Source organism: Impatiens glandulifera, chromosome 8, assembly GCF_907164915.1.
Source record: "Impatiens glandulifera chromosome 8, dImpGla2.1, whole genome shotgun sequence".
Taxonomy (NCBI): Eukaryota; Viridiplantae; Streptophyta; class Magnoliopsida; order Ericales; family Balsaminaceae; genus Impatiens; species Impatiens glandulifera.
Window position 1 is genome coordinate 17,148,763 of NC_061869.1, and position 72,089 is coordinate 17,220,851.

At 36.4% G+C, this 72,089-nt stretch overlaps 3 protein-coding genes across 3 annotated transcripts; 2 read left to right on the forward strand and 1 right to left on the reverse strand.

Annotated features, from left to right (window-relative positions):
* Positions 1–7,398: 7,398 nt before the first annotated feature.
* LOC124913111 (aspartic proteinase CDR1-like) lies at positions 7,399–11,856 on the reverse strand. The gene is made up of 3 exons (XM_047453730.1): positions 10,870–11,856; positions 7,812–8,139; positions 7,399–7,442 (listed from the first exon to the last, which is right to left on the reverse strand). The coding sequence occupies exons 1-3, from the start codon at positions 11,854–11,856 to the stop codon at positions 7,399–7,401; spliced, it is 1,359 nt and encodes a 452-aa protein (XP_047309686.1).
* A 7,181-nt stretch (positions 11,857–19,037) lies between these two features.
* LOC124911098 lies at positions 19,038–19,588 on the forward strand. The gene is made up of 2 exons (XM_047451542.1): positions 19,038–19,459; positions 19,567–19,588. Exons 1-2 carry the CDS (start codon positions 19,054–19,056, stop codon positions 19,578–19,580), a joined length of 420 nt encoding a protein of 139 aa, XP_047307498.1. The 5' UTR covers positions 19,038–19,053; the 3' UTR covers positions 19,581–19,588.
* Positions 19,589–33,549: 13,961 nt separating this feature from the next.
* Positions 33,550–33,945, forward strand: LOC124913112 (secreted RxLR effector protein 161-like). The gene has a single exon (XM_047453731.1). It carries the CDS (start codon positions 33,550–33,552, stop codon positions 33,943–33,945), a length of 396 nt encoding a protein of 131 aa, XP_047309687.1.
* The last annotated feature ends 38,144 nt before the right edge of the window (positions 33,946–72,089 follow it).

Genomic DNA, 72,089 nt, shown 5'->3' on the forward strand with positions numbered 1-72,089 from the left:
TCTCTTATTTTACACATGTAAAATGCTCAATTGGATTATATCACTTTACCCAAGGCTTTTGTAGTTAGTGCACTAATAGAGAAACTTCCAGATTATTGGAAGCACTACAAGAATTTTATGAAGCACAAAAGGAAAGAAATGACACTACTAGAAGTCGTTGTTCATGTTCGTATTGAGGTGAAAAATAAACATCAAGATAAAGCAGAAAAAGAAAAGGAACTAACAACAAAAGTCAACCTAGTGCAAGATCAATGTGGTGACATCAACTCTCGTTCATTCTATCGTAACCATCCCCATTGTTGGTAAGATAGAAAGCAACAAACTAGATCAAACGAAAAACATTATGAAAGATGGAAAATTTGGTCACCATGTAGTTAGTTACAGACACAAGAAGAGAGACAACAGACTTGCTCCTAGGGCAAACCTAGTTGAGACGGATGATGTGATAGTTGTGGTTGTCTCTGAATAAATCTTGTGGTAGAAGAAAAGTAATGGGTGGTAGTGCTACCAGGCATATTTGTGCTAATAGAAATGTATTTTCCTCCTACACTGAGATAGGGGAAGGAGATGAAAAACACTTCTTTTTCCTCGTTCATTTGAAAATTTTAAAAAAATTCTATAGCATATTATTTAATGCATGCATCTTCAATGATATATTTATTTATCAAGGTTTCCCAAATCTCAAATGATTTATTAAAATTTGAATAAATGTTAAAAAACTCATTTGATAAGGCATTTAGAATTATTGTTGTGCATATTTTGTCTGTTGTAATCCATTTTTCCACATTTTCCAATGATTCAGTACTTATATTATCCAAGAATTTGAGAGTAGTTAAAACAAATTCAACTTTCACAATATCAAGAACAAGCAATATTTTCTTTTGCCACCTTTTAATATTTTGACCATTAAAAGATTCATTACGAGTGATGTTAGGAAAAGATTTAATAGTACAAAGAAAACTGTATACATTTAAAAAAATTTAAAATTAAAGGAATCTCTCCAAGATTGTTAGAAATTAGATATGTATGAATACGAAAAAAAATTGAAGTTCCAAAAATAATTGTAACTAAATAAACTTATATGAAATAATTTATCGAGATATGTAGTTGATGCATGTTGGGCACTGTCCTTATAAAGATTTCGCCTCCTCGAGTAGGTTACTCATTGTGGTAGAATGTTAATGATGCTCCCTCTCATGATTCAACAACTCCTTCTCGTTAATGCCGCAATCCGTTTAACGAGACTCAGAGGATAACAATTTTGGATGCTCTCGAGAATATGGATTATTGTTTTTTTTTAGTGTATCTCTATAATTTCTCTACCTCTAATAAATATATATAGAAAAATATATAGTAAAATGTTTGATCACACTCAATGTAAATAAATCCCACAAATTAAGAGATTAATAACGATAATTAAAGATTTGACTTAGACTGTTATTATACATTAATAACACAATTTAAGGGATAATTAATTATATATAAATCTTTAATTTGAATGATGTAAATTAATTTCAAAATTTAAGGAATGATTAAATTCAATTAATAATTTAGAAATAACTAATATTAATATTTATCTAACAATAAATATATTTTTTTTATATATTTGAAGGAATAGAAAGAACCTTTAGAGATTCTCAATATTTAGGTAAAAGGTGAAGGGAAAATCTCGCTTCTATTTCTCACTATTTATTTTATGTTTTGTGTTTTATTTTCGACAAACCACTCATATATGTTACATTGGGTTGGCTCAAACCAATAACTACTGAAAATTCTCATCATGATAAACTTTATTTGAGTCCCTCAAAAGCTTATCATTGGATTCATTGGAATTCAGCTGACAATATTATTGAATGGAAACAAAATAGGTTATAATCATATAAAACCCAAATGGAAAATATTGATTTGTTAATTATTTTATTTTAACTAATTTGGGAAACAAGTGTTATATATATCATATAAGTACATCTTCGATTAAAAAAAAGTTGCATCTGTGGTAGATCTAAACATAAAATTTATATGTTACAAAATCTATTAATAAACGAAATACAACTGTGCACTTAATAAATCGAAATAGACTCAAAACCCATAAAGTCAAGTCGGGCGTTGCAGGACAAGAACACTAAAAAACTTAAAAGTATTATTCATCATCATCCAATAAAATCAATTAGCAAAGTTCACAAGAAAATTGAAATAAGCATTTTATTCGGTTAATATCTTCATTAAGTTTCTGAAACATTGTTTTCCTTTCGTTTTTGTTCGAGATTCTAACATTTTTTTGATTATATAAAAGGTTCAACTATTCTATGTTTGGTTTATGTTATAAGATTATTATTTAGTTTGTTTTAATATTTTATAAATGACACTACAAACAGGTTATTCAATGGTGAAGGTAAGTGTGGTCGTCATAGAGTATTTTATGGCGACGGTAAGAGTGGTCGTCATATAGTTCTTTATGGCGACGGTAAGAGTGGTCGTCATAGATTCCTCTATGGCGACGGTATGTGTTTTTGGGCAAAGCCGCCGACTGACCACTGTCTTTTCACCGTCCCAAGTTATTTATAGAGACGATTTATATCCCAATACCAACCACCAATACCGTCTTTATTGAGCTTTTTATACTAATAGATAGTTTGATACATGTGGTTGAGACTTAAGAGAAGAGAGTCAAAAACAGTATCTAAAATGATTAATTGAAGCGGGAAATTTGAGGAAATGACCTCAAAGATCCCCTTATTTGATCTGTTGGTAAGTTATAAATTAAATTGCTTTCGTTGTCTTTTTTTTGACGAAATTGCCCTTTTCGCGAAATGCGAAAGGACTTAGCGTTTCGCGAAGTGGGAATGTTTGAAATGTCCAGATTACCCTTACTATTTAATATAACTTCCCTTATTTTTTTTCATTTCTTTTCTTATCCTTCTCTCTCTTCCCTCTCTTCTCCCCCTTCTCTCTAAACTCCAACGGCGATCTCGGCGGCGACAGGTCGAAATCCACGATGAGCTCCACGATGCGCACGACCACTGTTCCACTTGGTACGTTTATTTTAAGCATGCTATTTCAAGTTTATTGATGTTTGGTTTCTTCGAATCATTGTTGTTCAGGGTTTTCTTCCCGTTTCGCTAAGGCCTAGCGATTCACGAAGGCCTTCCCCTTTCGCTAAGTGTCTAGCGATTTGCGAAGGCCTTCCCGTTTCGCTAAGAGCTTAGCGATTCGCGAAGTATTAATTATCCGTTTCTAAATCAAATCATGTTTTTTATTTCTGTTGAAGTTTTCGTTTTCTATAATGGAGAGTGGAAACTTGATGCTGATGGAATACTGTATTTTGATGCATCTTCAATCAAAACATTTGATTTACCCCAAAGTACTCGTTATGTTGAATTACTTGATATACTCTACGATAGACTTAATGTGCAGAAATCTACATACGATTTAATGCTGCAAGTCAAATATGATATTCCGAATATCATAAATCCAAAACCTATTTTTATTGATTATGATGAGGATTTGAACACATATTTATCACGCTTGATTTTGGGTCGAACCGTGTCACCATTGTGTGTCTCTGTAGTAGAGAAGTCAGCAATTACTAAAGAAAAGATACCACTACTTACATACCCAACTCAAGAAAGTATACTACCACCACAACTTACTCAAAAAATTGTACCACCCGTTATACCCTCGGAATTCTTTGTTGAAAGTCAAAATGAAGCCGGAGAAAACTCTTTGCCTCACATCCCACTTACTCATGACTTGCATGTTAATACTGGTGAAAAGGCATCAATACATATACTGATAGGATCTAGATCGAGGCTGGGGAACCGGGGTTGGCCGGTTAGTGCCTTTCACTCAAAGAGTGGTGATTAATCCGGTTAGAGATTAATACCGGGGTTTTAATACTACACGAACTGTCACAAACCCTTGAACAGAGTTCAAGCACGGAAGTGGTTTGTTTCAGGTTGAAGAAGCATACACACGAGATAGGCAGAACCGGATTTGAATAGGATAGGTTTGGAGATTGCTAGGTCGGTTTTGCAGCTTAGTAATTCATTTTAGATGATGTTGAGTCGGTTGGAGCGGTATTAGTAGGTTAGTGCAGATCGGTTCGAAAGTAAAGCAGGCCGAACTTAAATAACAAGACAATTTTTTATGGATGTTCGGAGATAAAACTCCTACGTCACCCCTTCCTCTCGAAATCGCGATAAGGATATTCACTAAGGAATACAAACACAATCCGATCGAGACTTATTTCCTGCTCGATAACACCCGTACAATTTTAACCAAAATTGTAAATACACTTCAAATAAGCGCTTAAGCTTTCTAGAGATAGAACACAATTTTTGACTTAGGCTGTAGAAAATTCAGAACTTGTAACCACATTTAATCCTCTTCAGCTCCTTCTTTTATAGGTGAAATGTGCCAACGGTCACATTTCATTTCCTTGAATCTGATTGGTTGAGCAGAGGTTTAGTGATTCAGACCTGGCGGTCTAGTCTTCAGTGTGTAGGTCAAACCGGCTAGGTTTGTCTTTACTTAATATGGCAACTGTCGGTTGGACAGTTACCTGTACCTGGAAGATTGCCTTTCTGATTTATCCGGGAGTGGAAAGATCTTGTAGGACGATCTTCTGCAGCTTGCAGACTTTCCTCAGACTTGTATGAATATGGCAATACTAAGTCTGTTCCTACGGTATCATTCTCAACAAATACCCAAAATGTCTTTTTATACTGGTCGGTTGTTTATGTTAACCGGATGACTTTCGGTTTTTCCATAGCTTCTGATTGACCGACTGTTCAATGATTCTGGCCTTCTGATTTGACCGATCTTGTCTTTCTTTTTCGGTCATGTTTTTGGTCGGTTTGATCGCTTGACCAGTTGAGTTTATTAACCGGTTGAGTAATTTGACCGGTTGAGTTCTTTGCCTATTCCTGCACAAGGGATTTGTTTTTGTTAAGTTTTATTTAACCGATCTAATTTTATCTAACATATACCAACAAGTGCAAGAAGATCATCAATGGGTACACCAACTAGTGCAAGAAAGGCATCTATGGGTAAACCATCTAGTGCAAGAAGATCATCAATGGGTACACCATCTAGTGCAAGAAGATCATCAATGGGTACACCATCGACAAACCCGACAGACACATCACCGCCAGACCCCTCATTTGCGATGGCATTAACTAGTGAAACCGTATTGGAAGTCGGTTCGTTGTTTGAAAATAAAAAAGAACTTCAACTTTCTCTATATAAATATGCGATGACCAATCATTTTGAATTCAAAGTGGAGAAGTCAAGAAAACATCTTTGGGAAGTGAAATGTTTGGATGAGACATGCAAGTGGAGCTTGCGGACTGTGAAATGTAAGTTTTCTGAGATGTTTGAGATTCGAAAATTTGAGCAACAACACTCATGCTTAGTTTTGTCGAGGCCAAAGAAAAAAATGTAAACATCAGCATGGGTTATTGGGCAGTGCGTGAAGAGCAAGTACATGGACCATCACCATAACCACTTGCCTAAGAAAATAATTGAAGACATGCGGTCAACTTATGGGATATTTTTAACTTATAATAAGGCATGGAGGGCAAGGGAAAATACTTTAATAGCGGTGCGAGGAATGGTAGAGGATTCCTATGGAATACTGCCATCATACCTTTACATGTTGGAGAAGTATAATCCTGGTACCATAACTGACATCCAGACAGACGAGCTCGGCCACTTCAAGTATATGTTCATGTCCCTAGGCCTCTCAATTAGGGGTTTCAAAGCCTTTTGTTGTCCTGTATTATGTGTTTATTCTAGTTTTCTTAAGCACAAGGTGATTGATCAATTATTGGTGGCTATTGCATTGGATGCGAATGAGCAACTATATCATGTCGCATTCGGCGTTGTTGATTCAGAGAATAATAACTCCTGGACTTATTTTATGAAAAAACTGAGGGACGCAATTGGATTAGTTGATGATCTCGTCTTCGTATCCGACAAACACCTAAGCATCGTCAATGCCTTGTGTGATGTTTTTCCAGAAGCAGACCACGGTGCGTGCACATATCACATAAACATGAATATTGTGGCCAAATTCAAAAGTGATAAGTGTCATGCGGAATTTGATTCGGCTTCTAGGGCGTACACTATCCACGAATTTAATCGGTTTTTTTGACAAGATCAAGGTTAAAGATCATAGGATTGCTGTCTATTTGGAAGAAATTGGGTTCCAAAGATGGAGTAGAGATTTTTTCCAGGTAAGCGATACAATCAACTCACAAGCAATTATGCTGAGAGTTTCAATAGTCATAGCAGGGAATCCAGAAAGTATCCCATTTCAGAAATGGCTGAGTATTTATGATTCACAATACAACATTGGTTTAACGATAGAAGAGAAAAAGCGTCCAATCACGAAAAAGTTTTATCTCCAAATTATGATAAGTTGTTACGTGAGGGATTCGAGAAGGCCAAATTCTATATAGTCCAATCGCTTAACCGATTCGAGTTTTATGTGCATGACAATCAGTCCTATTTCAAAGTCAATTTGAAAGATATGAACTACACTTGTAGAGTATTTGAAGTTTCGGGTCTTCCTTGTATGCATGTAATGGCTGCTGCCCGTAGTCAGAATTTGGTTTCTTATGACTTCTGTTCAAGGTATTATTTAGCTCACATGTTCAATTTGTTTAACCAATTGATCAATCGTTATATTTTCCATGCACACATGTATTACATAACTGAATGTTGGATAAATTCATATGCAGAGACATGTTATCCTCCTGGTGATGAAGAAAATTAGGATGTTCCCGAACATATCAAGCAACGCTCGTGTCTTAAACAAAATGTCAAGGTTAAGAAAGGTCGGCCACAAACAAAGCGTAGGTCATCCCAAGGTGAGGTCTGTAAGGTCCCGAGACGATGCAACTCATGTGCTGGACTAGGACATAATAGGGCAACATGCAAAGCATTGATGCCTGCACCATCTACTGCAAGAGCATTATCATCTAAGCAGCATGAGTCATCTTCTCAATAGCACAAGCCATCATCTTAATAGTATGAGCCTTTAGATTGATTGTGGTTGAAAGATTATTATGGTTGTAATATATGTTGTTAATTGAATTAAATTATGGTGGTACTGGTCAGTTGAAGTATGTGTTGTTCACATTCAGGTTGTTTGAGATAAGTTGTTGTATATGATGTTCATTCAGGTTGTTTAGGAAGCACTTAGCGAATCGCGAGGTACTTAGCGAAACGGGAAGTGCAAAGCGAAACGGTAAATACCTAGCGATTCGCTAAGTCCTTAGCGAATCGCGAAGTACCTAGTGAATCGCGAAGTACTTAGCGAAACGAAATGCACTGAATCAATATTAACTTTAAATATTTTAACATTTTACCAAAGTTAACACTTGTTTTTAAATTTCAAAGGTTATCTTCAAGCGAAGTACTTAGCGAAACGCTAGGTCCTGAAAAACCCATAAATTAACCACTTAACGAAATACACAAATATGAACCATCATCAGTCTTCTCCTTCTTCGAATAATATGAGAGACCCATATGTTTCATGTTCTTGTTTAAACCCTTGAGGGTGGCTATAAAAGTCACCTTCCCCCATGGATATCGGAGGAAAGTTTCCTCGTCTTCCACCATGTGGAGTATTTTTTGAAATATCACCCTGTGTGGGTCAAATGTAAATAGGTACTCGCAAATCAGGCATACCAGCCCCATCTTGAATGCATCTTCCTTGTCTTTGCATTTCAAAAAATCAGTCTCCAACTCGCTCATTCGTACACTATTTTTCCCTTTGAAATATTTCACCGAGAGAGGTGGACAACCTCGGAATTTCTCTTCGTTCAACTCAGGAAAACTACCGAAGTACATGCCTGTAACCAACGCATACTCCTTCATACCAAATATAAGTTCATGCCCATTCACCATGAAATTTATCTCCTTGGAGTTTGAGCTTACCCTCCTCAACAACATATGATGTACTATTGTTCCTGAGAACTGCAAAATTGGGGCTGTGAATAATGATATGAACTGGGTATTGTAAACCCTCTCCAAAAGATCCATATCCTCGAACTTCTTAACAATCTTCTTCAGGCAGAGGGCACTTTTCCAAGAAATCCAACTAGGAAACTCAGTAACTGTGGTTTCTTCCATCTACAAAAGGAACAACATCATCAAAAATGTAAGAACAAATACATACATCATCACAAACCATAAGTACTTAGCGAATCGCTAGGTATTTCGCGAATTGCTAGGTACTTAGCGAATCGCTAGGCACTTAGCGAATCGCTAGGTACTTAGCAAATCGGGAGGTACCTAGCAAAACCCTAATAGAAAAACCATTAACTGAACATAAGACAGCAAAAACTATACATAAACTAATAAAAAATCCTAAACAAAAAACCAGAAACAGATAAGAAACACTAAAACTTAACATGCAAAAACCCCTAAACTTTACATGCAAAAACCAAAACTCATAAACAAAAAACCAGAAAATGATTGGCCTTGGCAGGGAGAAGAATGAACCAACCTGTTTAATAATGACGAATGAGAAGAAAAAATCGAGAAGACGACGGGCATAACAGGGTTCAGTGAAGACAGTGGGTTAGAGAGAGACGAGTCGCGCGGTTGAAATGAAATGTTCTGAATTTTTTTAAAATATAAGGTATAGCGCGTGTGCGTACACGCGCCTCTTCAACTTCCGTAGCGAGTCAGAGACAATTAGCGAATCGCTAGGCGCTTAGTGAATCGCGAGGCACTTAGAGAATTGCGAGGCACTTAGCGAATCGCGAGGTACTTAGCGAATCACGAAGTCAATGAGCTCCAAGTAAGAGAAGATGTTTTGAATACGATTTCGTTAGTCATTAAGCATATTTTTTTAATAACGAACGAAATCAAATTCAAACCATCATCTCTTAACTAGAGCTCGAAGTACTTAGCGAATCGTGAAGTATAAAATTTTTTATTGGTTTCATAGGTAATTTATCTCGTTTGACAAGGTATCAACAACAAAGTCATGGTTTTGAAGAGAAGATGTGTTAACAAAATAAACCTTATAATTTTACATGGTAACATTTAGATTCTTCATAAAAGGCTTTTGAATAATCAATCATTGAGCTCTAGTTAAGAGAAGATTGTTTGAAATTTATTTCTTTAGCTTAATGACTAACGAAATCAAAGTCAGCCCATCTTGTCTTATCTGGAGCTCAATGATGGATTCTTAAATGGCCTTTTCTGAAGAATCTAAATGTTTTCATTAATGTAAAAAGATAAGGTTTGTTTTGCTAACACAACTTTTCTTCATAACCATGAAGTGATGTAGATACCTTGTCAAATGAAGTTCATGATTAACTATAAATAACAAAAAATCTTGACACTTAGCAAATCGCAAGGTACTACTTAGCGAAACGTTAAGCCTTAGCGAAACGATAAGTCCTTAGCGAAACGGTAAGTTCTTAGAGAAACGGTATGTCCTTAGCGAAACGTTTAGTGAATCTTCCCCGAAACGGAAACCCATATGATCCGAGATTTTCTGCAAAAGTCATTAATGAACCTAACTAAATGCTCAAATATGAACCAATATGAACCAAATAACAAATAAGAACATACAAATATAAACCAAATATGAACAGGTTAAATCGAGGAGTTTGAAATGAAGAAAATGGAAACATGAACATAACTCGAATTAGGTTTAGGTTTGAAATGAACATCTTCTTCGACCTTCAAATCCTTAGAATCGGAGACCTGCATGCAAAGTAGGTTTAGGGTTAGTTTATGAAGATCGTGTAAATAAAAATATAAATGGATTAGGTTAGAAATAAAGATCTTGTAAATCTGTATGAATTGAACCGCCGCCCCGCAGCCTTTGTCGTCGTCGTCGCTGCCCGCCGCCGTGAAAGAGAGAACATGAGAAGAGAGAGAAAGAAAACGAAGGAAATGAAAAAATTACAGTATTTATACTAAACTTAATCCACATTGCGAAACGCTAAGCCCCTTAGCGTTTTGCGAAAAGGGTAATTTCGTCTAAAAAAATAAACGACCACGAAAGCAATTTAATTTATTAACTACCATCAGATCAAATAAGGAGATCTTTGAGGTCATTTCCTCCAATTTCCCATTGAAGCTGCAAGACTTAAAGGATGAGATGAAGTGGTGATGAGGCTAGAAGACTCATCTATTGAAAACATCAAAAGAACATGGGAAATTATTAGGTTCTAGAGATAAATTATTCTTTCAATATTTCTATTGATTTAAAGGTGGAATTTTCTATGACTCGCTATGGAATATATCAATTAGAAGTGTGGTTGACTAAATTGTTTTCCATTTTCATGGATCTCAAATCATTAAACTAAATATTAAACGATTTTTTTTAATTAAAAATATTAAATGATTTCTAAGTAATGTTTTATAAAACTTATGTCAAATTCATACCTTTTACATTTTTCCCTTCTATTAATCATATTAATTTTATTTTTTGTTTGAAAACATAATATTAAAAAATAAACTAAACAAATAGTTGTCAATCTCAAATATTATAACTTATTTTTATATAAGATCTAATTAGAAAGTCGACTTACCTTATTAAAAAATACAACTTTTACTCTCACTAAAAAAAGCTTTCAATTAAAATGATGGGATTGAATATAGTTGTCATTATAACTTTTTATATTAAAGGAAAAAAAACTCTTATTTAATATACTTATTAAATTATTTATATAGGTTTCTTGTAATTATACATTAACCATCTTTATGATTTTATTTTAATCTATAATAAGAATTACAATAAATAAATAAAGAAAATTGATCTTATGAGATCATGTTCAAGTCCTTTGAACTCTATGTTGTTATCATATACCTTGAGCAATCAGTTGATTTGAAAGAGACCTTCTTTCTCGGAATATCATATCCCACCAAGAAGTTCATTTGTGATCGGTTTCCAAATATGGATATACTATCATCTTGTTTCATATCCAGACACAACGCATTTCCGTATACTGTAAAAGTGTTCATCTTTGACAAAGTTATATTAGCGTGACTAGCAAAATGGAAGGTGATATTAGGAATATCGGTGTTAATTTCATAGCAAAGTTCATCAGCAATATTAAATGGTGTTTTACCAATTACACGTATTAGTGCAGTTTTCAAATTTCGTAACACGTCCGAGGGAAAATAGTTTATAGTAGTGCCCGAGTCTATCATGATGTTACCAGGTTGTCTTATGAATGGAATTATACTCTTTCGAACGGGGAATGGAATGATAATATTCCGGACGCTGATTGATTTCAATGTGAGAAAATAGAATGAACTGCCTTTCTTCTTTGACAACGGGGTGGATATCACTCCAGGCCCAGAGACAACCGCATTTTTGCCGAAGCTAATCCTGCTCCTTGCATTTTGGTTAGAACCAATCTGAGATACTAGACAATATGAAAACTTTCCACCAGTTAAATATCGAGTCTGACCAAAGAATGAGATTGGCCCATTTGCAAGCCCGATCATACCGGTGCTTTGCTCACTAAAATTCCCTCTATTTTTATGCCCGCACCCGTGAGCCATGTTCGGGATGGAAGTGTCTCCTACTGTATAAGTTTCCTTGGCTAGTTCCCCAGAGCTTCCTGCCTTGTCATCGTAGGATAGACGATATTTACATTTTTCATTGGATCGAGTACAATCCCGTTTACTTCCTAGTTTCAGACACTCACTGGAATCACATCTCAATACTTGATATGAAGATGACCGATTGGAATTAAATATGAGTTGATTTTGTTTGAAACAATGCTCACATGGGAGGCACTGAATCCATGACATGCTAGAGCCGGTGTCTAAGGACACCATCTGCTTTGTAGGAGGTGTACCAACGTAAATCTCCATGAGGTACGTTGAAAAACTATGCATAGTTGTCGATTCTATGTCAGCAGTTTCCTTCGCGTGGTTGTTGTGGAGTTTTATGATGGATTTCAAATAAGACAAGCGAGACCTAGAGTGACCGATGGTTCTTTTCAAAAGGTCAATTCCATTGACATATCGGTTATACGATGACAATTTTAACGAATCTCGGTGGATGAGATCGGTAGAAAAACCTATCAGTTTTGAAGCAGTTGTATTATAAGAAATTGAAATTTGGAACAAGAAATAAAAGACTAGCATTGTTGCATTGTATAAAGAAACAGTTGTCATTTTTAAATGAATATTGATATGTGATATTGAATTAGAAGTACCAGGTCAGATTTATAGATCATGGGAAATAAAGTTAGAGTAAAATCTCTTTATAAATATTATCATAATATTTATGTTAAATTTAAATTAGATTTACTTAGAAATTAGACATTTTTAAGCATTAATTAATTTGTTCTATCTTTAATTTTATTCTATTATATTTTAAAATTATTAATCTTCAATAAAATTTGAAGGGTTAATCTTATAAATTTATTTATATTTTTGTTTATATATTATTTAAAATAATGTTTTTAATAATAAATAGAAGGATAGTTTAAAATATAATGGATGTACTTTAATTTGAAATATTTTAAAGTTTGATTGTCATATTTAAAGTCCAAACTTTAATAATTTTAGTTATTTGAATTTATTTTCAAATAAACTTTTTTTTTCAAACTTCAACGTGATATATTTTTATTAAATAATTATTAATGTAATATATTTAATTGATTTAAAAATATAAATTGTATTCTCTGTTCTTCTTTTTTCCGGAAACAAGATATATATAAAAATATTTTCATATGGTTAAACATTATTAGAAGTTAAGTTTAAAATTGTGCGATTCAAAGTTGGTCTGATATAACAAATGGAATAAAAAAAATTTGTTTAGTCGTGTTATTTGTATAATTAACTTACGTATTAATTATTAAAAAAACTAGCATGAATCTCTTGCATTTGTACGGATATAAATATATACAAAATATTATTTATTTATAAATATTTTAGATAAAATTAATATTATTTAAATTCAATTAATTTAAAATTGGTTTTAGCTTTTAAAAATTAAGTTTAATCTAAACTTGTAATGTTAACATATATTTTATCCACTCGACACCCACTTAATTCCTAAATTCACCATCATTTTGTGACTTACACTTTTTCATATCCCTCTTATATACCTTCAGCAAAACACCCACCAATCTTAGTCAACTTTAATTGATGACACACCTCTTATCTCTCGTCAAACTCAACCACTAACCCCATAATTGACCCACATATTGTGACTCACACTTTTTTATATTTTCTTTATCCTCTCGGCAAACCACCCACTATCCTTAATGTTGTGACTCATACTTTTCATATACCTCTTTATCCTTCGACAAACCACTCGTCAATCTTAGTTGACCTTTCTTTTACTCTCACTTCAACAAATCAACAACCAATCTCAATTGATCACAATCCTCCAATCAATTGTAAAAACCCAACCACTAACTCTCATACTAACTCTCATCTTGTAACTCACACTTTTTCATGTCTCTTTATCCCCTCATATGCCTCTGTATCCACTCGATAAACCACATACAAACCCTAATATTGTGACTCACACTTTTTCGTATGCCTCTTTATCCCTCGACAAATCACTCACTAATCTTAGTCGACCTCTCTTTTACTCTCACTTCAACAAATCAACAACCAATCTCAATTTATCACACACCTCTTATCCATTGTCAAAACTCAATCATTAACCCCCTATTGACTCTCATCTTGTGACTCACACTTTTTCATGTTTTTATCCCCTCATATGCCTCTTTATCCACTCGGCAAACCACATACTGACCCTATTATTGTGACTCAAACTTTTTCATATGCCTCTTTATCCCTCGATAAACCACTTACCAATCTTAGTCGACTATCTTTTACTTTCACTTCAACAAATCAACAACCAATCTAATTGATTACACACCTCTTATCCATTGTCAAAACCCAACCACTAACCCCAACTGACCCTAATATTGTTACTCACACTTTTTCCTATGCCTCTTTATCCATCGACAAACCACTCACAAATCTTAGTCGACCTCTCTTTTACTCTCAGTTCAATAAATCAACAACCAATCCCAATTGATCACAGGCCTCTTATCCAACATCAAACCAACCACTAACCCCCAATTGAACCTCGTCTTGTGACTCACACATTTTCATATGTCTCTTTATCCCCTCGATCGACAAACCACCAACACCTGACCTCCATCTCGTGACCTCACACTTTCAAATGTTCGCCAAACCAACCACTATTTCTGACCTCATGCTCGACAAACCACTCACTACCCGACCTTTGTCTCGTGACCTCACACTTTTAAATGTTCTCCAAACTAACCACTAATTTCAACCTCACACTTTCATATGCTTCGTATTTTTGTTTAAAAATTGCGCCATAATCAAGAATGCATTTTGAAAATCTAAATTTATATATATATATATATAATTAATAAAAAAGAAAATAATGAAGAAAGAATAATTAATAATTATTATTAACACTTATAAAATCATTATATATATATATAATTATTGATAATATATATATATATATATATTATATATAATATAAATATTTATAATATAAACGATAATACTATATAATATATATAATAACTTTTAATATTTAATCTCACAATAAAATTATAAATTTCTTTTTCCTACCTAATAATAATAATAATAATATTAATAATAATACATTTCTCTCTCTCATTTATAATATTTATTTCCTAATTAATTTTAATTTTAATTTTCTCTCTCATATTATATATATAATTTTATATATCTAATAATTAATTTAACTTTTATATATATTTTTTTCATATTCATTACACATAAATTTTATATATTTTTAATAAAATAAAAAGTTATACATATTTAATTTATTAAAAAATTAATTATAAAAAATTCCTCTATCCTAAATTATATATATATATATATATATATATATATATATATATATATATATATATATATATATATATATATATATATATATATATATATATATATATATATATATATATATATATATATATATATATATATATATATATATATATATATATATATTAATTTTTCTTCTTAATTTTTAATTTTTATTTTCTCTCCTCGTTCTATAGAAATTATATAATTTTATATATCTAATAATTAATTAAATCTTTATTTTCTTTTCCTTCATTTATATATATATATCATGTTGTCTTACACGTATTTTTTTATATAATTTTAATAAAATAAAAGATTATGTTTATTAATTTTATTTAAAAAATAATATTATTTATATTATATAAATAAAATCAATATAAAAATTATAAAAGGTATATAAATTTATAACAAAAAAATAAAATAAAATTGATATCCTTAATTTTTTTTAGATGATATAAGGTAAAAATTTTAATTAAGGAAGAGATAGTACAATAAAGAAAAGAAAAAATATGACGTGTATTTGATGATGACTTGAATTATTGTGGTGCTCGTTGACTTTAAGGATTATTATTATTATTATTATTATTATTATTATTATTATTATTATTATTATTATTATTATTATTATTATTATATATATATATATTTAAAAAATGTATTATTAAAAATTGTCTCATTTAATCTTATTTCTCAATTTAAAAGAGTAATAATTTTATTTTATATATTTACTTTTCTATACAAACTAACGTAAATATATTTTTTTAAATTCTGAAATTTCTTAATTTGATCTCCCTAATTTCTTTTTACCTATTTTCATTTATTTGCAATTCCTTTAGTACTTTATATTTTATATAATATAATATAATATACAAACTCGTCGATAAAAGTCGACGCGCAAGAAACAAGTGTCAACTTAATTTTTTTACATTGCTTAAAAGAGTTAAAAAGATTAGTTATATATATAACACCGTTAAAAATATATATTATATATTGGGTAGTTCGATTATGGTACACCTTAATTTTTATTCATACTTTATACTTTACCTAAAGTTTCGGTTTATAAAAATCCATATATTACCTTACCGTAATTTCGGTATACCTTGATTTCGTTATACCTTCATTTTAGTACGGTATCGATATAATACATTTGATACCTAAACATTATATTAACTTTAAAAAAATTAATAAGGTTATTACATAAACGTTATACAAAAAAACTAAAGATATCTATCTTAAATAAATTATATTTTTTTTTAAAATCTAACTTTCTAAGAAACTAGCAAATATTAAGAATTAAATTTAGTTTAAAAAATTAGAGTTAAGAAAAATAATCATAAATGCAATAATCAGAGATGGTGTTTTTTATTTGAGATTAACTTGATAACATATTTGACTCCATTAAATTTATTTTGAAAAAATAAAAAAAAACATGTTTTTAGTAAAATAAAATTAGTTTTATATCTTGTAAATAAATTTCGCTAATTAATAATAAAGGTTAAGGATGTTTCTCTCCACTACCGTCTTTGAATTTATATTTTATTATTTTATTTTTCATATTTTTCATATTTATTTATTTATATTTAACCATTTTATAATAAATAACTTAGATTCCAATTTATTTAACTTTATAATTTATTTATTTAATGATCCCTAATTAGTTTTTGTAAACACGAAATGAATAAAGATGATTATATTTCAGAAATATATTATTATTTTTTATGGTTTATATATATTTATATATATATATATATATATATATATATATATTTGATTTTGATAATAATTGGTTTAGAGGAATGATAGTGAGAAAAAATTTAGAAAATGTGATGAAAAAGGGAATGACGCGGTACAAAATTGGCTGAAAATTTTATATTTTATCTCTTCATTTAATGAGTTAATGTCACATCATTTTCTATTTTAAAATTTCTCTACCTATTACTCCTTATTGATTTATGAGAAATGATAGGGAAACAAGTTGGGAATAATGGCAAGGCCACAAATCTTTGCACGAGAGAGAAATTTGAAGGAATTATGTCCTTTAATTCAATGTGCAATGACTAAATGTGAATAGGACAATTAAGAAAATTAATTTAATCCAATTATTTTAGGAGTCGTAGTGCTTTGCTAGAAGCCAACTATGATTAATAGGGTAATACCTACAGCTATTATAATTGGGTCCTACGAGGTCACACATATAGGGTTTACCAATAGATGAAATGAGAATGATTATATTACTAATATATTAGATATTAGTAATATATATTATTCCTTTTATTTTGAAATAAAAGAGTAACTTTGTGGATAAACAATATATTAGATATTGTTAAAGACGTTTAAGCAAGAAAGAAATAAATATATATATATTGAGGATATATTTATGAAAGATAAAATTATAACATATTTTATTGTCATAAATATGTTACGGTTTATCAAAAAGGAAGGTGGAAGGTTTCTTACATGACAATTAAAAGGGAAATAAATTTTCCTAGGTGAAAAGGGCATTTAAAAGGATGATTATTCGATAATCAATGAAACACACAAAAACTTCCTCATCCCCCTTTTTCTATAGCTGGAGAGAAGTTCTTTAGAACAAAGGGTGCTCTTGATTCTGAAAGCAAGCAATCAGATTGTTTCCTTTGGTTATCCTACGATCTAGCAATCGACGGTAACCGGATCTATTGGAACTCGTGTGGACCAAATAGAGGAGCAACAAGTGGGGCTCTGATCCTGATCCAATCAACCAGATCTGTCAAATTCACGCATTAAAGGTATACCATTTCAAGCTGTATGTTTATTCTATCAGTTATGCTTTTATATCAATGATTAGGTATTTTAGATTAGATCTAAAATTTCCGCACATATACCTAATCTAAAACAACAATGGTATCAGAGCTAGGTTGCATAAACTGATAGAACTATTTGATGCAATCTGAATAATAATCTAACAAGTTAATGATTAATTATAATATGATGATATTATTCGTAATATACAGTTAATTGATCTTGTTATGAAATATAATAAGTTTTGTTTAGAATTAAAATATATAAATATGATTTATATTATTTACTTTTTCTCAAAAGTTAAGAAAAGAAAATGCAAGTTCAAGATTAATACTCTTGAAAGTTACTACATGTTGAACCTTGAAGGATGGTGATCCGTAGAAAAGATTACATGTTTTAATATACATTGTTTTGGTTTTATTTATAACTATTTTTTTTCACTTTTAAAATAAAACCAATGAAAGATTTTAGTTCCTAAAGAAATTGGGAAAATACCTTTCCACATCATAACCCAAGCAGTTTACGGTATTATTTTGGTTAGATGGGTTTCGCAAAAGCGATTGTGTCTTTCCTCTACTGTATACTCTTGAGGGTGAATCTATATAAGGGATTCATAAACATTGATATGGTTGTACCCAACAAAAGACCAATACCAAGTCTTGGATCTTGAGGTATAGGGATGACTCTAAATTGGATTTAGATTATCAACCAAGAATTATAAAGAAGTTATGATTAATAAATATTGTTTACTTACCCTGAATATACAAGGTCTAAGGCAGTGCAAAAGTACGTTAGACTTTTATCAAATGGGATCTTGGAATCATTTTGTTCAGAAAGGAACTATAATAATTTGAATAAAATGCGCATTCACTCCTATTAAATTGTTTATCACAAGTGTTTGCATTGTCAATACATAAACTAATTAAGTTGTATTTAAATAACATATTGTAGATAATGGCAAACGATAATTTGAAATTCTCCCTACGCTCCATTATTGAGAAAAACAAGTTAAATGGGACTAATTTCCTAGATTGGGAAAGGAATCTGAGGATAATTCTGAGGTCCGAGGGACGTGAGGACGTTCTTACTACCCCTATTCCAAAAGTGACTGATACCTCGTCTGACAAGGAGAAGGCAACAGCAACCCAATTGAAAACTGAGGCTTTACCTGTCACTTGCTTAATGCTTGCTGCAATGGAACCTGATTTGCAGAAGAGGTTTTTGAGTTCCGATGCTTATACCATCACAACTGAGCTGAAAACTCTGTTTCAGGATCAGGCAAGGATTGAACGATATGAAACTCACAAGGCTATACTTGATAGCAGACTTGTGAAAGGGAAACCTGTAAGTCCTCATGTGATTAGTCTAACTGGGCTGTTCAAGAGGATGGAAGATTTGGGGACCCCTTATGACCAAGAGTTGGCCACGGATATCGTTCTTAGATCCTTACACGATGGTTTTGCACCTTTTAGAATGCAATACCATATGAATGGACTAAAGCATGATCTAAATGAACTCCACAACCTGCTTAAAAATGCAGAAGGCAATATCACTGATGACAAGAGGAAGGAAGTTCTGAATGTCAATAGTGGGAAGGGTTTTAAGAAAATGGCTAAGAATAAAAACAATTACCAAAGAAAAGGTAAACAAGTTGCAAAACCCAAGGGTGATGAGAAGCCAAGAGTAGCTTCTGAACATGATTGTTTTTATTGTAAGGCCAAGGGTCACTGGAAGAGAAACTGTCCCAAATATCTTGAAGATAAGAAGAACGGAACTGTGAGTTCCACTTCAGGTATTTATGTTATTGATATAATGACAACCAATGTCCATACATTAGATAATGGTCCCACTTGGGTATTTGATACAGCATGTGGTGTTCACATTATTTCAAATGTGCAGGGACTAAGAAATAGAAGGCGGGTGAAGAAAGGGGAGATAGACTTGCGCGTTGCAAATGGAGCAAGTGTTGCTGCACTTACTGTAGGAGTTTTTTGTCTGTCTCTACCTTCCGGTTTAACATTTGAACTTAATAATTGTTATCATGTTCCGTGTATTACCAAGAACCTTGTTTCGGTTGGTGCATTGCATTATGATGGTTTTGATTTTAGCCTTAAGAATGGGTGTATTTCTGTTTCTAAGAATAATATTTTCTATGCAACTGCTCATATGAATAATGGGATTTTTGAAATAGACCTTAAATCAGAATTATATAACATAAATAACAAAAGACAAAAACCAAATAATTTGAGTGAAACCTATCTATGGCATTGTCGATTAGGTCACATTAGTATGAATCGCATGAAGAAGCTCCATAGAGATGGAATTTTAAAAGATATGGATTATGAATCCATTATAACATGTGAATCGTGTCTGATGGGTAAAATGACAAGGTCACCTTTCAAAAGAAATTTTGAAAGGGCTATTGAACTATTGAATATAATACATACTGATGTATGTGGGCCAATGAGTACAGAAGCTAAAGGTGGTTATAAGTACTTCATCACATTTACTGATGACATGAGTAGATATGGGTATGTTTACCTTATGTCATATAAATCAGAATCCTTTGAAAAGTTCAAAGAATTTCAATATGAAGTAGAGACTCAATGTGGCAAGAAAATCAAAGCACTTCGATCTGATCGTGGTGGTGAATACATGAGCCATGATTTTGATCTTCATTTGAAAAATTGTGGTATAGTAACACAATTGTCAACCCCAGGAACACCACAGCTAAATGGTGTATCTGAAAGGAGAAACAGGACCTTGTTAGACATGGTCCGATCAATGATGAGTTTTGTCAATCTTCCGATTTCCTTCTGGGGATATGCCCTTACTACCGCTGTACTGACACTAAATAGGACTCCGTCAAAAACTATAGACAAAACTCCATATGAGATATGGACTGGAAAAGTTCCAAAGTTGTCTTTTCTGAAAATATGGGGATGTGAAGCTTATGTAAAACGTTTACAGACAGATAAACTTGCCCCCAAGTCAGATAAATGTTTCTTTATAGGGTATCCAAAAGGAAGTTTTGGATATTATTTATACAATCCAACACAGCAAAAGATATTCGTTGCAAGGGATAGTGTCTTTTTGGAAAGAGAGTTTCTTTCCAACAAGTCAAGTGGGAGAAATATTCATCTTGAATCATGTCAAAATGATGATGAGCAACAAACTCAACAACAAGATGACATGGATGATGTCATGGATGATGTCAATGATGAGATAAATACGTATGAAGGGATAAGGACTCAGATCATCCAAGAACCTGAACAAGAGGATCTACAAACTGTTGTGGATCATATTCCGGATTCAGTCGTTGAACAAGTTGAACCCACTCGTAGATCGGAAAGGCCAAGGGTTATGCCAAGACGTTATAATGATTTCATCTTAAATGCAAGCCTTGATGTTCTTATGTTAGAACATAATGAGCCTTCCACCTATAATCAAGCAATGATGGGTCCAGACTCCAATAAATGGCTTGAAGCCATGAGGTCCGAAATGGATTCGATGTTTGAAAATCAAGTATGGGACTTGATAGATTTGCCAAATGGGGTCAAACCCATAGGGTGCAAATGGATCTTCAAACTCAAAAATGACAAAGATGGAAATAAATCTATTCACAAGGCAAGATTAGTTGCCAAAGGTTATAGACAAATTCATGGTATAGACTATGATGAGACATTTTCACCAGTTGTTATGATTAGATCCATTAGGATAATCCTAGCTATTGCTGCATATTATGACTATGAGATATGGCAAATGGATGTCAAAACAGCCTTTCTAAATGGTTTTTTGGAAGAGGATGTGTACATGACACAACCTGAAGGTTTTGTAGATCCGAATTATGCTGGGAAAGTATGTAAGCTCAAGAAGTCAATTTATGGACTTAAGCAAGCATCCAGGAGTTGGAACTTTCGATTTGATGAAAAGATCAAAGAGTTTGAATTCATTAGATGCGAAGAGGATCCTTGTGTTTACAAAAGGTTTAGTGGGAGTAAGATAAATTTCCTAGTATTATATGTGGATGACATACTACTTATTGGGAATGACATTCCGATGCTAGAGTCCGTCAAAGAATGGCTGATGAAATGCTTCTCAATGAAAGACTTAGGAAATGCTGAGTACATTCTTGGAATCAAGATCTATAGAGATAGATCTAAAAGGCTACTTGGACTGAGTCAAGGAATTTATATTGATAAGATTCTTAAAAGATTCAAGATGCAAGATTCTAAAAAGGGATTTTTACCCGTTCAACATGGTGTATATCTCAGCAAGACGCAGTGTCCTAAAACATCTGATGAACTTGAGAAAATGAGCAAGATCCCTTATACCTCTGCCATAGGATCTATCATGTATGCCATGGTATGTACACGTCCAGATGTTGCATATGCATTGAGCATGTGTAGCAGATACCAATCAAGTCCTGGAGAAGCACATTGGAGTGCAGCTAAGAATATCCTGAAGTACTTGAGAAGGACCAAGGATGATTTCTTAATATATGGGGGAGATGAAAAATTAATCGTATATGGCTATACAGATGCAAGTTTTCAGACTGACCGGGATGGCTTTGAGTCACAATCGGGTTATGTCTTCATCCTTAATGGAGGAGCTGTGAGCTGGAGAAGCTCCAAACAGGATACAGTAGCAGATTCTACAACAGAAGCTGAGTATATTGCTGCTAGTGAAGCAGCAAAAGAAGCTGTTTGGATAAGGAAATTTTTGGATGAACTCGGTGTTGTTCCTAGCATTTCAATGCCTATTGATATCTATTGTGACAACAATGGTGCCATAGCCCAGGCTAAGGAACCAAGTTCGAGCTCAAAATCCAGACATGTTATGAGGAAGTATCACCTTATTCGACACATCATTAATATGGGTGATATTAGGATGTGTAAAGTGCATACAAATGACAACATTGCTGATCCATTGACCAAACCTATGCCTCAGCCCAAGCATGAGAGTCACACTAGGGCTAAGGGCCTCAAACATATTGGAGATTGACTTTAAATTTTTTTTTTTTGTTTATGAGTATTAAACACTTGTTTAAGTTTGACTTGATGATTTTGAGATATATGATATTTCATATTTATTTATACATTGTTCTTAACAAATATTAAATAATATGTCCAAATAATTCATTATTAACAAATGGGATCACCTTAAGTGTTCTGGTGAATGAAACCCCATTAAGTGAAATGAAGTTTTGAATTATTAAAAGTCTATAGTTCGAAATCATCAAATGGACATAGATGATTTTATATGTTACTATATTGTATGCTGACTGATAGCGTCAGGTTTCATGAGCTATAGGGACATAGAGATGTCTAGTCATATACATATATGTGTATAGATGATACATATAAGACTGACCTGCTTTAATACTCTTCAATATTATAGAGTTTTAAAATTAAACCATATTTAGTAGATTCCTCAGACATGAGTATGTTATGGTCTCACTGGATAATTAGTATTTCTTTGACATTGTTAAACGCTTTCCGTAAAAGGGAGTTATAAAGGCAATTGTTAGGATTGCTAAAAGTTGAGTGGGAGCCATAGTCATACAAGACTGGAATAGTCCTCCTATTTCGTGTATACTCCGATACATTGAAAAGGGAATGGTGTCTCGGCCACTTGAAGAGTGAGAACTGAAAATGCATGGCCATGCTCGGATGGATTATTTGAATCATCCGTTTTATTTACAGTTCGAACTCAGAGTTCAAGAAACATATTTGATAAAGGATATGGATGTCATCATATCATCGAATAAGACACTAAGAGACAAGGTATCTTATATTGCACACTTGTTTAAGGACAAGTGGGAGATTGAAGGAATTATGTCCTTTAATTCAATGTGCAATGACTAAATGTGAATAGGACAATTAAGAAAATTAATTTAATCCAATTATTTTAGGAGTCGTAGTGCTTTGCTAGAAGCCAACTATGATTAATAGGGTAATACCTACAGCTATTATAATTGGGTCCTACGAGGTCACACATATAGGGTTTACCAATAGATGAAATGAGAATGATTATATTACTAATATATTAGATATTAGTAATATATATTATTCCTTTTATTTTGAAATAAAAGAGTAACTTTGTGGATAAACAATATATTAGATATTGTTAAAGACGTTTAAGCAAGAAAGAAAGAAATATATATATATATATATATTGAGGATATATTTATGAAAGATAAAATTATAACATATTTTATTGTCATAAATATGTTACGGTTTATCAAAAAGGAAGGTGGAAGGTTTCTTACATGACAATTAAAAGGGAAATAAATTTTCCTATGTGAGAAGGGCATTTAAAAGGATGATTATTCGATAATCAATGAAACACACAAAAACTTCCCCATCCCCCTTTTTCTATAGCTGGAGAGAAGTTCTTTAGAACAAAGGGTGCTCTTGATTCTGAAAGCAAGCAATCAGATTGTTTCCTTTGGTTATCCTACGATCTAGCAATCGACGGTAACCGGATCTATTGGAACTCGTGTGGACCAAATAGAGGAGCAACAAGTGGGGCTCTGATCCTGATCCAATCAACCAGATCTGTCAAATTCACGCATCAAAGGTATACCATTTCAAGCTGTATGTTTATTCTATCAGTTATGCTTTTATATCAATGATTAGGTATTTTAGATTAGATCTAAAATTTCCGCACATATACCTAATCTAAAACAACAAAATTAAAAGTAATTATCTCTAAATTCATATCCCGCTCATTTTCATTGAATCTTCTCCCTCTCTCATCTCCCGGCTATAATCGTCTCCAAATTTAAAACCCTAAAATCTTAGATTTATTCATTTTTTGAACTCAAAGTCTTTGGTCGAAATGGTAGATTTTTCCATTGTAATTATACATATGACTTTTTTTGTATTGATAATGAATTTTCTAAAGTATAATGTTCATGAATACAACGAAGACAACATTGTAGAAGATAAAACATTGAACAAATCATCTGTTGAACCTGAACCATACCATTTCTATTACTTTTTGTAGTTTGGCCATGTACATCACATGTTTTATATTTCAAAAAATATTTAACTTTTTTTAGTCCAAAATTCCATATGCAACACCTTATAAAACCATATGTAGTGCCCTATAAGACAATGTGCAAAACTTTTTTTTCAAAAAATATTTAGCTTTTTTCCGTCTAAAATGTAATGTGAAACTCCTTATAAGGTCATGTGCCTATAAGACCATATGCAACACCCTATAAGGCAATGTGCAACACTTTTTTCTTTTCAAAAAAACTTTACTTTTGTTAAGTCTTCCGGACTAATTTGAAATGAAATTTTCGTTAATAAATTCCAAATGTTGGAATGATCTTTTCCTCCGAAGAAGAACATCGTGAATGTTATAAATCATATGCCCAATCAACTGGATTTGGTATTTTTAAAGTAGGGACCAAAAATTGTGAAGATGGTAAGAAGAAATACTTCACCATTTCTTTTGCCAAAAGTGGTATAAAACAATTGAGGTCGAAAAATCTTTTACACCCTAGACCTACAACTAAGATAAACTACAAAACTAAGACTAATGTAGTTATTTGGAATGAAGAGAAATTGTCATAACAAGTGTATGTCTTGAGTATACCATTCATTAAGCCCCGAAAAGACATGCCATATTAAAACCTACAAAGTAATAAACGTAAATGTAAAAAGAAGATTTAATTAAAATATGTAGTTGGAATAACTTTGGCCACGAGTTTTCAATCGTTTTTAGTGGAAGATGGAGGAGGGTATCATAACTTGTGTTTTGATGAGAGAACATGTAGAAATTTTATTACAAAATCTCGAAGGTTGAGGTTAGAGAATGGTGATGCTAAGAAAAGCAGAAACTCTAACCTTTTCTATTTGAGTTGATTTGAACAAGGAATCCTAAATTAGGAACGTGTTTTGGGCAGATGGAAGGTGCATGTCTGTCTATTTGACTAATCGATATGACAAGCCCTTGGCTCTATTTGTCGTTGTCAATCGTCATAGTCAATCCATTTTACTTGGATATGGCTTATTATCTTGTGAAGATTTAGAATCTTTCATTTGGTTGTTCACAAATTTGATTACATGTATGCTTGGTCGAGTTCCAAATGTCATAATCGCAGACCAATGTCGATACATATCAATTGTAGTTGAGAAGGTATTTCATACAGTTCATCATCGCTTTTGTTTGTGGCATATCATAAAGAAGCTTCCTACAAAATTTAGGAGTAATGCTGAATACAAACCGATAAAGAAAGGATTGAAAACCATTGTATATAACTCCATTACTACTGAACAATGTGAAGACGATTGGATTAGACTGATAAAAAAAATTCCAATTGGGAGATAATGATTAGTTGAATTCTTTATTTTTGAAAAGATATAAATGGATACATATTTATGTGAAAGGCAACATTTGGGAAGAGATGTCCACATCTCAATAGAATGAAAGTATGAATGCCTTTTTTGATAACTTTGTGCACTCTAAAATATCTATCAAACAATTTATGGAGCAATATGATAAAGTTTTGTTGAAGAATATTGAGAAAAAAAGAAACTTGATTTTCAATTGTTTAATTCTCTCATACTAATTGTCAATGGTTATGTTGTTGAAAGAAAATCTAAAAGTTTCTACACTCAAGACATATTTAAGCTTTTACAACAAGAAGTTAGAGGGTTGACATGTTGCGATATCTTCGTAGTGAAAGAGGAAATGACAACTTTTATATTTGAAGTTATGGAGAATATTTTGGGTATTAATGGATAACATTAAAGATATATTTCTTACAAGGTGCACTATATCGAATTGGACTGCAATGTTAAATGTCAATATCAAATGTTTGAGTTCAAAGATATTTTGTATAGGCATAGTATTGATGTGTTGAGAAAAATGAAGGTGAATGAGGTACTAATGTGTTTATCATAAATCGGTGGTGTAAAGATATTAAGCATGGGTAACTATCACAAATACTTATGATTCAAATATGTATGTGGAAGAAAAATGCGTTACAATAGTCTAACTCCATCGATGAAAGAAGTTCAACACCTTGGAGCAAAATCTGAAGACAATTATTTTTTTTTGTTGAAAATCATAAAAACGTTGAAGAAATAATTTGTCTACGGAACATAATCATGGAAGGGATGCCAAAGACATAGAAGTATCTATATAAACATGAGTTTTTATACACTCTCCTCTGAAAGTAAGAGCTCGAGGTCGACCACCAAATAAATGGAAATAATCTGATATTGAGAAAATCATGAGGAAGTCGGCCTCAAGATCCTAAAATAAGGTTTGAGTGCATTATTTTGGATTCTAATTATTTTTAATGTGATTTATGTTATGTTTAATAAAAAATTGTAATTATTTTTTGTTTCAGCTTACAACTTTAATTCCAACATCAACTCCACAAATTTGAAATAAATTTTTGAGCATGTTGACACTTCATTAACGTTTCTCTTGTCATCTCAACTTTCGCAGTTAGAGTCGACAATGTATGCACAAATAGACCTGAATGTCTACTACCTCATTCACAACATAAAAGATCATGATGTGTTTATGTGAACATTGTAAAAACTTGAGAGTTTTTTATATAAATAATAACATGTTTATTTCTTTTCAAATAATATTTAGCTTTTTTCATTCTAAAATGATATGTGCATCACCCTAAAAATCCATATGTAACGTCCTATAAGGCAATGTGTGTAGCGCCTTATAAGATTATATGCAACATTTTTTTAATGTTCAAAAAAATAATTTAACATCTTTTTCAATCTAAAATGTCATGTGCAACGCCATATAAGGCCATATGCAACACTTTTTAAATTTTTTAAAAACTATTTAGGTTTTTTCAATCTAAAATGTCATGTGCAACGCTCTATAAGACCATATACAACGCCCTTTAAGGCCATATGGAGCGCCATATAAGGCCATATACAACACTTATTTAATGTTCAAAAAAATTATTTAGCTTTTTGTTTTTTAGTCTAAAATGTCATGTGCAACGCTTTATAAGGTCATATGCAGTGCCTTATAAGGCCATGTGGAGCGTCATATAAAGTCGTATGCACACTTTTTTAATGTTCAATAAAATAAATTAGTTTAAATTAGTTTTTTGTTTTCAGTTTAAAATGTCATTTACAGCGCCCTATAAGGAAATATGTAGCGCCCTATAAGGCCATATGCAACAATTTTTTAATGTTCAAAAAACTAATTTAGTTGTTTTAGTCTAAAATGTCATTTGTAGTTCCATATAAGGTCTTATGTAGTGTCATATAAGGCCATGTGCAGCGTCATATAAATCCATATATAGCACTTCTTTAATGTTAAAAAAAATAGTTTAGCTTTTTTCAGTCTAAAATGTCATGTACAATGTCATATAAGACCATATACAGCTCCCTATAAGGTCATGTGCAACACCCTGTAAGACCATATGTAGCACTTTTTTAATATTCAAAAAAATAATTGAGCTTTGTTTTAGCCTAAAATGTCATGTGCAGTCCCTATAAGGCTATGTGCAACACCCAAATGTGGCTATATGCAACACTTTTTTAATGTTCAAAAAATATTATAGCTTTTTTCAATCTAAAATGTCATGTGAAGCGCCTTATAAGGCCCTATAAAGTCATCTACAATGTTATATAAGGCCATATGCAACACTTTATTAATGTTCAAACAAATATTTTAGCTTTTTTTCGGTCTAAAATATCTTATGCAGCGCCCTATAAGATGACATGCAGCGCCTTATAAGGTCATATGCAACACATTTTTAATAAACTTAAATTAATATGTTATTTCATTTTTTTATGTTTAATAGAGTAATAACTAGGGATGAGTGGGATAACCAAGAGATTTTGGTGGGAGCTATTTAATATGCAGAATAATTTTGTTTTGTCATTTGAAGAGTCAAGCATATGAAGAGTCTATGCTTTCCTATAAAGAGTTGTAAAAATCTATTTGAGACATAAGAAAGATATATTTTGTCATCTTGTTATCAACAAATTGGTATCAGAGCTATTGTGTGTGAGGTGAGCGTGAGAAAACTTGTTAGTCTCAAAAGAGAACGCCGCGGTGTGCTCTGGTCGAGAGAGAAAAACAAGTGAAATCGAGAGTCTTGTGAGGTGTGTGTTGAGTGTAAACACTTAAGAGGTATGGCAGGTCTAACCAATGGTATCCCGCTACCCAAGTTGACAAAAGGCGTCAACTACGACAACTGGAAGGTGTAGATGAAGGCCCTTTTCGGTTCCCAAGATAACTGGGATATGGTCGAGACTGGGTATGAGGAACGGAGAACACAGATGGCTATTCAAATACCCAGTTGAACGCGTTGAAGGTCGTTCGAGCTAAAGATAAGGCGGCTTTATATCTACTATACCGATCTGTCGATGAATATGGTTTTGAGAAGATAGCAGACGCAAAATATTCCAAAGTGGCATGGAATACACTCGAAATAGCAAACAAAGGAGACGAACGGGTGAAGCAAGTCCGACTTCAAACCCTAAGGGGCTATCTGGAAAACATGAGGATGAAAGAGTCTAAAACTATATCTGAGTTCATTACTCGAGTGGAGACCGTGGTGAACAAACTAAATCGGAATGGTGAAAGTCTTTCATCAAACCGAGTTGTTGAAAAGATTCTGAGGTCATTGACAAATAGTTTCAAAAATATTGTGTGCGCAATAGAGGAATCTAAGGATCTATCAACGCTCACCATTGAAGAGCTTGCTGGATCCTTGGAAGCACATGAGCAGAGAAAGAAAAACAAGCAGGGGGAGTCTCTTGAACAGGCTCTCCAAGCGAAGGTGACAATAAAAGAGGAGAATGTGTTTTATGCTCAGAGTACCAGAGGAAGAGGAAGAGGTAGAAGCCTAGGTGGTAGAAGAAGAGGAGGACGAGGAAGTGAACAAGTCAGCCAACAGAACTGGCATGGCAGAGGTCAAGCTCGGGGTGGCCGGACAAACACAAATAATAATATTGAGTGTTATAACTGTGGAAAGAATGGGCATGTTGCCAAGGATTGTTACTCGATAAATTGCTACAATTGCGGAAAGTTGGATTATATTTCCAAAGATTTTAGATCCGAGAAGAAAAAGGAGGAACCAAAAAACTTCTTTGCTAAGAAAGAAGATGAAGGGTTGTTGCTGGTGACAAAAATTCCAGAAACTGAGATCAAACCAAGCTGTTCTGATAACTCATTTTGGTACTTAGATACTGGCGCAAGTAACCACATGTGCGGCGACGAGAGCTTATTCAAAATACTCTCAAAGGTGGAGTCCGAATCCATTTCTTTCGGCGATGCTTCAAAAGTAGTCGTCAAAGGTCGAGGAACGATCAATTATCAGCAGAAAAATGGGGGAATCGGAGAGATCGGAGATTTTTACTACATACCTGATCTCAAAAGCAACATACTGAGAATGGAACAGTAGATGGAGAAAGAGTACTCGACTATAATGAAGGACCGAGAACTGCAGCTGAAGGATAAACTTGGGATACTCATTGCCCAGGTATAAATGAAGAAAAATCGTATGTACAAACTTGAGTTTAAAATAGTTAAAGATAAATGTACGCAACTTGATCAAGAGGATGAGGCCTTGAAGTGGCATTATCGGTTCGATCATCTTCACTTCGCGGGGTTGAACGAGCTGGTGAAAAAGGAGATGGTGCTTGGACTGCCTAACATTATATTCGAAAAGAGGTTCTGTGAAGAATGTGTGATCAGGAAGCAAGCGAGGACTTCTTTCCCAAGCAGTTTTGAATACAGAGCAAATGAGCAACTCAGACTGATTCACACTGATTTATGTGGGCCAATAACTCCAGAATCATTTAGTGGTAAGAGATACTTCCTTTCTTTAATTGATGATTTTTCGAGAAAGACGTGGGTTTATTTTCTAAAGGATAAGTCAGAAGTGTTTGAAAACTTCAAGAAATTTAAAGTGATGGTGGAGAAATAAACAAACAAAGTTATCAAAGCAGTCCGATCTGACAAAGGAGGTGAGTTCACTTCTAACGAGTTCAACAAATACTGCGAGGAACATGAAATCAAGCGTTTCTTGACTGCTCCATATTCTCCGCATCAAATAGTGTAGAAGAACGAAAGAACCGAACTATTCTCGATATGGTTCGATCTATGTTGAAAAGAAAGAATATACCGAAACAGTTTTGGGCAGAGGTAGTGTAGTGCGCAGTCTATGTGCAAAATAGATGTCCACATACCAAGCTAGGAGAGAAGACACCTCAAGAGATTTGTAGTGGTATGAAGACGAGTGTCTTTCATCTCAAGGTATTCGGTAGTGTGGCCTATGGGCAAGTACCAAGTCAGCATAGGACAAAGCTAGAAGATCGAAGCAAGAAGTACATATTTATCGGGTATGATGAAAAATCTAAGGCATATAAATTGTTTGATCCTATTAATAAGAAATTGGTGGTAAGTCGAGATGTTCACGTGGAGGAATCAATGACATGGAACTGGAGTAACCCGATTGAGGAAGAAACAAGTTCAGAGGCTGTTATGCCTCCGATATCAACAACCACTGAGCTTTCAGAAGATGAATCCGAGCCTCTACAGCCCAGAATGAGAATTCTACAGGAGATATATGACACTACAAATGAATTCCACATTGTATGTCTCCTCGCCGAGTCAGAAGATTTGAATTTTGAGAAAGCTGTACAAGATGAGAAATGGAGATCGGTTATGGATGAAGAAATTGAGGCAATTGAACGCAATAAAACCTGGGAGCTAACCGACCTTCCTGAAGGAACTCGACCCATTGGAGTAAAATGGGTGTACAAAAAAAGATGAATGTCGAAGGAGTGGTTGAGCGTTATAAGGCTCGACTTGTGGTGAAGGGCTATAGAAAAAAGGAGGGAATCGATTATGATGAAGTCTTTGCTCCTGTCACAATAATGGAGTCAATCCGACTTCTGATCTCGTTAGCTGCTCAAAACCAATGGCCGATTCTACAGATGGATGTGAAATCAGCCTTTTTTAATGGAGTGCTGAAAGAGGAGGTGTTCGTCGAGCAACCACTTGGGTATATGAAGAGAGGTGATGAGAAGAAGGTGATGAGATTGAGAAAAGCCCTCTATGGGCTGAAGCAGGCTCCTCGTGCTTGGAATGAGAGAATTGATGACTATTTCAAGAAAAATGGGTACCAGCAATGTCTGTACGAGCATGCCTTGTTCACAAAGAAATATGAAAATGATATGATGGTAGTCGCTCTCTATGTCGACGACCTCATATTCACCAGAACCAACTCAAAACTGATTGAGGAGTTCAAGGAGGTAATGAAGAAAGAGTTTGAGATGACAGACTTAGGTTTGATGAAATATTATTCTGGCCTAGAAGTGAAGCAGACGGAGGAATGGATTTTTATATCTCAAGAGAAGTATGCGCTTGAAATTTTAAAGAAGTTTAAAATGGAGGACTGCAACCCAGTTTCAACTCCAATGGAACCAGGCACTAAACTCTCAAAGTTTTATGGAGGAGAACGAGCTGATGCTGGGAGATATCGAAGCTTAGTCGGAAGTCTAAGGTATCTTACAAGCACGAGTGATAGAAAAATTAAGTAAGTTAATTTTCAAACCGGCCACACATTACAAGTTTTGAATATTTATTCTAAATAATCAAAAAGGGAGAAATTGATAGAAAAATTAAGTAAAGTTAATTTTTGGAACCGGCTAGAAAATCTAAACAGTTGTTAACTTTCATGCGCAGGTACAGATCAAATCGTATGAACCGGTTGGGGCATCATAAACCGGTTGCTGAAATACTTCAAAGAAACCTGTTCCAAGTGATCAAGTCAAAGATTAGAGGAACCGGTTTTCACTCTCTCAAGCGACCGGTCAGCAAAGACAAAAGTTCACATACCAGCCGGATGATACTGCATAAAAGACAAAACCGGAAAATTCAAACTTCAAGAGTGACGTAACATGACGAAACAGATGTGTCTTGAAGGAATAAAAGAAGATCAGATCCGATCGGAAGCATGCGAGGAAAGCAATGATGCTTTGTTGATCTGAAGTTGACAACCAAAGGTGCATGCCCAACACGTGTCCAAATCTGAAAACCGATTATGTCATCTTACACTCAGAGCTGCCTGCATGACTGCCAAGTGTTGAGGAAAGTGAAGCGTGCAAGCAACCTCTCTACACCGGCGTGATAATGATCAACCAATCCAGAGGAGAGAGAAGAAAATGACCGTTGGATCTTCTCAGCTATAAAAGGAAGATGAAACGTCTTCATTTAATGCAGTTACGGAGTACGAAAAACGAATCATAAAAGCAATAAGTTAGAGAGATAAACTGTTACAATCCAAACCGGTGTGTCTAAAACCGGAAGCTTTCTGTATCGTGTTGTGTTGAGTTGTTGTATTACATCAAAGAGTGAGTTGGTGTAACCGGCGAGTAGCGAGTTGGGCTCGACCGACAGTGTTGTTGTAACTATAAAAGTTAGTGGAGATCCTTCTCATAACCTGAGAAGAAGGTGTGACGTAGGAGGGTTTGCTCCGAACATCCATAAAAATCCTTGTCTCGTGTTCTTTCTTTCGCTTTCATTACTTACTTAGTTTAACCTCAAATCAAATTAATCGTACTCCGTAAACCGGTCCACTCATATCCATAAAACCGACTCCTTCTAAAACATCATCTAAGTCGCATACGTTGCTTCAAACTGAAACAGACATTTCCGCCCTTAAACCCGGTTCAAGAGTCTGTGACAGATTGTGTAGTGTTGAGAACGGTTTTAGTCTCTAACCGGAATATCACCAAAGTGTTGTGTGTGTTGTTGTAAGCGGCCACCCTTCCTGAAACTGGAACACCCTGGTCCTTCAAGGGCGTCCCCGATCCTAACAGAATTTTAAAGAAGTATGCGCTTGAAATTTTAAAGAAGTTTAAAATGGAGGACTGCAACCCAGTTTCAACTCCAATGGAACCAGGCACTAAACTCTCAAAGTTTGATGGAGGAGAACGAGCTGATGCTGGGAGATATCGAAGCTTAGTTAGAAGTCTAAGGTATCTTACAAGCACGAGACCCGACCTAATGTTGATTGTTGGGATAACAAGAAGATTCATGGAGGATCCAAGCTATACACATTGGAAGGCCTTGAAGAGAATTCTGAGATATGTTCGAGGAACTCTTTCACTGGGTATTTTCTATTCAAAATCAGATAACTACCGATTAGTGAGTTACTCTAATAGTGATTGGTGTGGTGATGTTGATGACCAGAAAAGTACTTCGGGTTATGTATTCCTACTCGGAAATACGACTTTTACTTGGTTGTCAAAGAAGTAGCCTATTATAACTATGTCGACCTACGAGGCAGAGTATGTGGAGGCCTCTTGAAGTGTGTGTCATGCAGTATGGCTTTCAAATTTACGAAGGCATTTGGGAGTGATTCGAGTTGATAACAAGTCGGCGATTGAGTTGGCAAAGAATCTAGTTAATCACAGAAGGAGCAAGCACATTGACGTACGATTTCATTTCATTTGAGAACAAGTCAAAGAAGGAAAGGTCGAGTTGGAGCATGTTGAAAGTCGAGCTCAAGACACTGACATATTCACCAAGCCATTACCGACCACACTGCTGGAGAGTTATAAAAGGCTTTGGAATGGGAGATGGGAAGAATATTTAAGTTTAAGGAGGAAATTTGTTGAATAAACTTAAATTAATATGTTATTTGTTTTTTTTATGTTTAATAGAGTAATAACTAGGGATGAGTAGGATAACCAAGACATTTGGGTGGGAGCTATTTAATATGCAGAATAATTTTGTTTTGTCATTTCAAGAGTCAAGCATATGAAGAGTCTTTGCTTTCCTATAAAGAGTTGTAAAAATCTATTTGAGACATAAGAAAGATATATTTTGTCATCTTGTTATCAACATAAGGCCATATGCAACACTTTTTTTAAATATTTAAACAAATATTTTCGCTTTTTTTCAGTCTAAAATATCTTATGCAGCGCCCTATAAGATGACATGCAGCGCCCTGTAAGGTCATATGCAACACATTTTTAATGTTAAAAAAAATAATTTAGCTTTTTTAATAAAAATTATTTTTGAGTCGAAACTCAAAACAAAGACTTACATTTGTTGATGCTTGGAAGTAGACGACCGGATTTTTTTTATCTTGAGGTAGAACACGATAAAGCTCACACAATTAAGCAATTGTGCAATTAACACAACATAGAATATACTTATGCCTAAAATTAGGCATGAAACACAAAAAAAAACAAGTGATGAACAAATTGAGCAGAGACAAGAAAAAAAAATTAACGATCAACTTTATTTGATAATTTGTTTTACAAAAAAGAAACGATAGTGCTTACAAATGACTAAGAGCTTCTAGGAGACCTTAGACAATACACATGAATGCAAATGGCCAAGCGAGCTCTACTTTGAACTTTCTCTCTATTCGAAGGTTGAAGACGGTTATGGTAAAATTGTACACAAGCAATCTTATCAACTCTCTATCTCACCCTAGACTCTAATTAGTTAACCTCATTTAATTCCAATAGATAACTATTTATAGTAGACTCTAGGGGACAGTTTTAAAACCGTCATTTAAATTGGACTATAACTGCATGCTCAAGATCACCTCAAGTTACTTGGGTTGAGTGAGTAACCATCGACGGATACAACAAATTTATAGGTCTTTTTATGGGCAGACACTTTGAGCACTGATGCCTCACGGGAGGTAGATCATAGACTTAGTTCTTTGATTTAGAAGTTTCGGCCACTTTCTGAGGTCTTGAGCTACATACTTTGATTAGGAACATGAGGTCATTTTAATTAGTACCAAATTTTCTAGGTTTGGTGCCCTCAATCATTGTCATTCCTCAACAAAATGTGAGTACCCTAAATCGTCTTTCTAGAGTGACAATCGAACATTAGGGAACCTTGCGGGTTGTGGGTGTTGAATGATGACTCATAGCTTATTCATACTTGGAGTTTAGTCGATTATGATTATTTTGTAGGTCATGGACCTATAGGTACCTTGTAACCTAAGTTAGGATCAACCAAACTCACATTGCCTTGAATTAGCTTCCCATGTGACAATTGGGCTTCACGGGTGACAATTGGGCTTCACAAGTTGATCCGGGCTTGTGAGTGTTGCATGAGGGGAAAGTGTTTGTTCGAATGTGTATAGGGTCCTCTTATGGTGATTTTGATAGGTCGTGGGTTCTAAATGGATCACTCTAGGGCTTCTCGTTGGGTTATGGCACATAAAGATCGATGCATAATTGTTCCTTGTTGAGTTATGGTTCTTTGGGTGTATCATGGACCCCATTTGGAGGAGTGTAGTGTTGGAATTAATTAAAATAATTTCATAATAAACATAAATCATAAACTATAATACCCTAGATCTTCATTCTTGTTCCTGAGATATGAAAGACAAAAGCGGAATATATATTCCTGGATCCTTAGACATGATTAGATGAGATGGTCTTTCAAAATGACATAAATCCTTTAGCCTTATTTCTCTGATGATGGGGATTCAGAGAGAGAGAGAGCGTGTGATAAAAATAAGTTCGTTCTTATTTTTTATTAACCAACCTCCCTTTTATAATTTCTTCTGCCTTTTGGGGACCATAACCGTCATAACTGCCTCATTACGTTAATTTCTAATTTGGCCCCTCATCAAATTAGAAATACCGCAAAGTATCCACAATTTAACATTCATAACAATAACGTCTTTAAGTCAAACCCCAAACATTCTTAGATCACATAATATTGACTTATTATAATCATTGACCATATATATTCATTTAAATATATAAATGTCCCATTAAATTCTAACAATCTCCCACTAGACATATATATTTTAAAATGAATAATATATCCTTATTGTGCACAGTATTGTCATCGATTTCGAGAACATTAACAATATCGTCCATTAATCATATTAACAAGGATCAAGGCGGTCTTCGTTGTATCAATCACATCTAAACCTTCAATGGTCGCAAATATCAATATGACTAATTGCCATAGATTAATAATGAATTTGTGGCATGAAAAATTACATACAAAGTGATCTATTCATGTCAATTTTTAACTGGTCCTGCCTTAACTTTAGTGAGATCAAACTTTAACTTTATTGTACAAAATGCAATAAACCGTACAATACTTTATCTAATCAGAAACTTAATTACATAAATATCCATAAAACAAACAGAAAGACAATTGAATTTACAAACTCCCACTTAACCTAGAAATTATCCATCTCTAAAACATCCATGTTAGTAGTGTGTTCATGAAAGACATTAGACGGCAGACCCTTTGTCAAGGGATCAACTATCATGGAGTTTGTATCCAACTGTTCTATAAAATTTTGACCACTTTGTACCATTTCCTTCACAACTAGGAACTTTATATCGATATGTTTTGACTTTGTCGAGCTCCTATTGTTATTCGAATATAACATAGCTGAATTATTGTCACAAAATAACCTAAGCGGTCTTTTAATCCCTTTAAAAATACACAGCTCCGTGACAAAATTCTTTAGCCATATTGCTTGATTTGATGCCTCATAACATGCTACAAACTTTGCTGCCATGGTGGAGGAAGCTGTAAGTACTTGTTTGGAACTCTTCCAAGAGATCGCTCCACCAGCCAACAAGAATACATAACCCGAAGTGGATCTTAAACTATATTGGCATCCCGCAAAATCAGAGTCAGAATACCTAATGATCTCAAGATTATCCGACCTCCGATATGTGAGCATGTAACTTCTAGTTCTCTATAGATATCTCATAACCCTTTTAGCTGTATCCTAGTGATCCAAACCTGGGTTGCTCAAATATCTTCCTAATACGCCAACTATGTACGCAATATCTGGACGCGTACAAATTTGAGCATACATTAGACTTCCAATTGCTGAAGCATATGGAATCTTTTGTATTTCTTGAATTTCCAAATTTCCTTTAGGGCATTGTTGATGACTAAATTTGTCTCCCTTAGCGACCGGGGTATTTCCTAATTTACAATCTTGCATGTCATATCTTTTAAGTACTTTATCGATATAGCTCATCTGTGACAATCCATGAATTCCTTGAGAACAATCTCGATATATTTGGATCCCTAATACAAATGAGGCCTCACCAAGATCTTTCATCTCTAAATTTCTCGACAGAAAAATCTTAGTTTGGTGCAATAAGCCTATATCATTTAAGGCAAGCAAAATGTCATCAACATATAAAATTAGATATATATGTTTTCTCTCACTGAATTTGTGATACACACAATCATCAATTAAATTCCCTCCAAAACCAAATGAGAGAATTACCTCATGAAATTTATGGTACCACTGACAAGACGCTTGTTTGAGCACATAGATGGATTTCTTTAATTTGCAAACCATTTTTCTTAAATCTCCTAACACAAAATTTTCTGGTTGCACAATATAAATTGTTTCATCAATTTCTCCATTGAGAAATTCTGTCTTTACATCCATCTGATGTAACTCCATATCAAAATGTGCAACGATTGCCATGATTGTTCTAAAAGAGTCTTTAGTTGAAATCGGAGAAAAAGTCTCTTTATAATCAATCCCGTATTTTTTAGTAAAACTTTTAGCCACAAGACGTGCTTCATACTTTTCCACATTACCTTTAGAATGCCATTTGGTTTTAAAAATCCATTTACAACCAACAGGCTTCACCCCTTCTGGTAATGGGACAAGTTCCCAAACTTCATTGTCTTGCATAGATTTATACTCTTCATGCATTGCATCAATCCACTTCGCTGAATTAGAACTATCTATGGCTAGATGAAAGTTTATTGGATCATCTTCAATAATGCCAAGAATATTCTCATGTTCTTGAAGAAATACATATTCATCTGACATCGTACTTCTCCTTACTATTATGGATCGTCGTAATGGCACTTGTTCCTCAATAATACTTTCTTCTTGAGGTTGCTGAGTTTGTACCTCTGGGAGATCAACATAGTCTTGATTTTCTGGAATTATTTCAATATAATCAATGATATCATTGTTCATACAAATCGGAATAGGAGTCAACTCCTTGATAACCAAACTAGAAGTTGACTCTTCCTCAAAGACAAAATTCATTATTTGATTCTTTTCCCCAAACTCAACATCCTCAAAAAATACAATTGTTCCTGTCTCGAAAATTGACTTTAAGTTGGGATCATAAAATTTATAGCCCCTTGTTAATTCAGAATAGCCAATAAAGTAACTACTAACTGTTTTGGGGTCCAATTTACACTAGTAGAAAAAAGGTCTTCTGTAACGACTACTAGTAATGGCGCTCGAACGCCCTTACTAATATTTTTTTATCAGTAACGACTATAATAAACCGTTACTATTATAACTACATCAGTAACGGTTTATATAAACCGTTACTGATATGGCCTTAGTTAAAGTTTTTGGTAAGGGTTTTCAGTAACGATTTCCTTTAAACGCGGTTACTAATAGAATATCTGTAACGGTTTATAAGAAAATCATTACAGATAGTGAGCCGTCTTTTCTTATTCTCTACTGGTATCTGTAACGGTTATAGAGAAAGTCGTTACAAATATGGCCTTAGTTAAAGTTTTAGGTGAGGGGTTTCAGTAACGGTTTCCTTCAAACGCCGTTACTAATAGAATATCTGTAACGGTTATTTAGAAAACCGTTACAGATAGTAATCCGTCTTTTCATCTTCTCTGCTATTATCTGTAACGGTTATAGAGAAAACCGTTACAGATAAGGCGCCAATTACAAGTTTTCTTTGCTAATATTAGTAACGGTTTTCTTCAAAAGCCGTTATTGATAGTATGTAATAACTCCCGCGAGTTCATTCTTTTTTCCTTCTTCCTTTCTTTCTTTCTTTCTTTCTTTCTTTCTTTCTTTCTTTCTTTCTTCTTCCGTTTTATTCCACGCTCCCGTTCTTCCGCTGCCTGCATAGTAATCCTCTGCCGCTGTAGAAGACGCTGATCATCCGTCGCAATCAGGTAAGTTTCGTCTTCTCTTTTCTCCCTCTTCTCTATTCTTCGTTGCCTGCCCGCAATCCACAATCCACAATCCGCCACTACTGTCTACAATCAACGCCATTGTCTCAATCATGTATTTACATTATATATTCCGATGCTGAAATTTCTTTTGTGCATTGAGATTTCAGTTTAATTTCAGGAGTCGATTGCATTATAACCATTGCAGATAAATTTTTGAATTTGGACTGTTTTCTTATCCTGCGTACCGATTGCATTATAACCAAAGGTAAATGGTAGTATTATTAGTTATTGATTTCAGTTAAATTTCAGGAGCTGATTGAATCCTAACTTGGTTTATAGGTTCTTGATGGAGCGATTGGTTGTAGCACATATTGATCTTGTCTCAAAATTGGACAAATTGGAAGCCTGGTATGTTATTATTGATTTTTAATATGAAACATAATCACTTGAATCTGAGATGTGCATTCATTTATATGATATTATGAATAGAAGTTGCTTGTACATAATACATAAAATGTACCATTCTTGGTAGCTGAGTGACAAGAGAATTCGAAATATATGGCTGTTAATATATTTAATATCCATTAATTACTGAAGTTGGAGATTAATTACTAATATAATATCAAAATTGTTGCTGCTGATTCTTTATTTGATTCAATCATAGATTTGTTTTACAACTCTTTTATTAGAAAAGAGTTTGGCTGTGTGAATTAATTAGAGTTTGACTGAATAGTTAATTTGAAATAGGACTGTGTGCATTATTAATTTCTCAATACTCTTTTTCATTCTATTTCGCAGAAAATTCAATTTTCACCTTTTGAATTGCCCTTGTATTTCCTGTCGTTGATTGAAGTTTACCCTTTCAGATTCAGGTTAGTTCGTATTTACAATCAATGTTTGATTGTTAGATTAGTATATTATTGGATTATAGCACTGTTAGATTAATATATTATTGGATTATAGCATTGTTATATTAGTAGATTATTGATGTTAGGTTAGTGCATAATTTGTATGTTAGGTTAAAAATATTGAATGCTAAGTTATATTATTTGATGTTAGATTATTGGATTGGTAGATTAAGTTAGATTATTTGTATGTTAGATTATTGATGGATTGTTGGTTTATTAGATTATTGCATGTTTGGATTTTTAGATTAATAAATGATTTGTATGTTTGATTATTGATGTTAGGTTATTGGATTATTAATTTGTATGTTAGGTTAGATGGATATCCCAGACAAAACATGGATGACTATACTTCGAACCGATCCTAAATATATTGAGGGGGTTGACAAATTCATAGAATTTGCTGAAAGGTCTACGAGTAGATCATCGATTGCATGTCCTTGTGTAAGGTGTGCAAATCGACTATATGAGAATAAGAGTGTGGTTAGATCCCATTTGATTGTATTCAGAATAAGACAAAATTATGATTTTTGGTATTTTCACGGTGAAATGAGAATTGGACATTAGAATGTAAATGTTGTTACTGAGAATGTGGAGGAAGATGAATCAAATGATGAAATTGAAGACGAACCGATCAATGTACTAAAAAATAACGAGACTAATATCATTGAAGACGAACCTGTTGAAGTTTGTGAGGATCATCTAATGGAAGATATTATTGTTGATTTGTACCCTAATGTCAACAATGATAATGAACATCCGAGTGAAAATGAGAATCTTGTTGATGATGCTAAGACGTTTTACAAATTGTTGGACGATTCGAAACTACCTTTGTATGAAGGTTCTCGCATTTCCAAAGCCTCATCTCTTCTTAAACTTCTTCACATAAAGAATATAGGCTAGTGGACAAACACGTCATTTGATTTATTGTTGAGTTTATTGAAGGAGGAAATATTGCTAATTCATAATCAACTACCTAATTCGTATTATGAGTGCAAGAAATTCATTAAAAGACATGGGTCTATCGTACGAAACAATTGACGCGTGTAAGAATGATTGCATGCTTTTTCGTAAAGAGGATAAGGATTTGCAGCAATGTAAAGTTTGTGGGCTTTCTAGGTAGAATTTCAATAAATCTAGTGGTGCAATTCGAACGAAGGTGAATTGTAAGTATATACCCAATAAGGTGCTGCGCTATTTTCCATTAAAACCGAGGTTGCAAAGATTATACATGTGTTCCAAAACTGCTCCACGCATGACTTGACATAAAGATAACAATCTCGAAGATGATGTGTTGAGGCATCCTGTTAATTCAATGACATAAAAGATCTTTGATAACTTGTATCCAAATTTCTCAACAGAACCTCGAAATGTGAGACTTGGTTTGACAAGTGATGGTTTTCAACCTTTTGCTAGCGGAAAAACATCATACAGCATTTGGCCAGTTATTCTCATCCCTTAACACGTCTCTCCTACCACATGTATGGACAAAAGCAATTTTCTTCTTTCAATGCTCATTCCAGGACCAAAAAGTCTCGGAAATTGTATTGACGTATTTCTTGAGCCACTTATTAAAGAGTTGACGAAATTGTGGAATACCGGGTTGAAGACATATGATGCAAGCAGAAAACAATATTTTAATTTACGGGAATCTCTTATGTGGACTATTAATGATTTCCCGGCATATGCAAATTTTTCTGGATGGATTACAAAAGGGAAATTGGCATGTCCGTCTTGTTATCAGAACACTGCGTCTTTGAGGTTAACAAATTACCAGAAGGAATGTTACATGAATCATCGACGATTCCTCCCGTCTAATCATCAATGGCGCAAAGAGACCGATACGTTTGACGGGCATACTGAGCATAGAGGTCCTCTTATACTACTATCGAGTTCCGAAATTCAATTACAGGCACGAGATCTAAAAGAAATTTGTTTGACAAACTATCTGCCCAAGAAAACAAAAGTTATTCATGAATCCTGAGGTGATAATTGGAACAAATTCAGTATATTCTTTCAATTGCCTTACTGGAAATCTTTGATGTTGAGACATAATTTGGATGTAATGCATATTGAGAAGAATATATGTGATAGTTTGTTGGGAACTTTAATGAATTTCAAAGAAAAGACCAAGGATGGAATTAAAGCAAGGAAAGATTTAGTCATAATGAACATAAAACATTCCTTACATCCGGTTGAAGTTGATGGTGTTCTTCGGTGTCCGCCGGCCCCTATGCATTGTCCTCAGAACACAAGAAACGTTTATGCCAGTTTTTGAAAGATATTAAAATGCCCGACGATTTTTGTTCAAATATTGGGGCGTGTGTAAACATGGATGAGAAAAAAATTTTAGGATTGAAGAGTCACGATTGTCACATTTTATTACAATATCTCCTTCCACTAGCTACACGTGGCCTACTTTCCGATGATGTATACGATGTTGTGGTGAATTTAGCAAGGTTCTTTTGGTTACTTTGCCAAAAAAAATTATAACACGGGCAATTGGAAACACTACATGACGACATTGTCTTGACAATTTGCAAATTAGAGAAGATCTTTCCACCTTCATTTTTTGATATAATGGTGCACTTGCCAGTTCATTTAGCTTTTGAAGCTTGTCTTGGAGGGTCGGTTCAGTATCGATTGATGTATCCAGTTGAACAATATATGAGCACACTCAAGAAATACCTTAGGAACATGAACTTTCCAGAAGGTTCAATCAGCGAGAGTTACCTTTTGAATGAGAGTATGAGCATGTGTGCCCAATATTTTGACGATCACGAGTTAGAAGATGAATCGATACAGACAAGTACAACATTCTCCATATTCATCGCTATGGAAGACTTATCTAATGGCACAACCTACACATATTAACCGGGTGATCGTGAGCATGCTCATTGGTACATCTTAAAAAATTGTTGCGAAGCTGAAGAATATTATAAGTAAGTCCATTAATCTCAATATAAGGTATGATTTAAGTAATAATTTAATCCATCATTTGTGCAGCGATTTCGTTCAATCATTCCCTCCTAATATTTCCAATGAAGCTCAGGATAAACAATATGTTAGATATTTCCAAGAAAGAGTAAGTATTCGTCTCAATAATTTCTTTTTTTAGTATATGACAATTACTTTAACAACAATTTCTAATTAATAGGTGGAGCAATTAACCGATCAATCCGTTAGGACAACGAATCTTAAGATTTTAGGACGTGGGCCTACATTGTTTGCAAAGAAATATAACTCGTGCAAAATAAATGGGTACAAGTTTAACACCGAAAAACATGACGAGAGCTTGACCACCAAAAATAGCGGGGTTTTGGTTATTGGTAATAATGGGCAGAGACTATTAACTACTATGGAGTGATCAATGAAATCATAGAAGTGATATTCTTTTGTGGAAGACGAGTGATTCTCTTCAAATGCAAATGTTTTAATGTTCATCACAAAGATCGGGGCATTAAAGTTGATAAGTATGATTATGTTAGTATAAATATCAACAGGATTCTACAGACTCAATTAAATGAATCATTCATAATGAAGGTAACGAGGATGCGATTAGGGCAAATCCCCCTCCCGAGATCAAACTAAGTGATTGGCATTATCTTCTTGATCGTCGCTTTCTCACTCCGGAGTTCAAGGTAAGTTAATTTTATAAAGAGCTCTTATATTAATCATTCATTAAACACAAATGTTTTCTTATTTACAGAAAACAAGTAATGTGAATGCGCAAAATAGGTCGCGTGTTGTTTACAATGACTATCAGTAACGGCTTTCGAAGGCCGTTACTGATGCCTAAGAACTTTCTGTGACGAGCGTGTCTGTAACGAATGGTAACGGTTTCATTTGTCGTTACAGATACTTATCAGTAATGAGTTTCGATGCTTTCAGTAACGGTTTTTGCCCTTATTGATACCTCTTTTTCTACTAGTGTTATCCATATGAGACTTATAAGGATTTGCCTCTACTAGACATCCCCAAACATGAAAATGTTTTAGATTGGGTTTTCGCCCGGACCAAAGCTCATAAGATGTTTTAGTCGTTACTTTTGTTGGAACTCTATTCAAAATGTATGCTGTAGTCTTTAGTGCTTCACCCCATAGTGATTTTGGTAAGGATGAATGGCTAACCATACTCTTCACCATATCCTATAAAGTACATGTTAGATAAATTAGACCGGTTAAAAATAAGAACTTAACAAAACAAATTTCCTGTGCAGGAACGGTCAATAACTAGGAACGGTCAAGAACCAGGAACGGTCAAGAATCTGACCGGTCAAGAATCCAACTGACCAAAGAATCTAACCGGTTAGAAGAAGAAGCAAAGGATGTATCCAAAACTGGAATTTATCCGGTTAACCTGAAGCTATGAACAACCGGTAGACATACCAAACCGAAATGCTGTATCTAACCGGAAAACCGATGAAGAGACTACTCAGGATTATCAAACTAAGTACAATTTACAAATTGGTATATGCAGAAGATGATACCAAAAGAACAGACTATAACATTGTCATATCCATACAAGTCCGACGATACTCTGTAGGCTGCAGAAGATTGCCTGAAGAGATCTTTCCACTCCGGGATAAGTCAGAGGTGCAACCTTCCAGATGCAGGTAACCGGCCAACTGGTAGTTGCCATATTAAGTAAAAGACAAATCTAGCCGGTTTGACCTATGTCTTGGAAACCAGAACCGCATTTAATACAAGATTTAACCTCTGCTCAACCAATCAGATTCAAGGATTACCTTGAAGGCATTCGTTGAAGAAATGTGACTGTTGACACATTTCACCTATAAAAGGAGCTGAAGAGGAGTAAATGCAGCTAACCAACTATACCAGTTCTAAGAGTTATTAATTACAAGTTTATCTCTCTACAAGATTCAAAGTTTAAGTGTGCATTTAAAGTGAGATTACAATTTCGGTGAGAATTGTGCGAGTGTTTATCAGACAGCAAATAAGTCTCGATCGGATACTGTGTTTATGTATTCCTTAGTGAATATCCTTCTCGCAATTTCGAGAGGAAGGGGTGACGTAGGAGTTTTATCTCCGAACATCCATAAAAACCTGTGTTTTGTTCTTTACTTTCTACCGGCTCTAAGTTCTAACCGACTCAATATACTAACCGACTTACATCGTTCTAACCAATTCACTAAATCTTAAACCTTAAACCAACCTCATAATCTCCAAACCGATATTATTCAGATTCTATCTTTATCTTGTGTGTGTTGCTTCAACCTGAAACAAACCACTTCCGCACTTGAACTCGGTTCAAGGGTTTGTGACAGTTTGTGTAGTATTAAAACTGTTAGGATCGGGGACGCCCTTGGAGGACCGGGGTGTTTCCGGTTTCAGGAAGGGTGGCCGCTTACAACACACACAACACTCTTTGGTGATAGTCCGGTTAAAGACTAAAACCGTTCTCAGCACTGCACAAACTGTCACAGACTCTTGAACCGGGTTCAAGGGAGGAAATGTCTGTTTCAGGTTGAAGCAACTTATGCGACTTTAGATGATGATTTAGGAGGAGTCGGTTTTATGATATGATTGACCGGTATATGAAGTATGATTAGTTTGAGGTTTAAGTTAAGTAAGCAAGAAATGAAAGCGAAAGAAAGAACACGAGACAAGGATTTGTTTATGGATGTTCAGAGCAAACCCTCCTACGTCACCCCTTCTTCTCAGATTATGAGAAGGATCTCCACTAACTTTTATAGTTACAACAACACTTCCGGTCGAGCCCAATTTCGCTACTCGCCGGTTACACCAAACTCACTCTTTGATGTAATACAACAACTCAACTCAACACAACTCAATACAGAAAACTTCCAGTTTTAGACACATTGGTTGGAATATAGAAGTTTATCTCTCTAGATTAATGCTTTGATGATTTGTTTTTCGTAATCCGTCACTTGCATTTAATGAAGACGATCCGTCTTCCTTTTATAGCTGAAAAGAGTTAACGGTCACTTTTCTTCTCTCTCCTTTGGATTGGTTGATCGTTATCACGCCGGTGCAGAGAGGTAGCTTGCACGCTTCACCTTCCTCAACACATGGCAGTCATGCAGGTAACTCTGAGCAGAAGATGACATAATCGGTTTTCAGATTTGGACACGTGCTGGTCATCCACCTTAGGTTATCAACTTCGGATCAATAAAGCATTATTGCTTTCCTCGCATGCTTCCGATCGGATCCGATCTTCTTTTATTCTTTCAAGACACGTTTCTTTCGTCATGGTACGTCACTCTTAAAGTTTGAATCTTCCGGTTTTATGTCTTGTGCAGTATGATCCGGCTGGTATGTAAGTTTTTGTCTTAGCTAACCGGTCGCTTGAGAAAGTGAAAACTGGTTCCTCTGATCTTTAACTTTGATCACTTGAAACTGGTTTCTTTGAAGTATAGCAGCAACCGGTTTTGATACCCCAACCGGTTCATACGGTTTTGATCTGTACCTGCACATGAAAGTTAACAACTGTTTAGTTTATCTGGCCGGTTCCACAAAATTAACTTACTTAATTTTTCTATCAATTTCTCCCTTTTTGATTATTTAGAATAAATATTCAAAACTTGTAATGAGTGGCCGGTTTGAAAATTAACTTACTTAATTTTTCTATCAATTTCTCCCTTTTTGATTATTTAGAATAAATATTCAAAACTTGTAATGAGTGGCCGGTTTAAAAGATTTACTTACTAGCCAGTTAGAAAAATTAACTCTCTTAATTTTTCTATCAATTTCTCCCTTTTTGATTATTTAGAATAAATATTCAAAACTTGTAGTGAGTGGCCGGTTTGAAAAACATGAGTTTGATTTTTCATGAGAAAAACATGTGTAAATTTGAGGAGATAAATATGATAAGGTAATCAAGTTCAGAAACATAGTTTAAACACAAATTGTTTTTGAAAGAACATAGAAATATTAAGGTTTGGATGGTCCCCCCTTGTGAAGCTCCTTTTCCAGTTCTTTCTCAAACCGTCTTCTTTCTTCCTCTTCTCTGGCCTTCCACTCCCTGTCACGTCTTGCAGCGTCAATCAGCATTCCGGCCCATACACTTGAGTGACCGGTACCCTTTTTCTTGAACCCAAAATTGGCGCAAACTGGTCTTGGTGGAGGGGGTGGCGGAGCAATAATTTGTCTGAAGCTTGGAGTTGCGGTTGAGCCCGTAGTTGCCCTTCTCTTCTGTTGGTTAAGTTCCTCAGGATCTTCTTCTTCTTCTTCATCAATCGGTTGCACGTTTAACGCAACTGGTACAGCTGCTCTTTGTTCTGCCCGCTTGATTACGTTCTTAACCGCGCTCCGTTTCTTCTTATTCCTTGTATTCATTGAATGAGACGGTTGAACCGGTTGAGATTCCTGGATGTTGGCCTGTTCTTCCTCATTGCACTTCTGGGCAAGTTCATAATCTTTGTCTTCAATCTCTTTCTGCAACCGTTCCCTTTCCATTTCTTCTTCTTGCAGCCTCTTAGCGGTTTCAGCATCAGACTCAATTTGCGTTTGAGTTGTGCTGACTTGAACTTTGGACATCTCCCCGATTTGAATGGCCATTTCCTGCAGCATGTCTAATAATGGGGCGGTTGCGGTTTGGATGGACCCGGCGATCAGGGATTTTACTGATGTCTGTATAGCCGTATCTATCATGGACTTTATAGTGTTGGACAAGTTAGCTTCAGCCGTTGCAATCCTCTCATCGGTTGCGGTTTTATAGCTTCCAAGGCATGAATCAATTTTCTCAACCACAGCTTGCTTTATTTGATCGATTTCAGGAACCTTAGCCGTTTGAGAAGAGTCTTGTTCCAGGTTTTCAGTCGTTCCGGATGTCTCACCGACCACATAGAAAGGCTTACTTTGATGGAGATCGACATTATTGAGTTGGCTTTGGCACCCTTTCCTCCACTACATATCAAAATGATCGAGATTTTGTACGATCTGTTCTCGCACCGCGAGAAACCGTTCAGCCATTCTCATTTCAATCGGAGTTAGTGTCGTTCCTTCAGTTTCTTGAAAGGCATTCTCCACTGCTTGCAACCGAGCATTTTCAAGAATTACTACGGTTTTGTTAAATACAGGTTGGATGAGGTTGGTGTGAGCTAACTGGAGGGCCCTCTCTTCCAGCCTGATGAGCCTGTCCCAATATTTGTTGCCGCTCAAACCTGGAGCCATGTCGGATATCTTTGTTTCACATCGGAGCTTCACCCACAGGATATATGGAGCTATCGCTTCACTGGCATCCTTGTTCATGTCCCTAAGAAGTTCCTTGAAAACTTCATCTTCATATTCTGCGGTAAATGGAACCTCATCCCCGGTTACAGCTTCTTGTTGAGGACCAGTTTGCAGCGTATCTTTTCCTGTTACGGTTGAATCTTCGATAAGAACTCCTTTTCTTTTGTTGACCTGAACAGAACCTTCAGGTATTGGGGCTGAATCAGATGGCTCATCTTGAGCCGATCGGTTTTCTGGAGCTAACTTGCCTCCTGCGGAACCGGATGGTTCCTATTCTTCAAGATTACCTTCCTGAGCCGGAGGTGAAATCTCTGTTGTATTGGCCGTTTCTTCGACCGGTTGTACTTCTGTCTGATCAGGTATCTTTAGCCTGATCAACTGGCTTGCGACGACTTGACACATCGTCCTCTTCGGTTTCATTTGCAATGTCTTGGAAACATCCTCAATTGCTTTGGAGGTGTTTAAGCCTACGTCGACTAATACCTCTTCAATTCGTTTGCTTGGAGACTTGGAGGTTTCAGAGTGAACGCTTACCTCTGCTTCCTTCTTGGAAACTGACTTGTATTCTTGGCTCCCCGAGAATTCAGTTTGCCTTGGTGAGTTAGATGGAATGGGAGTAGGAACGACGGTGTTGATGGGAATGGGTTAAAAAACATCTGCGGTTCTTTCTGGTGGATTATCCGAGGAAAGAGTTTTCTCGGAGTCCGCCGGTTTGTTGGAACTTTTTCTTGCAGCCACCTTCTTCCTCCTTTTCGGTTCTTGTGGGGCTTCGGTTTCAACCGCCTTTCTTGCCGGTTTCTTTTGCTTGGTTTCTTCTTCAGCCGGAGCGGAAGAGCTGGTCCCTTTGGACGACTTCGTTCTGGATGACTTAGGTTTGATCGTCTTCTCCGGTTTCTCAATCGTTGACTCTGAGTCAAGAATATTGATGATTGGAAGCGGTTTACCTTCACCCAGTTCCACATTAAGAAACTGAAGAATTTTGACGATTTGCATTGCGAAGGCCTGAACCCGACCATCCTTCTTGATCACCATCTGGCAGAATTCTTCGAAAATGACGTATCCCCAGTCCACCTTGTCACCGCGGACAATGGCCAACAGCATTTTAAGTTTAAGTTTTGTCAGGTTGTCGAAGTTGCCTCCTCTTCCCTGGAGTGAGCGGGCGATGACAGTCAGCAACCATCTGTATTCCGGTTTAAGCTTATTCCTCCGGCTAGAGTGGATCACCAAATCCTGATCCGAGAAAGAAATCACCAACCGGACAGCGTTTGATTCTGCGTCGGTTAGATCAACCTTTAGGTCCAGACCGGTGTTGGGCAGACCGAGAGCTTTAGCAAATAACTCCTCGGTGATTAGAATGGCGTTCCCGTTGACTGTGGCTGAGACCTTCCTCTTCGTGAGCGTCGCCGTCGCCAGGAACTCCGTCACGGCCGCCGGATAAATGATGAACGGACTAGAAAGAAACTTCTCTAACCCAGAATCTCTCAGAAGTTGAAGAACAACCTTGTTTTTGTCATCGGCGTGTTCATCAATATCTGCGAAATCAACTTGCAACATCCATTGGAAAGGAGCTTTGCTTAGATCCATGGTATTTTGAGAAAGAAAGGAATAAAGAGCGATGAAAATTCGAGGGAAGAAAGCTTTTGAAGATCTGAAGATTTGTAGAGAGAGAAAGCACAAGTGTCGAATAAGAAGTTGTGAACTTATATAGATGGCGGTTCCGAACGGTTGGAAGATGAGCCGTCGTTTGATGTTTTTGGCGCCAATTTTCCCTCCAAAAGTTACTGCAGTAACTTTCGGTGGTAAATGCGGAAAACCCATGGGCGGTAAACTTTGGGAGGTAAAACCGTGGGCGGTTAAGTTTTTCAAACTTTTAACTTTTGCTCGAAGTTCCGGTTTTACTTGAAGACTTGTTAACCGAAATTGTTGAAGTTAACCTTAAGATTTTGTGCATAAGTTTAAGAAACCGGAAGGAAAGATATAAGTGAAAAACCGGAAACTTTAATGATTAAATATTTTATAATTAAGGAAATGGTGAACATTGAGCGGTTTTGGTCGTACAGCAAAATGACCAAAAACCGGAAAAGAAAGATAAAAAGGAATTAATCTTCTGTGAACCATCCCCCTTCCATCCTCCTTTCGTACCATTTTTCCATGGTGTTTTCGGGTGACCGTTCCTCAATTCTTGTTATCCAACTGTACATCATGAGTATGGTAATAGTGTTGGACGGTCCAACCGGAACACCTGTTTCAAGGTTACGGCGTTTGGACATCAGGAACCGGGTGATTTGAGGAGCGAAACTGGTCCTTCCCCTTGCAGCGGTCATGAGCCGCTTCAGTTTGTTGAAGAGGTAGGTTGCCCAGTTGATCGACGAGTTTCGAATGATGGCTATCATGATGTCGAATGCCTCCCGGTTGTAGTTCTGGTTAGGCATTTGGCCCATGATAGACCTTTGAACCAAATCATGCAGGATTTGGTAGTGAGGAGCGAGGGTTTCTTTCTTCCCAAAGTCCTTGATCGGAGCGTAGGAAGAAGAGAAAATCTGGAAGAAGTCTTCCTTAGCCGGTAAGAACGGCGTTGGGAAGTCAGAAAAACCTTCGGTCGGAAGGTGAAAGAAGTTGGCAAATTCCTCTTCGGTAAACTGAAGGAATTGGCCGTCGACGATGGTGCGGATGCTGCCATCATCTAGAATGTGACCGTTGTTAAAAAAATTCACACACCTCCTCCACGAGGATGGTGTCTGAACCTTTAAGAAAGCCTTGCAGCCCTGAGTCTATGATATGCTGAAAAATGCATTCATAGTATGCACTATCTTTGATGTCTTCAAAGTCGACGATAAGGGTATTTCTTAGTTCGGCAGACATGATGATAAGTAGTGAGGATGGTTTAGAAGGATTTTCTGAACTTTCAAGTTTTAGAGAGAAGGAAGGCAAAAGGCGTGTTTTGAAAATGAAGGAGTGAGCCTCCTTTTATAGCTTGGAACGGTTGAGAGCATTTAATGAGGATATTTGAAAAATCTAGCCGTTTATGTCTAGTCATTAAAGACTTTGTGATTTTTCAAGGGAATAAAAACATGTCTTGTCTAATCACGTCAGGCATGCTTATTGAGAATGAATATTTGTGTTTCCAAGAGTGATCTGATTTTATTTTGATACGGCACATTAAATGTTTTGGACATTTATGATTTTGGATTTTGGATAAGAGAGGAAGGAAATCTGCTTCATTAATTGATGTACAAAACCGGTAGTACAACAAAATTACCGGTTTTGGAAAAGAGATAAAAAGGACAGAGAAAAGGACAGACTAGACGTTAGATGACTCAGCCGCTTGATTTCTTCTAGCCTTCACTGCTTCCCACCGGTCGATCATCTCTTGTACTCTTTCCTTGGTGAGCACATGCCTTGGATGAAGAGTTACGAATGGTCCGGAGTGGATGTCCAGACTTGCACAGAAACCGCTCAGCTGAGGAGCGTAGCCGGTTTTGTTGGAGAGGAGCATCTTCTTCAGGTTACTGAAGATGATCCAGGACCAGTTAACCGGTGTCACAACCGTTACAGCGATCATCATCTCGAAAACCCGTTGGGTGTAGTAGTAACTTTTCTCTCTGCCCAGGACGGACTTTCCCAGAATCTCACAGAGAAGCTGGTACTTATGAGAAAATTGGCTTTTAGCACCCCAGGGCTTAACTGGGATGTCAGATCCTGAGAACCGGCGACACATCTCTTCCATGGTCACCGGGGAGTATGTTAAGTCGGTTACCCCTTCATTGGGTAAACCGCAGTATATAGCGAAATCCGTCTCGCTGAATAAGAACTTCTGACCGTAGACTTGTGCAACGATTATATCTCGATGCACTTCTTTTGCGGTCTGGAAGAGTTATTCGACTACTAGGTAGTCGAGAATGAATCTGTTTTCTAGAAAGCTTCTTAGCCCGCTTCTTTCTATGGCTAAGAACATTTCTTTGACTTCGTGATCTTCGTATTGGTAGATTGAGTTGAAATCTGCCAATAGAATCTTCTTTGCTAAGGAGTTGGAGTTCATGTTCTTGAGAGAGAAGGTTTATCTCAAGAATGATACTTGTGAATAGTAAACTTGTGAAGTTTTGTGAAGGTTTAAGGGTGGTTTATATAGCCAAGGGGTTCAGCTAAATTAATGAGTTTTAAGCATGATTGATGATGTCATCAGTCATTTAATAGATCTTAACTTGTTGAAGTAACTAATGTTTATTTACAAGATAAAATCTAATTATTACCAAGATAACAATGATGACAAATATCTATTGACAAGATGTGAGTCTCCCTCTCTTGATGATGGACACATGTCGTCATCTTGATTGTAGTAGACTATTTTTATTTATTACAGGCTTCATTTTTCAAAATATGCATAGAAACTCAGTCAGTCATTCCAGGTTAGCCGGAGAAGTTCATTCCATCATTTCAGAATGCATTTGTACTAAGCGGTTTTCCATGACCGGTTTTAGTAGAATATTTTCTTCCGATTGTGAAGAAATGTTGATTTACGTCAACAATTGTTCAACTTTGGATTTATTATATCCACTCAAACCTGGTTATTTCAACCGTATAGTAAATATACATGTGATTTGAAATTATGAAGTAATCGGGCATAACCGGAGACTTCCTCCCGGTTAGCACTTTTGATTTATCAATGGCCTATTTGAATATGGTTTGAGAAGCGATAGCTTCTCCCTGAACACATATCCCGGTTTTATACAAGCATGCATAGTCATGACATCAATTGATTAAGATTAGTAAGTCCCAAAATATTTCGAAAGTGAGAAAACTTAGCTTCCTGTAGCGGTTTTGTAAATATATCCGCTACTTGTTGCTCGGTCGAGACATATTCCAGCCGGATGTGTTTCTCCTGAACATGCTCTGGATGAAATGGTGTCAGATGTCGATATGCTTTGTTCTTGAGTGCAACATCGGTTTGTATGTAATCGCTATGGCACTAGTGTTGTCACAGAAAATTGGAGATTTCTTGGCTTCTATCCCGAAGTCCCTTAGTTGCTGTTGGATCCAGAGAAGTTGTGCACAACAGCTTCCAGTCGCTATGTACTCTGCCTCTGCAGTTGATGTTGCAACAGATGTTTGTTTCTTGCTGCTCCAAGTGACTAACCGGTCACCTAGAAACTGGCAGGTTCCACTTGTGCTCTTTCTGTCGATCTTACATCCTGCGTAATCGGCATCTGAGTAGCTTATAAGGTTGAAACTTGAGTATTTTGGGTACCACAGTCCCACTTCTTGAGTTCCCTTTAGATATTTTAGAATTCTTTTTGCCGCCGTATAATGAGATTGCTTTGGATTTGCCTGGAACCTTCCGCACACTCCAACCGCAAACAAAATGTCGGGTCGGCTGGCTGTGAGATACAGCAGAGATCCGATAATTCCTCGATAGGCTGTGATGTCAACGGCTTGACCATCATCATCTTTGTCCAGCTTTACAGAAGGACTCATTGGCGTAGCCGCTTCGGCGCATGTATCCATTCCAAACTTTTTCAGCAGTTCGGCTGTGTACTTCGTTTGGCTTATGAAGGTTCCGGATTCAATCTGCTTAACCTGAAGTCCTAGAAAGAAACTCAATTCTCCCATCATACTCATTTGAAATCTATCAGTCATCATTTTTGAAAACTTATCACATAACTTTGGATCGGTTGATCCGAATATAATATCATCAACGTAAATCTGAACAAGTAAGATTTGTTCCTTCCTTTCAAATTTGAAAAGTGTTTTGTCTACCGAACCTATTGTGAATTTGTGATCAAATAAAAATTGTGTCAAAGTATCATACCAAGCTTTTGGAGCTTGTTTCAAACCATAAAGGGCTTTATTCAGTCGGTAAACGTGATTTTCGTGTTCTGGATTTTTGAAACCTGGAGGTTGATTAACGTATACCTCTTCATTTACCTTACCATTTAGAAAAGCACTCTTAACATCCATTTGAAAAACTTTGAAATTTTAAAAGCTGCATATGCTAAAAATATTCTAATGGCCTCAAGTCTAGCTACAGGGGCAAATGATTCTTCAAAATCAACGCCTTCTTCCTGTTTATAGCCTTGAGCCACTAACCGGGCTTTGTTCCTTGTAACTAAACTATCTTCATTGAGTTTATTTCTGAATACCCATCGTGTTCCTATAACCGGTTTGTTTTTCGGTTTGGGAACTAGGTACCAGACTTTATTTCTCTCAAACTCGTTTAATTCCTCTTGCATTGCTAAGATCCAATCTGGATCTGACAATGCTTCATCCACCTTTTTCGGCTCAATTTGTGATATGAATGCACAGTTTTCATAGTGATCCAAATTTTGTTGCCTAGTTCGGCGGGTGAGGGTATGTTACCTATTACTAGTTCAAGAGGATGATTGTTGTTCCTTCTGAGGTTAATCCGAGACGTGTCTACCAAGCTTTCGGTTGGCTGATCAAGGTTAGACTGATCGGTAGGTTGAACAGAGTCAGACCGATCGATTTCTTCAGTAGAAACTGAAGCGTCAACTTTCTGCGGTAAAGCAGCTTGATCAGGCTGAAGTTCAGCATCAACCGCTTGGTTCTTGACAAATCGTCTAAAAACCGGAACCTCTTCTTCATCATCAGAATAGATATTAAAATTTTCCATTCTGTTGTGAAGGTCGAAGGGTAATGTAGTGTTTCGTTCAACCGATTCATCGAAAACAACGTGTGCGGTTTCTTCAACTGTTAAAGTCCTAGTATTGTATATTCTATAGGCTTTACTTACAGCTGAATATCCCAACATTATTCCCTCATCGGATTTAGCATCAAAAGCGGTCAAGTAGTTCTTGCCGTTATTGTGAACAAAACATTTACTACCAAAAATTCGAAAATATCGTACACTTGGAATTTGATCAAAGTAAATTTCAAAAGGAGTTTTAGAAAACCGTTTAGTTACTAAAGATCGATTTTGAGTGTAACAGGCGGTGTTGATAGCTTCAGCCCAAAACTTTTGAGCGATACCCGAATCAGCTATCATTGACCTTGCGGCTTCCTTGAGAGTCCGGTTTCTTCTCTCAGCCAGGCCATTTTTTTCAGGAGTTCTGGCACTAGACAACTCGTGTCTAATACCGGAATCATCAAGAAAAGTAGTTAAACTACTGTTTATAAACTCAGTTCCTCTATCACTTCTGATTTTGTTCACTCGAAAAGATTTTTCATTTTGTATTCTCAAAATCAGTTTAATCAGATTTGGAGTCGCTTGAATTTTAGAAGCTAGAAAAGTAACCCAAGTAAATTTAGAGTAATCATCTATAACTACCATAGTATAATGCATGCCTCCAAAACTAGTTACTTTGACCGGACCAAACAGATTCATATGCAAGAGTTCTAAGCATCGTTCAGATTGATAATTTCCTTTACTTTTGAAAGATGATTTTACTTGTTTCCCCATTTGACATGCAACACATACTTTATCTTTTGAGAATTTAACGTTTGGAAAACCGTGAACTAGTTCCTTGGAACAAATAAAGTTAATCGTTTTGAAATTCAAGTGGTTTAACCGTTTATGCAAAAGCCAGTTTGGATCATTTCCGGCTATCATACACACAGGTTTTTCAAAATCAGTTTTCCAGTCGACTTTGTAAATGTTTCCCATCCGGTTATCTTGATTTTTAACTAAGCATGAGTTTTTATGAAATTCAACTTTGTAGCCTACATCACACATTTGACTTATGCTTAACAGGTTAAAACGCAATTCTTCTACTAAGAGTACATTACTTATAGACAGATTACCATGGACAATCTTACCCTTGCCCACGGTTTTACCTTTCGAGTTGTCCCCGAATGTGATGATTGCTCCGGTTTCGTACTTGATGTCGGTTAGTAGCTCTTTGTTTCCGGTCATATGCCTTGAGCATCCACTGTCCAGATACCATTCTGAATTCTTTAGCCGGTTGCTCCTCCTAACCTGCAACAAACAATTATTTACACCTTTTTGGTACCCACATTCAGTTGGGTCCATGGTTGATTAGTCCCTTTGGGATCCAGACTTGAATGAGTCGGATCACTTTCCCGGTATCTGTTTTTATAATCTTTGGCTTAACTTCTTGGTTGTTGCTAAAGAATGCCTTATGTTGTGATGTGTTTCTTTGATGTTGAGTTTTATTCGGTTTGTTTGGTTTCCGGTTGACTTTCCTTCTCTCAGGATGAAGCCATTTTTCTGATTCGTTGGGACTTACATACTCAAGTGTTTCTTCCGGTTTTAAGTCATTTTCGGTTTGTGAACTTTTGCGAAATTTTATAAACGGAAGATTATTCTTCGTGAGTTTTATCCCGTTAGGTTGTTTTGATTCGTTTTGTTTATTTGGTTCATAACCGATACCATACCTACACTTAGGATGTCTTTTATAGTTACACATTTGTTTTACCGCTTGACGTGATCTCTCCCACGCAGCAGTGACGTACATTGCTCGTTCATCGGTTTCAGTTACCGGTTGAACTGTCTTCTCACTATCGGAGAATAGTTCATCCGGTTCATACATTTCGATTTCACATGTTTTATCATATACATTATTTATCTGCTCGGTTTGAGTTTCTACAGGAGTCGGTATGTACGCAAATATGTTTCTGAACTCAGCAACCATTTGGTTGAGTGCAGAAACTAGATCTTCTTTGGTAAACTCGTCAGAAGAGAAAGCAAATACCTCTTCGTCATTTGCCATGAAACAGGTTACTTTTTCTTCACCGTCTTCATTATCGGAGTATGCCCACTCACTTCCACCGTCGGACGCAATGAGTGCCTTTTGAATCTCTTTTCCTTCGTCAGCATGCTGATCATCGTTTCTCCGGTAGTCGTTTCGTTGGTTGTTGTTTCCCCGGTAGTTGCTCCCTTGGTAGTTGTTTCCCTGATACCGGTTGCTTTGATAGTTATTCCCTTGATAGTTGTTTCCCTGATAGTTTCCTTCCGGTTTTCTATCGTCTCTCCTTGATTTTCTACACTCTGACTTGAAATGTCCAAAACCATCACAGTTATAGCACATTTTATTTGATTTATCTACATAGTTATAATTGAAATCGTTATTAGATGGTTGCTGGCTCTTCTTCATGAATTTCCCGAATTTCTGAGCTAGCATCGCCATCACATCTTCAGTAATTTGATCGGTGTTTTTGACTGGAGCCGGAACGGTTGATACTTGGGCCGCCGGTTCCACCGATGTAACCAAAGCTCTAGTTGCGGTTGATGTGGATGCTTCATCTTCGATCCGAGACTTGATCTCGAACTCGTAGGCTTTTAGATCCTCGAACACATCATGCAACTTCATCTGCCCAAGGGTGCTCGATTCCCTCATCACCATGGTCTTGATGTCCCACGTGCTTGGTAGAGATCTTAGGGCTTTGATTATTACTTCTCGGTTGTCATACTTCTTTCCGAGTGTTTGAAGCTCGTTGACTACACTGGTGAACCGGTTGCTAAATTCTTTCATGTTTTCCCCCGGTTTCATCCTGATATTTTCATATTTCTGCGTAGCCACCAAGATTTTGTTCTCCTTAGTTCGTTCGTTTCCCTCATGGATCTGAATGATCGTTTCCCAGGCTTCTTTTGCATTTTCACACTCTGATATTTTGTTCAAAGTGTTATCATCTATGGCCTTGTAGATGTGCCTCATGCAATGGTTGTCCAGGTTAATCCGTCTTCGATCTTCATTCGTCCATAGGTCTGCCTCCTTGTTGATCTTGATCGGTCCCTCTTTCATGACTCGGCTCATCTCATCATCTAATGTAATCAGATGTAGATACATCTGTTTCTTCCAACTACTAAACGCTTCGCTGTTTAGCATTGGCGGCTTGTCGCTGTGGGTCATGCTTCCCATCTTCTTTGGTTGCTTGAGTGCTAAGAACCTCGCTCTGTTACCACTTGTTAGGATCGGGGACGCCCTTGGAGAACCGGGGTGTTCCGGTTTCAGGAAGGGTGACCGCTTACAACACACACAACACTCTTTGGTGATAGTCCGGTTAAAGACTAAAACCGTTCTCAGCACTGCACAAACTGTCACAGACTCTTGAACCGGGTTCAAGGGCGGAAATGTCTGTTTCAGGTTGAAGCAACTTATGCGACTTTAGATGATGATTTAGGAGGAGTCGGTTTTATGGATATGATTGACCGGTTTATGAAGTATGATTAGTTTGAGGTTTAAGTTAAGTAAGAAAGAAATGAAAGCGAAAGAAAGAACACGAGACAAGGATTTGTTTATGGATGTTCGGAGCAAACCCTCCTACGTCACCCCTTCTTCTCAGATTATGAGAAGGATCTCCACTAACTTTTATAGTTACAACAACACTTCCGGTCGAGCCCAACTTCGCTACTCGCCGGTTACACCAAACTCACTCTTTGATGTAATACAACAACTCAACACAACTCAATACAGAAAACATCCGGTTTTAGACACACCGGTTGGAATATAGAAGTTTATCTCTCTAGATTAATGCTTTGATGATTTGTTTTTCGTAATCCGTCACTTGCATTTAATGAAGACGATCCGTCTTCCTTTTATAGCTGAGAAGAGCTAACGGTCACTTTTCTTCTCTCTCCTTTGGATTGGTTGATCGTTATCACGCCGGTGCAGAGAGGTAGCTTGCACGCTTCACCTTCCTCAATACCTGGCAGTCATGCAGGTAACTCTGAGAAAAAGATGACATAATCGGTTTTCAGATTTGGACACGTGCTGGTCATCCACCTTAGGTTGTCAACTTCGGATCAATAAAGCATCATTGCTTTCCTCGCATGCTTCCGATCGGATCCGATCTTCTTTTATTCTTTCAAGACACGTTTCTTTCGTCATGGTACGTCACTCTTAAAGTTTGAATCTTCCGGTTTTATGTCTTGTGCAGTATGATCCGGCTGGTATGTAAGTTTTTGTCTTAGCTAACCGGTTGCTTGAGAAAGTGAAAACTGGTTCCTCTGATCTTTAACTTTGATCACTTGAAACTGGTTTCTTTGAAGTATAGCAGCAACCGGTTTTGATACCCCAACCGGTTCATACGGTTTTGATCTGTACCTGCACATGAAAGTTAACAACTGTTTAGTTTATCTGGCCGGTTCCACAAAATTAACTTACTTAATTTTTCTATCAATTTCTCTCTTTTTGATTATTTAGAATAAATATTCAAAACTTGTAATGAGTGGCCGGTTTGAAAATTAACTTACTTAATTTTTCTATCAAAAACCCAGTGTTAATTTCTAACCGGATTAACGCCAACCGTTGAGTGCAAGTTATAACCAGCCAAACCCCGGTTCCCCATCCGCGATCAAAGCAGTTAGTTTCAATACTCAAGCAATCCGAAGCAAGCAAGCATGACTTTCGAAAAGCCTCCAATTCTAGAAGGTGATGATTTCGCCAACTGGAAGATATGCATGCACTTGCACCTAATCACTATGAATGATGAGATGCCGCTCATCCTGTCTGAAGGACCGATAACAATTGATAAAGATAGGAAGGATTGGTCAGTTGAGGATAGGAGGAGAAGCAATCTAGATAATCACGACAGAAGCCATATCTTCAATGGTTTGGAAATAAATACCTTCAGTAAGGTTAGAGATTGCAAAACCTCAAAGGAAGTATGGGAAACGGTGATTCAACTTCACGAGGGAAATGAAAGAACCAAGGAAAACAAGATAATGGTGGCTACCTAGAAGTTTGAAAACATCAAGATGAAGCCAGGAGAAACCATGAGGGAGTACAGTGACCGGTTTACAAATGTGATAAATGAACTCTCAACTCTTGGAAAGAAGTATGATAACAAGGAAACAATCATCAAAACTTTAAGATCTCTTCTGAGTGCATGGGACATAAAGACAATGGTGGTGAGGGAATCAAACTTCCTAAACAAAATGAAGCTACACGATGTATTCGAAGATCTTAAGGCATATGAGTTTGAAATGAGATCTAGGATCGAAGATGAAGCATCAGCCTCAACCGCTACTAAGGCATTAGTCACATCCATAGAACCGGTAGCAGCTGCACCGATCAAAACCGCTGAACAATTCACTGAGGATGCTATGGCAATGCTTGCACGGAAGTTTGGCAGATTCATGAAGAAAAGCCAACCGACAAACAACAACTATAACTACGGTGATAAATCTAATATTATATGTTATAATTGCAATTGTTTGGGACATTTCAGGTGGGAATGCAGAAAACTAAGACGGGATGACCGGAAACCGGATGATCAGAACCAAAGAAACAACCACTCACAAACCGGTGAAGGAAGTGAAGTTCAGAAAGCACTGATAGCTGATGATGGAGGAAGTTTATGGGCTCACAGTGACAGCGATGATGAACTCACTTGTCTCATGGCAAACGAAGAACAAGTATTTGATACTTTTTGTGAAGAATTTACTAAAGATGAGTTATTTAATGCACTAAATGACATGGTAGTAGAGTACAAGAATCTATTAACCTTAATACCAACCCAACTCAACTTTAGAACCGAACCCATAGCACCAACCCGGTCCGAACCTGAAACCGATAATATTCAACCTGATGAAATCTTAGAAACCGATGCAGCACCTGAACTATCCTCTAAGACTGAACAGATCAATGAGTCAGTTCAAGAGTTGACCAAAGAGGAAGATGCACGAACCCGGTATCGAATAACAGCATGGAAAAGATCCAATGAAATGGTGAACCAGTTGTCTAAATATAAAAGACACCCCAAATGCAAATTTTGTCTTGGATACAAAAACAACAGATCTGCCAACCAGAACCATTCCAACAAAATGAAGCTCACAAAAGACAATCTTCCCTTTGTAAGATTTGTCAAGAGCTCTTCAACCGACGATGAGGACAAAGTGACTCAAAATCGGAAGAAGAAATAACCTATGTAAGTCCAACTAACTCCGAAAAATGGCTTCATCCTGAGAGAAGGAAAGCCAATCGGCCAAAAGGTAAACAAACCTATCCACGACCACATAGAATAAACCAAAGGCCACCACAAAATAAGGCACTCTTAGGAAAACAGAAAGATGTCAAACCGAGCACAGGAAAACTAGTTAGAACCATAACCGGGAAAGTTGTCCGACTTATTAAAGTCTGGATACCCAAGGGACTAATCAATTGTGTACCCAAGTAAATGTGGGTACAAAATAGTTGTAAATATGTATATTTTGCAGGATATGAAGAAACGGCTAGAAAATTCTAAGTGGTATCTAGACAGCGGTTGCTCCTGACACATGACTGGAAACAACAACCTTCTAACCCACATCAAAATAGAAACTGGTGCAATGATTGTCTTCGGTGAAAACTCAAGAGGTAGAAATGTGGGAAAGGGTAAGATTGTCCATGGTAATTTAACAATTGACAACGTACTTCTAGTTGAAAATCTACATTTTAACCTGCTAAGTATTAGTCAGATGTGTGATGCTGGATATATTGTAGAATTTCTTAGGCATGCATGCTTAGTTAAAAATTCTCAGGGTAGCACACTACTAACCGGAAATAGGTTAGGAAATATATACAAAGTAGACTGGAAAAATGAAGTGGAACATCATGTTTGCATGGTAGCTAAAACCGATCAAACCTGGCTATGGCATAAAAGGCTAAACCATCTAAACCTCAAAACCTTAAACTATATTCGCGGTAAAAAGGTAGTTGAAGGAATTCCTGATATAGTATTTCATAAGGATAAGGTGTGTTCAGCATGTCAAATGGGTAAACAAACTAAATCAACCTTTAAGAGTAAAGGACACATTCAGTCTAACCGATGTTTAGATCTTTTTCACATGGATTTATTTGGACCGATTAGGGTCACCAGCCTAGGTGGTATGCTTTAAACTATGTTTATTGTTGATGATTATTCTAGATATACATGGGTAAAATTTTTGGCATCTAAACGTGAAACCGCATCAAATTTAATTACATAGCTTAAACGTTTACAAAATGAAAAATCAACACGTATAAATAGCATTAGTAGTGATAGAGGAACCAAATTTACAAATAGTACTCTAAATGCATTTCTTGATGAATCCGGCATTAGACACGAGTTGTCTACTGCTAGAACTCCTCAACAGAGCGGCCTGGCTGAGAGAAGAAACCAAACTCTCAAGGAAGCCGTAAGGTCTATGATAGCCGACTCAGGTGTTGCTCAAAAAGTTTGGGCTGAAGCTATCAGTACTGCATGTTATACACGAAACCGGTCTTTGATTAACAAATTTCACAATAAAACACCGTACGAAGTGTATTTTGATAGAACTCCTAACATTCGGTATCTCAAAATTTTCGGTTGCAAATGTTACATTCACATTAATGGCAAAAACTACTTATCTGCTTTTGATGCAAAATCCGATATTGGGATAATGATAGGTTACTCAGCGGTTAGTAAAGCATATAGAGTATATAATACTAGAAATTTAATCGTGGAAGAATCTCTCCATGTTGTATTCGATGAATCGGTTGAAAGTAACACTGCATCATCCTTTGATCTACATAATAATATCCATTCTGATAGTAAAGATGAGATTCCGGTTTTCAGACGGTTTGTCCATGACCAAATGGGTGTTGTTGAAACCCAGTCGGATCAAGCTGCCACACAGCAGGAAGCTGACACCTCGGTTCAAATAGAAGAAATCGGTCGGTCTGATACTATTGATCAGCCTACCGATATGTCTAGCCTTGATCAAACAAACGGTGATTTGGTAGACACTCCTGAACCGAATCTCAAAAGGAACACAAATCATCCTCCTGAGCTTATTATAGGTGACCCTTCAAAACCCGTCCAAACTAGGCGACAAAAACTGGAGGAATACTTTAATTCCGCTTTCATATCCCAGATTGTGCCGAAAAAGGTGGATGAAGCATTGTCGGATCCGGATTGGGTCTTGGCAATGCAAGAGGGGTTAAACCAGTTTGAGAGTAATAAAGTCTGGTATCTAGTTCCCAGACGGAAAGATCAACCGGTCATAGGAACAAGATGGGTATTTAGAAATAAACTCAATGAAGACAATTTGGTTACGAGGAACAAAGCTAGATTAGTGGCACATGGATACAAACAGGAAGAAGGCATTGATTTTGAAGAATCATTTGCTCCTGTAGCTAGAATTGAAGCCATTATAATTTTTCTAGCCTTTGCTGCTTTCAAAAACTTTAAAGTTTTCCAAATGGATGTTAAAAGTGCATTTTTAAATGGTGACCTACGTGAAGAAGTATACGTTGAACAACCACCCGGTTTTAAAAATCTTGACCTACCTAATCATGTATATCATTTAAATAAAGCACTGTACGGTTTAAAATAAGCTCCTAGAGCTTTGTATGATACATTAACCGCATTTCTGATACATCATGATTTTACCATAGGTTCAATGGATAAAACCCTATTTAAATTTGAGAAAAAGGGACACATTTTACTTGTTCAAATATATGTAGATGATATCATTTTCGGATCAACCGATCCCAAGCTGTGTGATAAATTCTCAACCCTGATGACTAACAAATTTGAAATGAGTATGATGGGAGAATTAAGCTTCTTCCTAGGCCTTCAGGTTAAACAACTCGAAGGAAGAACTTTCATCAGTCAGCCCAAATATACAAAGGAACTTCTAAAGAAATTTGGGATGGACACGTGCTCATCTGCCGCCACTCCAATGAGCTCATCAATCAAGCTGGATAAAGATGATGATGGTCAGGGAGTAGACCTGACCACCTATCGTGGAATCATCAGTTCACTTTTATACCAAACAGCAAGTAGACCGGACATACTATTTGCAGTCGAAGTGTGTGGAAGATTTCAGGCTAATCTCAAACAGTCTCATTATACAACCGCTAACCGAATCCTGAAATATCTAAAGGGAACACCTGAAGTCGGTTTGTGGTATCCAAAGGACTCATCTTTTAACCTCACAAGTTATTCTGACGCAGACTATGTAAGATGTAAGGTTGACAGAAAAAGTACCAGCGGAACATGCCAATTCTTAGGTGATCGGTTTGTTTCATGGCACAGCAAGAAGCAAACGTCGGTTGCTACATCAACCGTAGAGGCTGAATATCTGGCAGCGGAAGTTGCTGTTCACAACTCCTATGGATTCAATAGCAACTAAAGGACTTTGGTATCACCGCCGAAGAGTCTCCAATTTTCTATGACAACACAAGTGCCATAGCAATCACATACAATCCGGTTTAACACTCTAGAACTAAGCACATTGACATAAGGCATCATTTCATCCAGGAACAAGTCATGCAGAAGCACATCCGGTTGGAAAATGTATCAACTGATCAACAAGTAGCCGATATCTTCACAAAGCCCCTGCAGGAAGCTAAGTTTTCTTACTTCAGAAACATCCTTGGTTTAACCGATATCAATCAACTCATTTCTTAAACCTTTAACTTCTAAAGGGAAAAATCGGTTCGGACAGACAAAATCGGCAGTTCTTCCTAAAATGTCGGAAATCGAATTTATCATCATATTTATTGAAAAATCGCTTTGTCTATCAGTTACAGTAAACCGACCAGTTACTTAGTACCTATACTAATTAACTACATCGGGACCAATGGCTGAAAACCAACCGGTTTGAATATAATATATTCTGGAATATTTGGCTTTCTAACAAAAATGGAACAACTGTCTGTGTTTGGACGTATCTGTTCTGAAAATATACCTTTTCAAAACAAAGCAGTCATGCCTCAAAAGACGTGAAGATATGATATCTCTCACCGTCCAGGCCTATGACTCACACCCTCAGGCTGTAAACATACCTAATTCATGCAAGATGTTTTATCCTATGGTTAATAAACTATATTACCTGTTACCCACTGGATAATACTAATCACCTATATCATCCTCAAACTAATATATAAGTTAGATGAACATCAAACAAATATCCACAATATCAACCTATCATCTCACTTAGACAAAAATGTCTCAGTTCCAAAACATTCTTCAAGTTGATTTTGACTCAACACATGAGACACAACACTATGAGATCTTCAAAATGATTAAGTCTCTGGAAAGTATCGGTATGCGGTCTTTCCTAGATGACAAACATGTCATCTTTCTTGAAACCGTTACTGAATTTTTCCATAATGCTAGAGTCTTCCGTGGTACTCCATTCTTTGACACACTTATCCAGTCAAGGGTAAGAGGAACGGTGTTTGACTTCTCCGAGCGAGATTTCGCTCGGTGCTTCGACCTTCCGAAGGAAGGTCTTACTGACCTAAATGTCTCGGCTTAACAGAAAGCCAAGATATCTCTGGAATTTTCTCTCTCCAACTCTTCGGTCGATGATCACAGAGCACAGTCATCATTGAGGGCTGAATATCAGCTCCTCAACGACATTATCGGTAGGGCCATCTTGGGAAAGGATGTCACCAACACCTACTGCACCATAGTCTTCAATATCATGACCGCCATAACAACTGATACTCCGGTCAATTGGTCTAGGCTGCTGTTTGACATCCTGATCTGGATGATCAATACCCGTCATACCGACTGCATTCCCCAAATCAGCTCTCTACTTATCGAACTCGGGGTTCCGCTCTATCTAGGCGAAGGGCTGAACCAATCCCAGGTCTTGACCAGGGATTCTGCTGATTCCTTCTATGAGCGGTTTGAGAAAGCTTGGAAGAAGAAAAACAAACACCTCACCTCCTCCGTCCATTAAAGAGTCACTCCTTCGGACAACCGGTCATTTTTCTTCACGCACCGGTTGTATTTTTATCCTACTTGATTATGCTTACTTTCGGTCTAATTTATGTTTCCTCTCGGTTCAATGTAATCCACTTTTCCTTAATGAAATTTTAGTACTTTTGAGTTCCAACTGCATGGGAAATTACACAAACCTAGTTAGTTCCCAACTAGATTCTCAACCTCGGTCTCCGTAACCGGTCAAAAAGTACCACTTCCCAAGGCGTTTTGAAAACATAAATATTCTCCAGCATGAATGAGAAAAAAAGGAATCTTAACATTAAATGCTCTTACGCTCCCTGTCATTTCAAATCTATTTAAGAAACCTCTTCCCATCTCATTTCAATACATTTCAAAACAACATATCTTAACTCTCTACCTCTCTAAGCAAAACCTGAAAAATGTCTCATCGCACCCTCAGAAACTATCTGTGCATTGATTTTGATTCAGTACTCTCCATGGAAGACGTTAAAACAAGGTAATTAATCTTTGAATCTCTAGTCGACACTAGACACCGTGATTTCCTAGAGAAATCCGGACCTTTCTTTATTCCAGAGATACTAGAATTTTTCTCCAATGCACATATGTTTAATAGTGCCATTGTATCCACCGTCAAAACTAGTGTCATTGTTCTCTCGGAAAGCCGACTCGCCGAGATGTTCAACCTTCCAACATAAGGGTTTTCGGATTTCCCACCACAAGTGGGCAATGCAGCTGTTGATTACGCTGAAGTGTTCTCCGGATCCGAAACACCGGTTGAAAATCACGGCCTTAAAGCCAATCTTGCTCCCCACATTCAACTCCTGCATGAGATCGTTAATCGGTCGATCATCTGCCAATCTCCAAATCAAAACTACTCTAGAAGAGCTTTCGACATGATGACATATATCGTCAGATCAACCCCCATCAATTGGGCATCGGTCATCTTTAACAACGTAAAGACTATGGTCGAAATGAAGAAAGGGTTCGGCTATGCTCCTCACTTGAGCCGGGTCATTCGGGCCTGCATTCCAAATCTTGGACCGGGTACAATGGTGAATCTCTCAAACGTCCTCAACGAGGAAGTGGTGGAGGACAAACTTTTTAGGATGATTACTATGTAATTTTCATTTTTTTATGTGTATTTCAAACCGATCTTTGTATCGGTATCTATCATTCTCATGTCTGTTTCATCATTAATAGAAAATCGGTTCAAAATTCAAAAATCGGTTTAAATTCTTCACCGGTTAAATCGCTTATCGACTCACTCTTTACCGGTTAAATCACTCACCACTTCCTTAATTATCGGTTAAAAGATTAACCGTCTTAATAATTTCCCGCCAAAAGGCCTCCCGCCAAAAGGTTGCCGCCCAAAGGCTTACCGCCAATTCATTTTGGAGGGAAAATTGGCGCCCTTTCTTGATGTGACGGCTCGCGTCGGTTCGCATTCCAGGCCGTTGCATATAAATACCCTCATTCGCAATTTTATTTCATTCTTCCGCGAATCTACTTTCTCTCTCTAGCAATCTCTTATCCTCAAATCTTCAATCTTTCCAACTTCCGGTCTCTCTAAGCAAAATGGGTCGCGATTCTGTACTCTTTACTCACATCTTTCAAGTGGACTTCGAAGAAATTCGAACCAATGGATCGACAAAGGCTAAACAAGTGTTGAATCTCATATCTGCCTCGGGTTTTGAACATTTTCTAAATGGACCATTCGTCCTGTATCAAGACGCGGTCACGGAGTTTTTCCAAACCGCCATACTCGACGAAGCGCTTGAGAGAGAGAATGAGATCGCGGCTCACAAGATCCAAGAAGCTGAAGACGAGAACGTGCGGATACAAAAGGAAAGGGAACAAGCGGATGTTACCCTGGCCAAACATGTTCAAGTGGTGGAAGATGCCGTACCGGAACAAGCGGTTCAAGCAAATGAGGATTCGGCTCGGCTAATCCAACAACATCTAATATTAGAAGATATCACCGACACAAATAAGCAATCAAAGGTGGCTGCTCCATCAACCGGACCGGCAACCAGAAAGAGAAATGCCTCCAAGAAGGCAGCGGCTAAACGGACTCAACAGCTGTTGGCCGACATTGCTGAACTGATTAGTGCTCCTCCAACCAACCCGGTTCTACCAGAAGTTGAAGAGGTCGAGGAAGAGGATATACCGCTGAACAAAAGAGCGTGGGGGTATCGATGCGGTACCACTCAGATCGGTTCCCTCACAGGACTCACCTTTCACCGCACCTCGGGCGGTCAAGGATCTTCCTCCGGATTTGGAGTCGATCATTGCAATCCGGGAAAGGGAGCGATGGCTGGATACCTCGAGAGATATATGCCTAAGAAGAGGGAATAGAATTTTTAATTATCTGTTATTTATGTTAACTTTATAATATTTCCTACTTTTATATATATATATATATATATATAAATATAAAGTATTTTTGGCAACCGACCTACATCTTACTTCTTAAATGATTTTGAATATTTTAAATAAAATAATTAAAAAGGTAGAAATTGATAAGATAAAATTTTTCTTTAAAGACAAATTTTTTCTCAGATTTTTCCAAAATTTTTCTAAAATTTTTTCTAAGTCTTTTTCAAAAATCCGGCCAAACAAACATAAGATTTTAAACCGGCCTACTTCTTACTTCTTACATGATTTTGAATATTTTAAATAAAATAATCAAAAAGGAAGAAATTGTTAGATAAATTAGACCGGTTAAAAATAAGAACTTAACAAAACAAATTTCCTATGCAGGAACGGTCAAGAACCAAGAACGGTCAAGAATCTAACCGGTCAAGAATCCAACTGACCAAAGAATCTAACCGGTTAGAAGAAGAAGCAAAGGATGTATCCAAAACCGGAATTTATTCGGTTAACCTGAAGCTATGAACAACCGGTAGACATACCAAACCGAAATGCTGTATCCAACCGGAAAACCGATGAAAAGACTACTTAGAGAAAGAAGTCAGGATTATCAAACTAAGTACAATCTACAAATTTGTGTAAACAGACACTTGGGTATATGCAGAAGATGATACCAAAGGAACAGACGAACATTGTCATATCCATATAAGTCCGACGATACTCTGCAGGCTGTAGAAGATTGTCTGAAGAGATCTTTCCACTTTGGGATAAGTCAGATGCGCAACCTTCCAGATGCAGGTAACCGGCCAACCGGAAGTTTCCATATTAAGTAAAAGACAAACCTAACCGGTTTGACCTATGCCTTGGAAACCAGAACCGCATTTAATGCAAGATTGAACCTCTGCTCAACCAATCAGATTCAAGGATTACCCTGAAGGTATCCGTTGAAGAAATGTGACCGTTGGCACATTTCACCTATAAAAGGAGCTGAAGAGGAGTAAATACAGCTAACCAACTACACCAGGTTTAAGAGTTATTAATTACAAGTTTATCTCTCTACAAGATTCAAAGTTTAAGTGTGCATTTAAAGTGAGATTACAATTTCGGTGAGAATTGTGCGAGTGTTTATCGAGAAGCAAATAAGTCTCGATCTGATATTGTGTTTGTGTATTCCTTAGTGAATATCCTTCTCGCGGTTTCGAAAAGAAGGGGTGACGTATGAGTTTTATCTCCGAACATCCATAAAAACCTGTGTCTTGTTCTTTACTTTCTATCGGCTCTAAGTTCTAACCGACTTAATATACTAACCGACTTACATCGTTCTAACCGATTCACTAAATCTTAAACCTTAAACCAACCTCCTAATCTCCAAACCGATATTATTCAGATTCTATCTTTATCATGTGTGTGTGTTGTTTCAACTTGAAACAAACCACTTCCGCGCTTGAACTCGGTTCAAGGGTTTGTGACAGTTTGTTTAGTATTGAAACCCGGTGTTAATTTCTAACCGGATTAGCGCCAACCGTTGAGTGAAAGTTCTAACCGGCCAGACCCCGGTTCCCCACCCGAGATCTAGATCCTAACAGTACAGTTTCGTCTTTCTGCTACATCATTCATGCTTGGAGAGCCCGGCGTGGTGTACTGAGGACGATACCACACTCCTCTAGGTATTTAGCGAAAAGCCCTGGACGTTGTTCACTTGAACCGTCATACCGACCGTAGTATTCACCACCACGATCGGATTTAACTTTCTTTATCTTTCTGTTGAGTTGATTTTCAACTTCAACCTTAAATGACTTGAACAAATCCAATGTTTGAGCATTTTCTTTTATAAAAAAAATATATGCATATTTAGAGAAATTGTCTATGAATGATACGAAATATCATTGACCAATCCAAGACGGAGTCAGAAATGGCCCAGAAACATCCGTATGTATCAACTCAAGTATTTATGTAGCTCTATATGCATTCAATTTTCTATCTTTGGTTTTTTTTCCTTTAATACATTCAATACAGACATTTAAAGTCCGTAAAATCAATGGAATTTAGAATCTCATCTGACACAAGACGTTCAACTCTATTTCTAGAGATGTTGTTAGGATCGGGGACGCCCTTGGAGGACCGGGGTGTTTCCGGTTTCTGGAAGGGTGGCTGCTTACACAACACAACACAACACACAATTTGGTGATAGTCCGGTTAGAGACTAAAACCGTTCTTAACACTACGCAGATTGTCACAGACTCTTGAACTGAGTTCAAGTGCGGAAATGTCCGTTTCAATCTGAAGCAACGAATACGATTCAGTTTGAAGAGTATTTAGGAGGAGTCGGTTAGAGAGGATGGATAGACCGGTTTGGTTAAGATTAAGTTCTGGTTTTGTTTGAAGTGAGTGATAGTTCGGTTTTTAGAGTGAGTAAGGCGGAAATAAAAGAAATGACACGAGACAAGATTTTTTATGGATGTTAGGAGCAAACCCTCCTACGTCACCCCTTCTTCTCAGATTATGAGAAGGATATCCACTAACTTGAATGTTACAAAACTCATACAATGCCGAACGAGCCTTAATCGCTACTCGTCAGTTACACCACTCACTATGATGTAATACAATAACTCAATATAACAACAATGCTTTCAATAAATGAAACAACTATTTAGATTTCTTTCTCTCTCTTGCTTGTTTCAGAACTATTAAATGTCAATTTAGATACTTTTTGCAAAATTTCTTCCTTGGCTTCTATTTATATGAAAAATATGACAATGGTCATATTTTCTCTCTCCAGGAGATTGGCCACTGGAAACCGGTAATGATCAAGAGGCTTGCACGCCTTCCCTCTTGGACAGATCAATTTGGACACATGGCAGACATGCGCTTAGCCGGTTTGCATTTTGGACACATGGCACACATGCACTTAGCCGGTTTGCATTTTGGACACATGACAGACATGCACTTAGCCGGTTTGCATTTTGGACACATGGCAAACATGCACTTAGTCGGCCGCCTGTTTCAGAGATTTGCTAGAGATCTTGGATAAGCCTGCCTGACAGCTACTTAGAGGTTGCTTCTGAAATTAGACAAACATGCCTGACAGCTACCTGTTTCCTGCAGTTTATTTAATAACCGGAGCATTTATTACCGGAGCGACTGCATTTAATCAACCGGAGCATTTATGACGGAGCGGCTGCATTTAATCAACCAGAGCATTTAATAAATCGGAACTCATTTATGACCGGCCATGCTACATTATGTGCCTGTTGACCGAACCGGTTGACCGAGCTCCGAGCCGGTTGACTGAACTTTACTGACCGAACCGGTTTGACCGGAGCCTTTTACTTCAAACCGAACGATATATATATATATTTCCAACCGAATGCTCAGT

Coding starts and splice junctions, on each gene's coding strand:
- LOC124913112 (XM_047453731.1), top strand. CDS start 33,550: ATGGAGGACTGCAACCCAGTTTCAACTCCAATGGAACCAGGCACTAAA.
- LOC124913111 (XM_047453730.1), bottom strand. CDS start 11,856: ATGGAGATTTACGTTGGTACACCTCCTACAAAGCAGATGGTGTCCTTA. Junction 8,140..10,869: donor ATGATATTCCGAGAAAGAAG/GTCTCTTTCAAA, acceptor TTCCTTTTGTAG/ATGGAAGAAACCACAGTTAC. Junction 7,443..7,811: donor GAACGAAGAGAAATTCCGAG/GTTGTCCACCTC, acceptor TGGGTTTTTCAG/GACCTAGCGTTTCGCTAAGT.
- LOC124911098 (XM_047451542.1), top strand. CDS start 19,054: ATGGAAGATTTGGGGACCCCTTATGACCAAGAGTTGGCCACGGATATC.